Source organism: Gymnoscopelus braueri (assembly GCF_963280865.1).
Source record: "Gymnoscopelus braueri genome assembly, chromosome: 14".
Classification (NCBI taxonomy): domain Eukaryota; kingdom Metazoa; phylum Chordata; class Actinopteri; order Myctophiformes; family Myctophidae; genus Gymnoscopelus; species Gymnoscopelus braueri.
The window spans coordinates 6531449-6603537 of NC_137619.1; the positions used below are offsets into that span (position 1 = coordinate 6531449).

A 72089-nucleotide genomic window follows, 5' to 3' on the forward strand; every position below is an offset into this window, starting at 1 on the left:
GGATGGTTCTGTTTACATGTATCACAGGTTAAACGACTTGTGCAGTCTCTGCTTAAGTGTCCTCTTTTCAAACAGCCAAAACAGCCCTTTTCCTTTAAGAAGTATATCTTCTCTGTGTCTTCTCTCCTTCATCTGTGGACACCACTCTAATGTGTGACCACTTTTATTGCAGAAAAGACAATTATGAGAGCTGATGAATCCATTTTTCTCCACTACTGTTCCTATGGGTTTTACTGTTGTTGCAAAACTGCTTCTTCTTGGAATGTCTCTTGGTTTGATGATGGTTGAGGGTTTGACAGTTGTAGTTTGTTTAGCATCCTGGATGTTTCCAAAAAGCGGATCAGACAGTATTTTCACCTGTCTCTCAATGAATTTTACAAGGTCTGAGAACTTAGCACGATTTCCATGCTTCTCCAGTAGCTCACATGCCTTGTTCCTCCAGTTCTCTCTGAGCTTGTATGGCAGCTTCATAAGAATGGTCCTCATGTTTGAAACAACATTCAGCTCCTCCATATAGGCTATATTCTCCATTGCATTGCAACAGCCTCTTAGGAAGAGAGAGACTGCTTCCAATCCTTTCACATCCTCCAGTTTGATAGCTGCCCAGGTAAAAAACGTTTCCATCTATGCGCTTGCAATTTTGTGCTCATTCCCAAAATGTTCTTTTAACAGATCTTTTGCCCTTCCATAGCCCTGTGATGGAGGTAGATGTTGGCAGCTGCGGACCAGTTGTTTTGGATGCCCTCTTGTGTATTGTTCTAGGAAATGTAGGCAGTCACTGTAATTGTCAGTCTTTCTTTCCACTCTTTCAAACGCTCTGATAAGCACTTCATATTCTAATGGATCACCATCATAAACAGGAATATCTCTGGGGGGGTAAAGTGGAATACAGATTTTGCTTAACCAGTTGTTGAGAGCGAGGGCCAAGCCACCAATGTGACCCCTAGACCCCGAGCTCCTGTGAGGCCGCCGCCCCAAGCACCAGCCGTGTCAGCCGGAAAGAAGAAGAGAGAGAAGCTGAAGCAGAACCGTGCTGCGAGGGCACCAGCCAATGGGTGGCCTGCAGGCGGCGAGCAATGGAACAATTGGAATCAACCATACAACGCTGTTCCTACACCAGGGGGGGGTCCGCCGACCTACCCCCATCCATATGCACCGAGGGGACCTCACCAGGGACCCTACCCCAGCCCTCATCCTAACACAGGATTCTATGGGGCGCCCCCTGCCCAATACCAACCCGATCCAAGAGGCCAGCAAGGTCCCTATTACTAGGGATTATTGCCACATGTAAAACAATGCTTAGCTAGTTGTTAGCCCTTCAGAGAAATGCTAGCACTATATGACTCAGCTATAAATGTGTTTTCTGCTAGAAATGTTTCTCATGCACTGTCTAGGTAAAACTGATAAAATACTAGACGCTCAAGGTCACGCACCGGCTGCAGCTGTTATGCGTCACTATGGGAACATGTGTACGTGCTTCAAGGGTTGGGAGTTGAGCAGGAGGGAGGGGCGGAGGATGCTATGTACTGACAGTATACTGCCACAAGGGTTTGATGTATTTAACCCCCGAGCGCCCAGGTACGGGCACACTCTTCCTGGACTTTTGCATCTACGACATCTGTTGTCATATACAGCTAACAGCCACCTCGTGGCCTCTTATCTTTTCAATACTTTACTACTCTATATTTGTAACTCACTTCCTAATAAATACTTTTTATTGAACTTCACTTTGTGCGACGACTGCCTCCCCTGCTTCATTAGCCGAGAAAGATATCCTGGGTTTTTGTCCTTTTCCTGTATTTCTGTGGTAAGCTTGGTAACACAAATTATTACATTAATAATAGGAGCCAGCCTGTGTTTGAGAGTTTCTCTCTAAACGGATACAGGTTGGGACAGGCCCTGCCCACGGCTTTAGGTTTCATTCTAACGATATTTCCCCAGTGGAGATATTTATCTGATTCTTATTACTGAGTAAGGTGATTGGTGTTAAGTTTCTCAACGAGTGGCTCTCACTTATATCCTCATAAAAGCAGGATAAAGAGCGCTGCTCACGAGAGAAAACTTGGCACTGACTGCTTGGTGATAGGACCAGAGCCAAGAGTGAAATTAGGTCTGTTACAGTTAAAGCCACACACGCAGATACAGCAGCAGCTGTGTCCCGTAGCTGTTGGTAAAATACGCCAAAGCAATAGTATTGGTCTCCAATCACTGAGTGTTTTATTAAATCTAATTCTAGATTTGTGCCTGAGTTCTGAGCAATGCAGTCTAGACATTGTCGGAAGCCACTTGTAATCTACCGAGAATAGATCCTCTAGGTTGAACTCAAGAGACAGAGTTTATCCATTCTAGATAAAGCGATAAATAGGAGTAAGGTTAAAATTCCGGTAACCGGAGAGACTATAGCACATCTCGAAGGGGTTCCGGTGGGGAGTCTGGGTGATTACTGACCCAGGGTCTGATTCCCTCAACACCAGTAAAGCAGTTATTTCATTCTGTTTCTGTAGCACATTGCAAACATCACTTGCAGGGGGTGTAGTATGAATGACATGACCTTGAACACTTTTTCCCCATGAACCTGTACATTTTCAGTTTTCACATTTCGATTTGTTATATTTTCAATTTGAACATTTTGCCTGGGGAGAGAGCATTGCATTAGAGGAGTCATGTAATGAGCTTTGGCAGATTTTTCATGAAATGGTTGTTTTGTCCTCACAACCTGTGGCTGGCAGGGAGGCTTTGTGGTTTCCGTTGTCACATTTCCTTTTTGTTGAGTTTGATCAGGTAAGTATGTATTTGCATTTGGGTTGAATGGGGTTGTTTCCTTTTGAGCAGCAGCTCCTTTCTTTGAGTTTGTCCCACTGGACACTCTTGATGAGTTCCTTGAGCCCATGGTTTCCAGTACATGGGCCTTTGCATTTGCTGCTGCCAGCTGAGTCTCCATTTCCAGTTGCTCCTTTTGCATTCCGAGTTGTTCCTGTTGTGCTTCAATTTCATGTTTTTTGTGTAAGGCCTGTTCCATGAGAGCAGCCTTTTCAGCCTGATCAGCCACACTACACCTAAAAAAAAGGTGTCAAATGTGGCACCACAGGTACTTGGTGGCACCACTGTGGTACCACAGAGAAACTCAGATGGTATTACTGCCGTTATCAAGTGCTAACCACTGTAGCTTAATGACTCGTATTAAAATTCTACTGTCTTTTTTTGTCCAATGTATTTGTATTTAAGTTATAAGTAAGTACTGAATGCATTTGTAATTAAATACAAATGTTACTTTTCAGGATTCCATAAAAAAAAAAATCAAAAATAGCCAATCTACAAGCCCAAAATGCAACGTACTGCGACGCGTTTTGAGCTTGTAGATCGGCTATTTTTGCTACTTGTGCGACACAGAATGACTAAGTAGGGCATTCATTACGAAAAAGTCAACATACGGAGATAAGAGGTGTCTGCCCGACAGTATATGCAATGTGGCCCTCTGGAGTGAGTGTGGACATAGAGTGGCCCTCTCCATCATCAAAGTTTCAACACCCCTGCTGTAGTATATTGATACACCCAATTTGGACATAAAATACCAATTTGAACATTCAAAAGGACATGCCTAAAAACAAGGCCTTAACACCTCATACTAGATGGCCTATAGAACACATTCCTGAAATTCAACACTCTTATCAACAAACCATCGCTGAGCAGTTGGAAATGCTTGCCAGATGCCACCTGACCTAAGCTGACCTCTAGGAGCTGGGGCGTTGTCCTTCCACATAGACATTAAAACACTGGAACACACACACACACAATTTAGTAACTCATGCACAGAGAGTAGGGATGGGTATTGGCAAGAACCTCACGATACGATTGTATCACGATATATTGAGATGCAATATATGTTGTGATATTCTACAGAATATACAGAGGTTTTTTGTAGAGCTGAAAATACAACTTGCCGTGTACCACCTGGGTAGTCTAATAATATGCATGTACATCACATTATGTTGATAATTCAATGGACAAATTTAGTCACTAAATTTACTTAAAAGAACATTTTCTGTTTACTAAAGAGCTGGAAAGACATGGAGACTCCTGTTACTGAACAAATGCTCTATAGCAATGAGTACTATCAGAATAGGGCTATTTAACACTTGTTTTAACCAAAGAGAATCACTTACCCTACCATTAAGTAAAAGTATCAATACTGCACTGTAGAAATACTCTGTTACAAGTAAAAGTCCAGAATTCAAAATTGACTTCAGTAAAAGTACAAAAGTATTGGCATCAAAACATCCTAAAGTATCAAAAGTAAAAGTACTCGTTATGCAGAATGTCCCGTTTCACAAGTTATCAAATGTCCAAATGTCTTTCTCAAACACCAACAAACACTCTTTTTCAATACCTAAAATGGAACCCTCGGCCGCCTCACTTCCTGTACTTTTATAGCTGTTCCTGATACATCACTTCCTGTGGAACATTTGCTGCTTTTTCCCCACAGCGCCCCCTATGAGTGAACCATGTCAACAGAAAATGAATCATAATGGCCATAATCACCTCACCTTACACAAAACAAAAAAAACTGTACACTACATTTAGGTGTTAAATATTCAACCGTATCTTAACCAATATATTCCCCTGTTATCACCGAGTATGTTATGTTTCTTGTGTATCTTTTTCTTTCAATACTCATCATACCTGTACAGGAAATACATTATTTCACACATTTATGTGGCAGTGTCACATTGGTACTCCAACATCTCAATGTCACTGACCACTAAGCTTCAAACCTTGCAAAACAAACTGATTCGACTGCTTCTCGGACTGGGGCCCATGACCCACCTTTCTCCCACTCATTTTGCTAGCTAAGCTGGCTCAGGGTAGAAGACAGGGTTAAACAAAATGTGCCCGAAATGCCCCATATCCAAAAGGTTAGCGACATCCACAGTCACAAAACTAGAGGGAGCGTTAACAACGATCTGGTACCACCCACCCATAAAACAAACATGGGCAAATTCTCCTTCTACAGCACTGCCACCAGGTTTGGAATAGTCTAACCCCATCACTCAAAAAAAAAAAAAAACATCCGGACAAACAAGTGTTGTGTGTGATGTGTTTCATCACAAGTGTCCAGAAGGAGGAGAAAAAAGTGTGTGTAAAAGGCTTTTGAAAATAGCAGATCTACAAGCTCACAACGCATCGCCATGTGATGCGTTTTGAGCTTTTAGATCTGCCTTTTTCAAATAGCCAAAGTTTATACAAGTAAAAAATCCTCAAAATTGTACTTAAGTACAGTACTTGAGTACATGTACTTAGTTACTGTCCACCAGTACATTTACTCAAGTACAGTATTAAGTAAAATTTCAAGGTATTTGTACTTTACTTGAGTATTTCCAATACTTTTACCTCTACTCCACTACATCTCAGAGGCAAATATTATACTTTTACTCCACTACAATTATTTGACAGCTTTAGTTACAAGTTACTTGCAGATTTTGATTATTATTACAAAACATACATTAATCACTTCAACCCTATATACATTTCGGCCATTTGAAAATAGCCGATCTATAGATCAGCTATTTTCAAAAGATTTGTTATACATTTGAAAACTTGTGAAATGGGACATTTCTGCATAATGAGTACTTTCTACTTTGGTACTGTAAGTACATTTTGATACTGATTACAGTTTTGTACTTTTACTCAAGTACATTCTGAATTTCTGACTTTTACTTGTTACAGAGTATTTCTACACTGGAGTATTGATACTTTTACTTAAGTAAAGGATGTGAGTACTTTTTCCACCACACTGCTTGTGACTAAATAATGCGTCCATTGTAAAGTGTTGGACATGTGAGGAGTGTCTTTGTTGAGGGCTTACATTGGTGACGCACAAGTCAATGTCGTTCAGGAAGTCCGTCAGGACAGCGGGGGGCAGCAGAGTCAGTCACACTCTACAGCAGTGAAAGAGAAAAGTCATTCAGTATAATTCATTATTATTGCCATTATCATTATTAATTATCAATCATTATTATTATCATTGTCACGGGGCAACCCGTGCCCTATACACAGACACACTGGTTAAGGACATTGCACGCACACACCACACAGCTGCGTCCGATTATTAATTAAGACCACCGGCCGGTTTGGAAGCAACTGTTTGAAGTGACTGTGGGTTGCGTGGCAGATATGTCCTAATACAAAATGTCAATACTATAATGTCAATACGGTTGAATGCATTCACAAATGATACACAAAGACTTTACAGGGTAAAACATTCAGTTTATTGTAACCTGTGTTAAAAGGAGTTGTTGCTCATTGTTTGTCACCTGTAACTCCTCTGCAGTACTGGCACTCTATCTGGGTTGAATGAGGAACTGGCAAACAGACCAAGACCAAACATTTCAAAAGTAGGGGAGTTCCCAGTGGAAGGTGCCATGTACTGTAGAGGAGGAGGGGTGTTTCACAATGTTTATGAGCAAAGTATTCTATTGTCTTCTGAAATTAATTCAAACCCAAAATGGATTTTTGTTTAAAACTACAATATGTATTTAGGTGTTGGGTTATTCATGAGATATTTGTCAGCTTGTGGATAAGCTATTTTTTAAGGTTAATTGGTTCCTGTTTGTGGTAGGATCCTCTTCTATAAAAAGGAGACTGCAGATACAGAGAGTCAGTTATGCTCGGAGGGGCAGAAACCTAATGTACTTAAAGTAGCCTACCAAAAGTAAAAGTACTAAAATGTTTGAAAATAGCCGATCTACAAGCTCACACAAGTTGTGAGCTTGTAGATCATTATTATTTTTTTGATTACTATTATTTTCAAATAGCCTAGGTATAAAATAGGGCTAAAGTGGTTCATGTATGTTTTATAATGTAATAATTAGTAAAAGTACAATATTTTCCTCTGAGATGTACTGGAGTAGAAGTAAAAGTATTGAGAATTGTAAATACCTCAGATTTGTACTTACTTGAGTACATGTACTTAGTTACTTTACATCACTGGTCTATTGTACTATTGAGGAAGTGATGTGAACTTGAAAACGTCTTCTATTTTGCTGTAGAAGTTCTAAACTGACTGTGCCTAAAGAAAAGAGACAGTTCATTCACCACTGTGCAACGGGACAATATAATAAATGATAAAAGGGAAGAAAAGAGACAGTTCATTCACCACTGTGCAACGGGACAATATAATAAATGATAAAAGGCCAGTTGCAGCCCAAAGTTAATGAGTCAGCACTGACCCAAGTTTATATATTTGTAGGTCAAAGACATTTTGTAATGTTCAAGGTTTCTTTATTACATCTTGTGTACATGAGAGTAAATATTTTGTAGCAGCAATACAATTATAGCCTGCCATATATATATATATATATATATATATATATATATATATATATATATATATATATATATACATACATATACACATATACACACACACACCATGTGATATGTTAACTCAAGATAATACTGGAAACAGGAAACGGTTTACGGATATTTTTGCATATGATGCTTAAAGTGAATGGGGAGAGAAAATGATCAAGGATGGTACAGAGAACAGCGCTATCGTTTATTAAGCCACAAAAAGACCACTTTGTGTAGATCTACGGGATTGGCACGCAACGCAACATATTTAATTCACGTAGATCTACGCGATTGGCAGTCAATGTGTTTTCTACAGTATTTAGTTCCAAAATGATACGTGTTTGACCTGGTGGCCCTCTCAGAGGTCAAATCTGGCTTCCCTCCACACCTGAAAATTAATATTATGGTATTTACTAACTATGCTGAAAGTTTCACGCTTCTCACAAAAAGTGCAACATTTTATTGCTAATCCGCGCACTATCGTGGGTATGTCTGTGTTCCTGGATTATGTCCATATATGGACGTGCCTGACTTCACATTGCTGACCTCACAGACTGGTCTACATATTATATTCTGACATTAGTCCTGATGATCTACAAGCTGAATACCAGAACAGTCCATGTTGTCGGTCATCTATGAGGTCAGTACTATAATGTCAGTCATCTCCATATTTGGGCAAAAACTCCATAATTGGGCAACGTGATGAAGCAGCCAGCGACCTCCTCCAGCTTAAAACACGACGTTACAAACCATTCTTTTCCAGAGGAGTTCATGAAAGACGCTGCATAGGTTTGTCCCATTGACAGCCCCTCAGCGACAATGACGTTCCCCGCGGTCGATGCAGGACAAGGAGGCTCGGAGGAGTCGGGAGTCGGGCCTCCGCCGCCGCGAAACCCCTTCGTTCACGAATTGGAATTGACCCTCGCGGACAAACTCAGGATCGGACTGATGTCGGTGACGGTGTTCCCGGTGCGCCTCCTGCTGGTGGCCTTCTTTATCCTGCTGGCCTGGCCGTTCGCCTTCGCCGCCTCGCTGGGACGCTCCCGGCTCACCGTGGAGACGCAGTCGTGGTGGCGGAGGCTGACGGAGACGTGTCTGAGGGCCATCATGCGGGTCATGTGGTTCTGCGCCGGCTTCCACCGCATCAAGGTGAAAGGGGAACAGGCCGCGCCGTCCGAGGCGCCCATCCTAATCCTGGCGCCGCATTCCAGCTTCTTCGACTGCATTCCCGTCACGGTGAGCCGGGGCTCCGTCGTCGTCAAGCTGGCGCTGGGGAGCATCCCGGTCCTGGGTACCATACTCAACTTCATCAGGCCCGTCTTCGTGTCCCGGTCCGACCAGGACTCGCGGAGGAAGACCGTGGACGAGATCAAACGGAGGGTTTGTTCCGGAGGAGAGTGGCCTCAGATTATGATCTTCCCGGAGGCGACGTGCACCAACAGATCGGGCCTGATCCGCTTCAAACCTGGCGCCTTCATACCGGGGGTCCCAGTCCAGCCGGTGGTGCTGCGCTACCCGAACAAACTGGACACCATGACGTGGACGTGGCGAGGTCCCGGCGTGTTCAAGGTCGTGTGGCTCACTCTGTGCCAGCTGCACAATCCCGTGGAGATGGAGTATCTGCCCATCTACGCTCCTTCGGAGGAGGAGAAGAGCGACCCGGCTCTGTTCGCCCACAACGTCCGGCGGATCATGGCCGAGGCGCTGCGGCTGCCGGTCTTGGACCTGTCCATGGAGGACTGCCAGCTGAGCGTGGCGCGGGGCCCCCTGCGTATCCCGGCCGACAGCAGCCTGCTGGACTTCAACAAACTGGTCAATCGCCTGGGTCTGAGAACCTCCAAGATGACCGACGAGGTACTTCAGCGCCAGGCCAGCAGAGCCAGGGATCTGCGTGAAGAAGACACAATGATGGGCCTGGAGGACCTGGCGCGGTACCTCGACCTCCCCGTCACGGACATGCTCTTACGGGTCCACAGGCTGTTGTTGGACCCCCGCGGAGACGGACGGCGCGTCGACATCAGGCGGTACGTGATCGCGCTGTCCGTTGTGTGCCGACCGTCGAGATCCAGGGAGACCCTAGGATTGGCCTTCCGGATGTACGAGTCCCGGGAGGACCGGGCGGTCACGCGAGAGGACCTGGACACCATACTGAAGACGGCGTTAGGAGTGGCAGAGTTGGACTTCTCCGCACTCTTCGCGGCGCTGGACCCAGAGAACACGGGGAGGTTCACGTGCGATCGGCTCTGTGCCTTCATGGAACGGCATCCAGACTTCGCCCAGGAGTACGTCGTCTCGGTCGCGCGTCGCAGAGGTGTACGCCGTATTGGCTGCCGCAACCGCCAGACCCACACAAAGAAGGACGACTGAAACACGGACGCTTGTCCAACCCATTAGGACCTGAGGCTGGGCCTGAGGCTTTTTTGAAAAACTTATGTTTCTATATCAGTGGTGCTCAAACTTTTTCATGTCAAGGACCCCCAAAATGATATGTATTTGGCCACAGACCCCCATCTCAAAATATTTTGTTCCAGGGACCCCCAGAAGCAAAGATTTTAGTTAAAAATGTTCGCTTTAAAATTATGTATACATCTAAGATTTGCACAAATTTTCACAATTTGTGCCACGCTATGAGCTTGTAGATCTGCTATTTTTGAATAGCCATACTTTTTTAGCTGAAATCTAAAATGACACAGATGCTTTCCCGGTCTTATTGGGCTAAAGACCCATTTATAACTCAATGTTAAAGTACGGATATGGATACGGAACAGAGGCTCTCAGTCTGTACTCTTGTTCATTCCTTCGTCTATCAGCATGTTCTCTGAACGCGTACGGGTGTGAAATGTACGGAATCTATAAGGTGAAATAACGCAAAAAAACATGGGGGGGGTAATACATTGACATATATACCACCTTTTTTTTCCCTTTACACCAAACCTCTTCACCAAACACAAGTTGATCTACAAGCTCAGAATGCATTGCATTGCGATGTGTTGTTAGCTTGTACAGTTTTTGCAGAATGTTCGACTATTCTTCTGCGTACACATACGTCATGTCCTAGTATGAGCGAATAGGGGAAGGGGCTCAACGTCACGTGATTCTCTTGTGCGTCTCAAAGAATATGATTATTGGCAGAACGTTTAGAATATTTGACGGTCCCGTTTTCATTTTTCACAAGATCGATGGTTGTTGCAATGACCTACACTACAATACTTCACCACATGTTGAACTATGACAAAATAAACCCATAGTCCATGAGCCAGAGCCCCAAAATTGAGCAATGATTATCGAAAGAGTGGGCAAAACCAAACCTATATTAAATTGTTCATAGGGTCAATACGAGTAAATAAATATATGATAACCTTTCCACAGGAGCAGCTTTTTCATGGTTATCACACATTTTGTGATTTTCCCCATACGTACATGACAGGTGAAAAAATGACAACATTTAAAAAAGAGTTATCATAATGAAACTTCCCGAGTTGATTACTTACATGAAGACAATGATTTATCGTATTACAAGTTTTCTGAAATTGTATATTTAAATATGCAAATTGGGCATTAGGAAAATATGCCCAAATTTGCATAACTTTCCAGAATCAACATTGGAACATTGGACAAAGCCAGAGTCAACATACTTATTTCATTTTGTTAAGATGTTGGAGTCAAAGGTTTTTAACGAGGGAATATTCAATATCTGGCTCAATTTTGGGGCTCTGGCTCATGGACTAAATGCCTAATTTGCATATTTAAATATACAATTTCAGAAAACTTGTAATACGATAAATCATTGTCTTCATGTAAGTAATCAACTCAGGAAGTTTCATTATGATAACTCTTTTTTAAATTTTGTCATTTTTTCACCTGTCATGTACGTATGGGGAAAATCACAAAATGTGTAATAACCATGAAAAAGCTGATCCTGTGGAGAGGTTATCATATATTTATTTACTCGTATTGACCCTATGAACAATTTAATATAGGTATGGTTTTGCCCACTCTTTCGATAATGAAATCTTGTCTGGCTCATGGACTACCACTAAATGTAACAAAGTGTGCGTTCCGTAATTCTAACGGTGAAAGCTGTGTTGTTTCACCCGATTAAAGAATGGCGGATTCGGCCACGCCAAAAAGCCAGGTAGAGAAAGGTTCAACTTTGTCGCTGCCCCCGTGTGACAGAGCCGCAACCAATCAGAAGTGTCCTGAGGAGGAGGGGCTAGGCTGGCATCACCTCAGGTCCATAGGGTTAAATATTATCCCAGTATGGACAGACCCCGCCCATTCATGTAAATGAAGTTGCTCCCCAGTGCATACTCCTTCTGGGTGTAAATTATTACGTCATCTTACAATAAACGCAAAAAATCTCTTTGCGTCCGTCTGACCGACCAAATGCGGCGATCACTACGACCCGAGGGACCGAGTCGGTCAGATAGGCGTTGTCCAGAACTGCCGTTCAGACCGAAACGCATGTACGGAGATCCAGTCGTCCGGAGCCACAGATCCAACCACTATAGCCACATGTGGGTATAGTGGTTGGATAGTGGTTAAATTACGGAGAGGCGGCTTGTCCAGAACCGCCGATCTGACTGATATTCCCAAATATAGGCGTATATGGAGATCCAGTTGTACAGAACCGCATATCCTACCGACATTACCATCCCATATATGGGTATATATGTTACAGGGAAATTGGCATTCTAGGGAAATTGTAAAAGGAGCGCTCGTTTTTACCACCCACCCAACACTAGAGGGAGCCACGAATGCAAGCCACGAGGCTTCCCAACCACAGTGCACTAACATATATGGCCCCGACCACACACACACACACGCACGCGCTCATGCTTTCAATTTGGTTTATTGAAAGCATGACTCTTAAGATACTTTTATTGTGTTCTGGCTTTTAACATTTGTTTTAGTTTATCCCTGACACACACACACACACACACACACGGATACTAATCCATGAAAAGATCTATTCTGTCCCTATCGGTTCACAACTCGGACGGCGCTGATTTGACTAGCAGAGCATCGGCCGGTCGGCGCGGGCACTCGTGCCTGGAGGCGCTCGGGCGCGCCTCCTCGGCCTCAAGATCTGCTGAGTCGGCGCGCCTCCGTCATGGACAATAACTATTATCACGTGTGCGCGGGAAATGCACGCCCTGCGTCGTTCCTGACTTGCGTCGCCGATTTCGACCGATACGCCCATATATGGACATAAGGGAGATCATTTCAGACGCTTCAGCAGAATGTCGCTGTCCAACACGTTGTTTCCCATCTCCGTTCCTCGTTTCCTCCCTGCATCCCCAGTGGGAGGGGCTAAGAGGCAAGGAAAGGACACGAGTGAGGGAAACAAGGATTTAACCGATTAAGACCGGGAACGCATCTGTGTGTCATTTTTTTTTATTTCTTTGGCTATAAAAAATAGCAGATCTACAAGCTCATAGCGCGGCACTCGGTGCCACTCTATGAGCTTATAGATCTGCTTATAGATTTTTTTGCAAATCTTTGAATATATATATATATTTTAAAGCGAACATTTGTAACTCAAATCTTTGCTTCTTGGGGGTCTCTGGAACAAAATATTTTCAGATGGGGGTCCGCGGCCAAATACATATCATTTTGGGGGTCCTTGACATGAAAAAAGTTTGAAAACCAATGATTATAGCAACATAAGTTTTTTCTGAAAAATCGATTTAGAAGATATTTGTAGAATCCTCCAGAAGCAAAGATTTTAGTTACAAATGTTCGCCTTAAAATTCAAAGATTTGCACAAATTGTCACGATAAAAGAAAAAAAATTGCAGATCTACAAGCTCATAGCGCTCATGCACTTGGTTCCGTGCTATGAGCTTGTAGATCTGCTATTTTTTAATAGCCAAATAAATCTTAAAATGACACAGATGCGTTCCCGGTCTTAAAGATCTGAGACGAAGCCCCTTCTTGCCTTTCCTGCTCCTTGAGTCTCTCATTGGCCCGTTGTGTCTGAGTCTCTCATTGGCCCGTTGTGTCTGCAGACCGTCTCTAGGTCTATTTTCATACCTTTCAAATCGCCCTGTGTTGCCATTCTACGTACGTATAGATATATAGTATCTGAGCTAGTGGTGTAAAGTAACTAAGTATTGAAGTACACTTTTGAGGAATTTTTACTTTATTTCCCATTTTCTATACTCTTACTGCTACTCCACTACATCTCAGAGGCAAATATTGTACTTTTACTCCACTACAATTATTTGATAGCTTTAGTTACTTTGCAGATTTAGATTATTATCACAAAACATACATTACATTAACCACTTCAGCCCTATATATATATTTCGGCCATTTGAAAATAGCAGATCTACAAGCTCACAATGCGTCGCGATGCAACGCATCGAACACTCGCATCTGTACACTCACAGAGTTTAGGTCCTTTCACACGGCAAGCGGCCAACGCGCGCCTATGTAATTCATTTTCAATGAGAGGCGGGCGATTATTTGGGACGCGTGCGGAGAAGTTGAGAGGCGGTCTCACGCGCGTGCATGCTCGTTTGTGCACGCGCGGGCGGCAATAGCTGGATTGTGGTGAGCTTTTCTTTTCACCGCACCGCGCTGGAGGAAAAAAACAATGATCGCGGCGCGATCACCGCTGATCCGAGCGGTATCGCCCGCGTAAACTGCTTGCCGTGTGTTACGACCTTAACACACCCGTAAGGGTCCATTTGGAACCCTCCTCAAGGAACCATGAGGGTCCCTGGACCACACTTTGAGACCCACTGGTGTAGCAGAGTGTTTCCAGTGAGTCAACACCCTGACTCTGTTTGAGCAGAATGGAACAGAGCCTTCATTAGTATCATTGTAACAACCAGAATGGAACAGAGCCTTCATTAGTATCATTGTAACAACCAGAATGGAACAGAGCCTTCATCAGTATCATTGTAACCACCTGAATGGAACAGAGCCTTCATTAGTATAATTGTAACAACCAGAATGGAACAGAGCCTTCATTAGTATCATTGTAACAACCAGAATGGAACAGAGCCTTCATTAGTATCATTGTAACAACCTGTGAAGGAAGTAAGGAAGAGGCCCAGTTTATTTCCAATATGGCTGCTGTGCTTAGAGCCTGTTCTTCTCAGACAGGTTTAACACAGAATGCGGTACAGAGACACGCAGGGCAACTTCTTAATGATAGCAAGTCCTTTATTAAACCAATAACAAATTTGAATATGCAGAATCACACAATGCCATTATACTAAGACGTTGAATCCGTCAATGAGCATATTAGCATAAATAAAGGTATATCATTATTATATATTATAGTTTCTCAAATAGTTTTATGCCAGGACCCCCTTTATTTCATGTATTTTATGTATAGTTTAATTTCACAGTTGAAATAAAGCATATTCAAAAAACATGAAACATACATTGTTATACTTTGACTACATTCAGTGGTGGAAAAAGTACTCGATTTGTTTACTTAAGTAAAAGTATCAATACTGCAGTGTAGAAATACTCTGTTAAAAGTAAAAGTAAGGCATTCAAAATGTACTTGAGTACAAGTACAAAAGTATTGGTATCAAAATGTACTTAAAGTACCAAAAGGAAAAGTGCTCATCGCGCAGAATGTCCCATTTCACAAGTTCAAAATGTATAAAAATCCTTTGAAAATAGCAGATCTACAAGCTCACAATGCGTCGCATTGTGAGCTTCTAGATCGGCTATTTTCAAATCACAGAAATGTATATAGGGCTGAAGTGGTTAATGTATGTTTTGTGATAATAATCTAAATCTACAAAGTACAATATCTGCCTCTGAGATGTAGTGGAGTAGAAGAAAAAGTATTGAAAATGGGAAATACTCCAGTAAAGTAAGAATTCCTCAAAAGTGTACTTAAGTACTGTACTTAAGTAAGTGTACTTAGTTACTTTACACCACTGACTACATCGATAGAGGTGTATAATACTGTTAATATACTGTTAGTGCACTTTGACCATATATTATATATACTTTGGCCGAGGGCCAAGCAAGAATTCTGTTGTGTACCTAACTCTCCTATAGTTTCTGGTATCTTATTACTAATCCCTATGTTAGTTCTTATAAATTGTACTTGTAGAAAACTTTCAGGTCCTCCGTCATGCTATATAAGCATTCTACTGTGGAACCAAGCATGTTTAGACTGTGTAATGATGATTCTGTGCTCTCTAACATTACAACATGTTTAGCCTGTGCAATGATGCATACACTTGCTGGCCCGAGTCCCCTTCTTTTTTTTTTATCGAAGAGGTGAGTCTTCAGATTACGGCATAAGATTGGGAGTGAGTCTGCAGTTCTAATTGCAATGGGGAGTTTGTTCATTCCATAGTTTGGGAGCCAGAAGGGAGAAGGGTCTGGGATGTGTGGAGCGTTGTCCCAGATGTTTTAGCAAAGGTTCTGACAGCTTCCCTGTGTTAGCTGATCTGAGAGAGCGGGAGGAGTTGTAGGGTGAGATCACAAACGTATTACTCTGTTCTATTAGTAACACTATGCTTTACTCCTAAAGCATAGACATTTTTTCTTTGATTCAGTCCCGTCTCTCATAAGTGTGACACATCTATCAATCTTTAATACAAGTAATGTCAACGTCACTTAGTGAGTACTTTGGTTGTTTGAAGGGTCTATCTTAAAATATCAAGGAATTCCGTTTTTTATTGAGGGAGAGAATGAGTGGCATGTGCATCAGTGAGATGTTTCTCGGACTTGCACCGATGCCTACCAGCCCATCGAAAATACTCCCCACACCGGTCACAGTAGTACGGCTTTTCTCCAGTGTGAATTCTGTGATGTTTATTAAAAGACGCTACTTCAGTAAAGCTTTTTTCACACACTGTACATTGGAAGGGTTTCAATCCAGTATGAGTTTGTTGATGACGTTTCAGTGAGCCGCGCCGATTAAAACTCTTCCCGCAGTGTTCACAATTAAAGGGCTTCTCTCCAGTGTGAATTCTACTGTGTTTGTCTAAGGTTGTGGAACGGCTGAACCTTTTACTACATTGGTTGCAGTGGTAGGGTTTCTCCCCTGTGTGAATTCTCATGTGACCTGTGAGGGTGCTGCGTTGCCTGAAACTGTGTCCACACTGGTCACAACGATAGGGTTTATCTCCTCTATGAATCATCTGGTGCATTTTGAGACTAGCACTGTTGCAAAAACATTTCCCGCACTGGTCGCAGTGGAAGAGGTTCTTCTCCATTTCTGTATGAGTCATCTTATGAGTTTCGAGAGTACTCTTTCTGCCGAATCTTTTCCCACACTGCTCACATTCGTAAGGCTTCTCTCCTGTGTGAATTATCTGGTGAGTTTTGAGATGAGTAATTGATTTGAATCTTTTCCCACACTGCTCACAGTCGTAAGGCTTCTCTCCTGTATGAATTCTCTGGTGAATTTTGATATAATATTTGTTGAAGCTTTTCCCACACTGCTCACAGACGATACGTTTCTTCACTGGTAGTTGGGCAGGAGACATATCTAGGATGGAGAATGAGGGGAGATAAATACATAATTAATACAATACTAATAATAACAATAATAATAATGTTTGAAATAACGTGGACGCTGTGTGCTATTTTTTGTTTTGTTCTTATAAGCAGGCCTGGAATGTTGTCATTTTAGGGGCAGGCCAAATACCAGGGCAGGAAGGCCATCAAAACATCTTACAATAATTTCCAGCCCACGGAAATAATGCATTTAAGGGAAACTATGAACTTTTGTATATATGTCTATACATATTTTAGCCCTCATTTCCCTCTATCAGTCACTATATTATTGCACTGGTGTGTTTCCTTGCAGAAAGACACATCCCTCTGGCTATATTTTGGTTTTGTTCCACCGTTTATGTTGACATTCATCCCTTGCAGGGACGCCTTTGTCTGTGGGTGGAGGGGGGGGGAGCTCGGCCGGAGCTCTTAATTGACCCCTTTGAACTTCAAAGGGGTCTTCTGCATCGCTTCTGCTGAATCTTTTCCCACACTGCTCACAGATGGTACATTTCAACCTTTGCAGCGTTTTTCTTGGCCTTCATACACTCATCATAATGTGGCTTGCGATGTATTTTCAGATAGTTGAACAAGTTTGTTTTGTTCCCCTGCGGTACACTCACAACTCGACAGCATTCTTTCCAAAAAAACTAACAAAACCGAGGTTGCTCCCTTTCGAGGGACAAGTTCTTCGCCATCTGCTCCTCCAGACATTATTTTAGTTATGTATGGTTGTATATGTGTTCTATATTCAACGTTACGTTAGTCTCTCTTGCATTCTGTTGTAAACAGGAAACTTGAGGCTGCGCAGGCGCTGGTGCAGAGAAAAGCTGTGATTGGCCGATGACCAGGCACTAAGGGAAGCCAAAGAGGTCATATTTGGTTTAGGGGGCCGCTTGATTTTCTTTTCAACTGAGCGTTCTATGGGCAGTTTTAAATGTTACATTTTAAATGTAATAATCAAACCACCATCATGATAATTTAATCATGGGAACCCAAACTCAAGATTAAAAATAAGAGAATAAGACAGAATAATTGTGCAGCCCCACAAGCACAATATAATTATCCATGAAATAAGATTAAGATTCATTTGAGATTAACTTTGTCATTAAGTTTGTATTATTTTTTTCATAATCTCTCACACATATACAGGTCTAAATTCCTGCTTGTTCAAATTGTATTCATTTAACTAAGCTGGTAACGTTAAACAGCAGCGCTGGTTAACGCGCTGGAATATTTTCAGTGGTCACCGTTCTCACGCCGATCGCCTCATTACACGCAGGGGGGTCTTCTAGAATTGGGGGGGAAATTGTCTGGTCGCGGTAATCCATTCTATAGTTATGGCCAGTTGAATGTGGCTTGTTTTCGCCAAAAACAACAGAAAGCAGAGAGATAAATGTACTTTTATAAATCCTATAAGACTAAAAAGAATCCCCCTCAAAATCTCGCCAAACTCGTCAGTAGCAGGCTGCGCCTCAGCAGAATCTGGGGAGAAATGTCGTCGGTGGCAGGCAAAGAGTTAAACGTTGGTAGGGTGATAGACCTACAACAAAGAGTATGGAACTTACTGGTGTCCAGGTGTTCTTCTTCGACTTCAGCTTCAGGTTCCCGTTCAATAGGAACGGTGCTGGTTGGTTCTGGAGAACTGGTCTTCATCTGCAGGCTGGACTCCACACACTGGTCTGGAATGAAGGAACAGCAGAAGGACTTTGATGAGACATGGGTTGTAGATGAAGGTTAACAGAAAGGACAGAGGGTGTAATGACGTGGGCAGTGACCAGTGGTGTTAAGTAACTAAGTGCATTTACTCAAGTGCTGCACTTAAGTAAAAATGTTGAGGCATTTTTACATTACTGGTGTATTTCCAATTTTCAGTACTTTTACTTCTACTCCACTACACCCCAGAGGCAAACTCCATTACAATTATTTGAAAACTTTAGTTACTAGTTACTTTGTAGATTTACTTTTAGATTATTATTACAAAACATACATTAACCACTTCAGCCGTAAATACATTTTGGCCATTTGATAATAGCAGATCTACAAGCTCACAATGCGTCACGATGCGACGCATTGCGAGCGGCTCAAGTACATTTTGATTACCGGACCTTTACTTGAAACAAACAATTTCTACATTGTAGTATTGACACTTTTACTTAAGTAAAAAGATGTTGTACTTTTTTTTTGTACCACTGCCCACATCCACAACACCAGAGGGAGCGCCTATACGATCTCTCTAGCCTGTAACAGCCTGGGACCCTAAAGTACACAGTAAGCCTCCACATGAGGAGATCCACTGTCCCCAGTAACCCACTCACATGAGGAGATCCACTGTCCCCAGTAACCCACTCACATGAGGAGATCCACTGTCCCCAGTAACCCACTCACATGAGGAGATCCACTGTCCCCAGTAACCCACTCACATGAGGAGATCCACTGTCCTCAGTAACCCACTCACCCAACTCAAAGTCCTGGAAGCGTTGGGGTAAACGTCTCTGTCTCTTGGAGCTGGTTGGTTCTGGAGAACTCATGTTCACCTGCAGGCTGGACTCCACACACTGGTCTGGAATGAAGGAACAGAAGAAGGACTTTGATGAGACATGGGTTGTAGATGAAGGTTAACAGAGAGGACAGAGGGTTGTAGATGAAGGTTAACAGAGAGGACAGAGGGTTGTAGATGAAGGTTAACAGAGAGGACAGAGGGTTGTAGATGAAGGTTAACAGAGAGGACAGAGGGTTGTAGATGAAGGTTAACAGAGAGGACAGAGGGTTGTAGATGAAGGTTAACAGAGGACAGAGGGTTTTAGATGAAGGTTAACAGAGGACAGAGGGTTGTAGATGAAGGTTAACAGGGAGGACAGAGGGTTGTAGATGAAGGTTAATAGAGGACAGAGGGTTGTAGATGAAGGTTAATAGAGAGGACAGAGGGTTATAGATGAAGGTTAACAGAGGACAGAGGGTTGTAGATGAAGGTTAATAGAGAGGACAGAGGGTTGTAGATGAAGGTTAACAGAGAGGACAGAGGGTTGTAGATGAAGGTTAACAGAGAGGACAGAGGGTTGTAGATGAAGGTTAACAGAGAGGACAGAGGGTTGTAGATGAAGGTTAACAGAGGACAGAGGGTTGTAGATGAAGGTTAACAGAGAGGACAGAGGGTTGTAGATGAAGGTTAACAGAGGACAGAGGGTTGTAGATGAAGGTTAACAGAGGACAGAGGGTTGTAGATGAAGGTTAACAGAGAGGACAGAGGGTTGTAGATGAAGGTTAACAGAGAGGACAGAGGGTTGTAGATGAAGGTTAACAGAGAGGACAGAGGGTTGTAGATGAAGGTTAACAGAGAGGACAGAGGGTTGTAGATGAAGGTTAACAGAGAGGACAGACGGTTGTAGATGAAGGTTAACAGAGAGGACAGAGGGTTGTAGATGAAGGTTAACAGAGAGGACAGAGGGTTGTAGATGAAGGTTAACAGAGAGGACAGAGGGTGTAATGAAGTGAGCAGTGAAACAAACACTTGAGGTGTAGAAACTAATTGATTGATGGAAGAAGCACCACACTGCGAACTCTGTTGATTCTGAATCGGTGCGGCGGCATTACATCGTCAATTATAGCATGCTAGTGTTTATGGTTAACTATTTTTATTTAGGTTGTTTATTATTTATTAATTCAGCTTTCACATTTTTCCCTCTGTCCCTCCCTGCAATGGAAAATGAAAATGAAAATTAAATCGAGTTAGGTTCGTAAATCTTCACAATAACCACTTTATAAATAACATGGCCCGTGAGCCGGGTGGTCTGAGTCCTACCTCCGCAAATAAAGCAAAGACAGTTTTATGAGCTCCGGCACCTAATAATTTACAAATTAAGCACTGGCGGTAAGAATTGGTAGCTGACGGTAGGTGCAGTTGTAAGTACTGGGTGCTGATGGTAGGTGTTGCGCTCCACCTCCGCATTCCATCTCCCAGGGTTCTAGCACATTTGTTAAACGTGGATAGACTCCCATGTTCTGGCTGATACCGATAATAAGTCTCTCCGACCTACTTACTTAAGTACTTATACTACTTACTAAAGTTGTACAATGCAGAATCACAAATAACGATTTTTAGCAACCTCTGCTGGTCACTACCGTCACTGCATACAATTTCCGTAGTCCTCGATTACCCAGAATTCCATTCGTTTTCACCGGAAGCCGGAAGCGTTTCAAAAAGCGATCTTTTAATTGTTTTATACTATCTACGGATCGTTTCTCTTAGCCAGTGGAGCATTAGTTACCATGAGCTGTGCTTTCTTTTTCGATCTTCCAATCCTACATTCTCTTAAAATCAGCGTGAGGTTCCTTTTTGTTATTAGCGCGATAGTTCCTGGCCAAACAGGAAACCGTTGCGGTAGTCGGCCACGACGTCATGACGTTGACCAGGAACGTCATTTTCCCGGGAAAGTCCCCCCAGTCCACGTTCAATAGAAAATATATAAATAAAAGGCTTCCGGGGGTGAAATTCATGGAGTGGGTGTTGTGAAACTTTTGCCACTCACAAAAGATATACAATTTAACTTTCGTTTTGTTGAAAACGTTACCTAGTATGCCTTTAACTACAAGGCTTAATTTTGCAAAAGCAACATTTGAATTAAACTAGACAATGGAACCATCACACTTTACAAATATTCACATGGACTTGCATTAAAGTAGCTTCATCGCATACAGTTACCTTTTCAACATCATGAATGACTCACTTATTTATTTCATGTTTTATTTTTTATTTTTTAGCAAGAAGTATTAATTCATATTAAGCAGTAACACAATAATAGTCTAAAAAATAAAGTAGTCTTTCAGCACTTAGCCAATCACATGATGTTATATTGACTAGGCCTCTGCTAAATTAGCAATTAGCATAGCATGGCCACTCCTTGACAAACATTCACCGGAGAATTCATACAAAACACAAAAAGAAATCCTGAGCAGGCAAATGCAGATGTTCACCAATGATTATTTGTGTTCTTATAAATGTTATAACAGAACTGAAAGTTGATTCAATCCTTCTGTTCAAGGACGCCTCAGAAGAGTAATTTTGGTCTAATTAATCTCACGGAGGTGGAAGTCTGCTTTGCATTTTGTTTTGGGATAAGCCTATATGCATTCCAATTAGCATTATATATATATATATATATATATATATATATATACCCGATCAAGTGATTGACTCAGAGTGAGATGAAAGACATCACATTCAATGCATACAAGGTCCGTTTAAGGACTAGAATATCAAATGTCCTCATTATGCAAATATAAACTCAGTAAAAAAACATTATATACTGTAGATTGTGGATTAATCTGTTGCTTAAAATTTATTATGCAAATATTAAGGCAGTAACATGTTGTGGGTGATTAATGAATAAATAATGATTTAATCGCTTATTCTACAATTAAATCCCCAGGAGTTCTGTAGTATACCAACATCTACTAGTTTCTGGTACTTTATTCAAACTCCCTGTGTGTTCAAACCTGATTACTCTTTTTTATTAGTAGTAGTCATATGTTTTACTCCTGACTATATCTGTCCTGTGTTTCATGACTGCAACACTGCATTAACTACTGATGCATTCATTGATTCCTGTGGAGTCAATGAAGGTCTGTCTATCTATCTAACCTTAATCCAAGTAATGCTATAATGAAGATGTTAACAAGGGCACTTAGTGAGTACTTGGCTGTTATAAAGGGTTTGTCTTGAATTTTCAAGGAACTCCGTTTTTTATTGAGGGACAGAATGTGTGGCATGTGCATCAGTGGGAGGTTTCTCTCATGTGCATCAGTGAGAGGTTTCTCTCATTTGCAACAACGATGGGCATGTAACATTTTGAATCCATCGAGCATGCTTCCCACACCGGTCACAATACTGCAGCTTTTCTCCAGTGTGAATTCATTTTTGTTTAATAAAAGTCGCTACATTAGTAAAGCGTTTCTCACACACACACACACACACACACACACACACACAGGTTTCAATACAGTATGAGTTTGTTGATGATGTTTCACTCCAGTGTGAATTCTACGGTTTCTCTAAGGTCATGGAACGACTGAAAGTTCTTACACTGGTCACAGTGGTAGGGTCTCTCCCAAGTTTGAATTCTCATGTGACCTGTGATGGTGGTTGACTGATTGAAATACCGGTCACAGAAACATCAGGGCTTTTAAAAAAATAATAATATCATGTAATGATATAATGGGAATTAAATGGTTAGTTAGTGGTTATGGTTATACTTGGTCCGTAGGGCTTTCACGACTAGAGATTTTTACTGGTCGACTAATTTGACCCAGTGGTAGTCGACTTAAAAAAAAATGTTTTAATGCCATTACTATTATTATCCTCCTGCCTTTATTTCTATGCCGTTTTAAGGGAAGCGCTTCTGGCACAGCAGCACAAGGATCCTCAAAAGGGGGTTATTGCCCAATAACAGGCTATTATTGGGCATACTTTTGATAAAAATAAAGGCAAGAGGCTAATAATAATAATAGTAATGGGCCATTACTATAAGGCATTAAAACAATGGGGGAAAAAGAAGAAAAACAAACCCATTTTTTTTCTCTCTTTTTCCACCCCAACTATTCGACTAGTACCAAGGTCGACTAGTGGTTATACTTGGTGAAAGCCCTACACAGTACTACGGCTTTTATCCAGTGTGAATTCTGCGATGAGTATTAAAATACCTTAAATTAGTAAAGCTTTTTCCACACACTGTACATTGGAAGAGTTTCAATCCAGTATGAGTTTCTTGATGATTTTTCAGTGAGCCGCGCTGACTAAAACTCTTCCCACACTGTTCACAATTATAGGGCTTCTCTCCAGTGTGAATTCTACGGTGTGCATCTAAGGTCGTGGAACGACTGAAACTTTTCCCACATTGTTTACAGTGGTAGGGTTTCTCCCCTGTGTGAATTCTCATGTGACCTGTGAGGGTGCTTTGTTGACTGAAACTGTGTCCACACAGGTCACAGTGATAGGGTTTATCTCCTCTATGAATCATCTGGTGCATTTTGAGACTAGCACTGTTGCAAAAACGTTTCCCGCACTGGTCGCAGTGGATGGGGTTCTTCTCCATTTCTGTATGAGTCATCCAGTGAGTTTCGAGAGTACTCTTTCTGACAAATCTTTTCCCACACTGGTCACATTCGTAAGGCTTCTCTCCTGTGTGAATTCTCTGGTGAGTTTTGAGATGACCCTTGCTAATGAAGCGTTTCACACACTGCTCACAGTCGTAAGGCTTCTCTCCTGTATGAATTCTCTGGTGAATTTTGAGATACTGGATTGAGCTGAATCTTTTCCCACACTGCTCACAGATGGTACGTTTCTTAACTGGTAGTTGGGCAGGAGACATATCTAGGATGGAGAATGAGGGGAGATAAAGAAATAATTAATACAATCAATGTTTGAGATAACATGCAAGCTATTGCAAACTGATACCATTCTATTCTCATAAGCATTTCACACAATTTTTTCCTCAAAGTGATTTGGGTCCATATTATCTCCCATTTAGCGGACTAATACAGTATAATAAAGTATATTTGTCATACGAGGCGGAAAGAGCAACTGCCACGCCCCATTTTGTGCCTCATCAATCCACTCGCCTTGCTACGTTTTTAGCAGAAGTGGACAAAGTACTCGACCCCAGTACTTGAGTAAGAGTAGAGATACTCCTGGTAAAATTTACTCCACTACAAAGTAGCTCAGTCAAAATGTTACTCAAGTAAAAGTAAAATGTCTGGTTGCAAAATCACAGATACAGAAGTCGTAAAAAAAACCAACAAAGGTTGATACATCAGCCACTCTTGCTCTTCTTGCTGGGTGTTTGGCTTCTATGGTGTGATCAGTGGATAGACACATTATTTTTGGTGTGTGATCAGTGGATAGACACATTATGTTTGGTGTGTGATCAGTGGATAGACACATTATGTTTGGTGTGTGATCAGTGGATAGACACATTATGTTTGGTGTGTGATCAGTGGATAGACACATTATGTTTGGTGTGTGATCAGTGGATAGACACATTATGTTTGGTGTGTGATCAGTGGATAGACACATTATGTTTGGTGTGTGATCAGTGGATAGACACATTATGTTTGGTGTGTGATCAGTGGATAGACACATTATGTTTTAAAAACTGTACAACTGGTTTTCAGAGAAAACAAATAAAAAGGCGAATAGAAGGGGAAAACATAAGTGAGAAAACGATGTTGAGACAAACACGGTGAAAGATGACTAATACATAGAAGAGGGTAAGGAAGAGACAGACATGTCTACTTGTTGTACATGTCGTGTGACTACTTGGAAAACAGGGCTGTTGGCTCTTATGTGAAAAAGGACGAATCATTGATAATGTAATATTCAGAACATGGAATAGTTTGTGCTATTAAAAAAAAGGTGCACATTGGTATAATCTTTATAACTTAAAGGATTTAACAGTTATGTAAGTTATATGGTTTTAGTATTTAGTGGACATTGCTCAATAACTCTGTTACTTAGAAAAGACCAAGTTGTCACCAAAAGCAGTAGATTTCTCCCTTACTGTGTGCGTTCAAGGGGAAAGGAGGTCTACTACTGCAATATCAAAGACAGGACCACCAGATCTCTTGACTCATTCACTACCAGAAAAAAAAACATTGTCTATAGCCGACACTGCCACTAACCTAAAAATCATAGAATATAATTCTTCACAACGATCCACTCGTAGAAAAATTGTGCTGCCACGATAATCCAATCCATAGATATGGGCAGTTGAATGAGGGCTGGTTTTCACCAGAAGCAATAGAAAGCAGAGAAAAAAGCCATTTTTAAAAATCAAACAACAAGGAAGTGAACGGGCTGGGTTTTTCTTTAGCGATCACGTAATTTGCTGCTTCATTGCTTCACTGGGAGTCAAACGGTGACTCATAGGTTAGCGGAGAGCGCCCTCTAGTAGAAAAACTAAAAACACACAACAGGCGTCAAAATATGTCTTTGGTGGTCTTGGGCTTTTGATTTACAAACGTCAACAGACGTCCTTGACAGAGAATGAGGCCACGTCTACACTGAGACGTTTTTAGGTGTATCCGCAAAAGTTTTTTAACATTTAGACCAGAGCATGTGAGCGGAGCGCGAGCGGAGCGACACAATTTTGACGTGAGCGCGGAGCTGGTTTATAAAAAGGTTGGAGCGCTACTCAGAGCGAGGACCGCCTGCCGATCCAAGCCGCCCCGGCGGGGGCCGCGCACCGAATGTTTGAGCATGCCCGGTCGCACGGACTCAGAGACACAGACATCCAGCAGTGCACAGCGCACCGAGATTTCATTAGAATTTCTACTTTCTTTTTCTTTTCTTTTTTTTTTTACTATTGAGCAACCCGGTTTGAGCGGAGCATGGAGCGAGAGGTGCGCAAATCAACGTGAGCGACGGGGAGCGGAGCGCGGGGGGCGGGGGGTGTCAACGTGAGCGAATAGCGAGCGTGAAACCAGCCCCCTGGAGCTCCGAGCGGCATTTCCACCTGCTCCGCTCACGTGCTCTGATTTAGACATTTCGTCCACACGGAGCCAGTGTTTTGGGTGCGCGAATATGCTCATTTTTTAAACCGGGTCCCAGAGTGAATAACTCTGAAGACGCCACCCTTGCGTCTCAGTGTGTACACCTAAAGACGCATCTTTCCTGAACCGATGACGCCATAGCTCCACCTCTCGCTTAACCCGCATGCGCAGACCCCCCCCCCCCCCCCCCCCCCGACTCAACAACAACAACAAACATGGCGGCCCCCGTCAGCGTTACGTTCGTGCTGCAGAAGCTACTTAACGCGATAGGGCTTTTACAGCAAAATGTACAGCTCCTACACTACCACCTTCAGCAACAAGTGGACATGGAGAACAGCATATACAACCTGCTGTTTGTGTTTACATCGCACTCTTCTTCTCTCTTTTTGGTGCTTTGTGCCAGCTTTACAGCGCCACCCACAGGCCGGGCATATATACTACAGCGTTTTCAGTGGATTTGAGGTGTTTTCAGTGGTTGTGTGTGGACACCCACATTTCTTGAGACGATTCCGTGTGTACGGTAAACTTTTTGAAAACGACTCTGTGTGGGCGTGGCCTGAGCTGCCATCAGACTGATGGCCTGTGTTGGATAACCTACCTTTGTGTGGATTGTTCCCCTACTATGCAGACTACTTTTCCTTCATGGATCTATGACAAACAAAGATCAACAATATTTTGCATTATGTGGTCCATCTTTATAGGTGGATCTGCCGTTGTGCTGCTACTTGTTGCACCTTGTATCTAACCTCATGTACATGCCTGCTACTATGTGGACATACCGATAAAAATTGTCACTCTTTTGCTCAGGTATCATGATACAGGTGCTGATATTCCTGCTGGGCATTGCTGTCCTGACGCACCTCCACCAGTGGCTTTCAAGCTAGCCTCGTTCCCAGCCTCACTCATCTGCGAAGAGAAGAGCCTGGTCACGACCTACAGCAGAGAATTGACTCGGAAGTTAAAAAAAAACGGCTTGTTTACTTCCCGCTTGAAAAAAACTCATTTTTCTCTACTTTTTGTCTCACACCTCATTCAACTGTCCATATATATGGAATGGACGATCGTTTTTTTTTCTCCAAGTGTATGAGACCCCGCTGCGTCTTTTACTGCGATCGGCGGGTCGATTGCTGAGAAGACCTCACATAAGGTGCTCTGTAGGATGACCCTACAGTGCTAGCAGTGCTTACCAATCTCTCCCAGCTCCTGACTCACTCTTGAAGACTCAGCCTGAAGAATAGCCAGCTCTTCGTCTGTGTATTCCACTCAAATTCTGTCCGTGACCAGAACCATTCAAATCCAAGTTTTTCTTTAACCAATCACATGGAAAAGGACAGGGTCATGTGAGTGGTTGTCAAAAACCAGGGTACAGCTCACCTCACCTGGTGATTGTCATCATTTAATTGATTGATTGAATATTTTATTAGGCAAACATGTAAAACAGCACAGTTACATTTAAAATACTTTGTCTAACAGGTCCGTTCATAAAAGTCCTTGCGGACTTGTTTCCAATGAGGGCCTTGGTATTCAATTCATAGGCATATATAGTGGCACCACAGTTCAATATCATTACAAAATAAACAGCAAAAAAAATAATAACACTATGTACAACAAAAAATAAATAAAAAAAGAGGGGGAAAAAATATGTACAAGAACAGGGGGGGGGGGGTCTGCTGTCTAACGGGAAAATGGTACTACCTCCTCTTTTGGCCCCCTGAAAGGTGATTTTTTAAGGCTCTTTTAAATGAGCCCAGCGAATTGCATTTTTTGAGGGATGGAGTTAGACTATTCCAATCCTGGGTGGCAGTGCTGTAGAAGGAGAATTTGCCCAGGTTTGATTTATGGGTGGGTGGTACCAAATTGTTGTTAACGCTCCCTCTGGTATTGTGACTGTGGGTGTCGCTAACCTTTTGGAGGTATTTACTCAGATATGCGGGAATAGGGGGCATATCGGGCAAATTTGCATTTACAATTTTGAAGGCCAGTCCCATTCTTAGTTGTTTAACCCTGTCTTCCACCCTGAGCCAGCCTAGGCTGGCAAAATGGGTGGGAGAAAGGTGGGTCATGGGCCCCAATCCGAGGAGTAGCCGAATCAGTTTGTTTTGGGAGGTTTGAAGCTTAGTCTTCAGTGACACTGAGGTGTTGGAGTACCAGGAGGTGCAAGCATAGTCAAAAAGTGGTTGAATCAGGGCCCCAGAGAGGGTCCTGAGGGCCTGAGGGTTGACAAAAGAGGAAACTATGCCCATAAATTTGGTTCTCTGGTTTACTCTTTTGACCACCTTTGTAGCCATGCTTTCGCCTGTCAGGTATTTGTCAAGAACACAACCCAAATAGGTAATCTCTTCTTTGCTAGAGATAATTGTGTCATCGACTTTGACCTTGAAATCATTTACATCCATCTGTCTGAGGGAATGTTTGGTCCCAAAGAGAATGGATTCAGTTTTCCCAAGGTGTAGTGACAGTTTGTTATCGGTAAGCCAAGTACGGATTTTTGAGAGTTCGGAGCTGAGCGCCTCCTCAACTTGCAACTTGTCCTCTCCCGAGATCAGGAGTGCCGAGTCATCAGCGAACAGGAACAATTTGCAGTTACAGGCAGCACTCATGTCGTTAATGTATAGAAGAAACAGTAACGGCCCTAGAATGCTGCCCTGAGGAACCCCACAGCTCACCGGGAGGGATGAGGACATGGTTCCGTTGATGTCAACCACTTGTTCTCTTCCCTCCAGGTAAGATCTCATCCAGTTTAGTGATGTGCAGTCAAAACCAATCGCCCTCAGCTTATCAAGTAAAATTGAATGGTTTACAGTGTCGAACGCTTTTTGGAGGTCCAACATGACCATGCCGCAGTATTTGCCCGCGTCTACCTCACGTTTGATGTAGTCGGTCAGATACAGTAGGCATGTGTCAGTGGAATGGGAGGTTCTGAAGCCCGATTGGAATTCAAACAACAGTTTATGCTCGCTGAGGTAGCTGTTGATTTGTTCTTGAATTAATCGCTCTACAACCTTTGAGATGGAACAAAGGATGGAAACAGGCCTATAGTTGCCAGGTTCTAATTTGCTTCCTTTTTTATGCAGAGGGATTACTCTTGCCAACTTAAAATCCTGTGGGACGTGACACTGGCTGATGGATAGGTTTGTGATTTGGGCTACTATGGGGGCAATAGCAGTAGCTGCGTCTCTGAGGAATCTGGTGGGGATATTGTCAAGGCCGGTGGCCTTGTTTGGCTGGAGGGCGAGTAGTTTTTTCTGCACATCATCAGCATTTACTGGTTTGAATGAAAAGGAGTCTTTTTTAGCCCCTAGTTTAACATAGTGAGCATGGATGTGGTCAGAGCCGTACAAACCTGAATGCTAAGGAAGTTTGCTTACCAACTGGGTTGCAATGGTGGTAAAAAAACTGTTAAAACAGTTCGCTACTGCTTGCTTGTCGGTAATGAGCACGCCACTTGAAATAATGCAGATGTTTGTAGTTTTGGTTTGAAATTTGTTGTTGCAGCCCAATTTCTGTAGCGCTTCCCACAGCTTTTGTGGGTGGCTTTTGTTTGCCTCAATGCTTTCATTTAAGAAATTTTGGCAGTTTTGACCAATTTGTTTACTACATTTCGTTGATTTCTGCATCTTTCAAGTAGTTGCACATCTTTGCATTTCCTGAACTCAGAGTACATTTTGTTTCTGAGTTTGATGGCATTTAGGATGTCTCCATTCATCCAGGGTTGTGTACGGGCTCTGACTCTCACCACCTTCTTGGGCGCTAGGCTATCAATAACAGACACAAAAGCAGTTTTGAAACCAGTCCAAGACTCCTCAGCCGAGGAGCCACTGAGTACATTTGACCAATCCACTTTCTCAAGAGCTGTTGTGAGAGCTTCTGATGAGTAAGTTTTCATAGCTCTGCAGCTGACCGTGCTATGACAATCAACTACAGATCTGTGAAGCTTACGCGTGCAGAAAATGATGTTATGGTCGCTTAGACTGCATTCAATGACCCCACTTAAAGGAATCCTCGACTGGTCTGATGTCAAAATGAGGTCAATGATGGTTTGAGAAGTGGGGCCTACCCTCGTGATATTTTTTATCATTTGGGTGAGGCTATGCATGTCACAGAATTTACTGAAAGATTTAAATATGGCGGCGACTTTCCGGAGTACATCCGTATTGTAGTCGCCAATCAAAATCAATTCCGAATTTCCAATGATTGCCATGTGCTCCTCTAATAAATCATAAAACTCATTTTGACCTGGGGGCCTGTAGATTGCGCCAATTATCAGGGGTTTAGCATGAGGATAGGTGATTTTTATCCAGACCGATTCCGTGGAGTTGTTCTCCAATTTTGGGTACACATTGAAAATGATGTCAGATCTCACATAAATGCATACCCCTCCTCCACAAAGAGTTCTGTCTTTCCTAATGACATTGTAGCCTATAATCTCAATTTCAGAATCGTCTACTGCGTCATCCAGTTTTGTCTCTGAAAAAGAGAGAACCCCTACCTTGCCATTTCCATCATCATAATAGTACCGGCCAGAGGGGTGAGGCGAGTGTTTGCACCATAGAACTACATGGTGTGCAGAGGAGCATAACACTGATTACTCTCATTGAAAACTGAGAAGACCAGATTTCTGAGTGTCGAGGGCCATATTTAGTCATTGGAGCGTGGAGAAAGTGAAAGGGAAGATAGAACTATCACCGGAAAGCGCCGAAATTTAGAAGCAGTGGCTGCTGAAGGAGCGGAAACGTGCCAGTGAAGCGTAATTTTTTCCCGCGCTGCACCCCCCCCCCCCCCGACAAAATGGTCCGGGGGGCACTGAAACGGGTCGTAGCACAGGGCACCACGAAGGGTTAATCCGGCCCTGCATCTATGTAACAAAACAAGGTTATACACAAAGAATAAATTAACCTTCATTTGAGTCCATTTCAAAAGATGTAGATGTAAAGTGACATCATTTCATTAACTGATCATTGTTCTATGAAATCGGAGCATATGTTCACAGAGTAGGTGTAAGAATAAACAATGCAAGTCGGGCTGTATCTCAATAGCATATCACGTCAACATAAATGTAACTTGAGACAATACAGCCTATACAGTCTAAAAGTTACTCAGAACTCAGAACACTTGCCCTATATGTGTCTGGAATGCGTCATTTGGGGGCAGATCTACAAGCTCAAAGTGCATAATTTCTGAGCTTCTAGATCGGCTTTCTTCCCCACATGACAATGACATATGACAGAACATAAATGTGACTGCTATATATTTTTGGGCAAATGCAAACAATCCTATTACACTTACAATCAAGCTCAAAACGCGTTGCATCGCAACACGTTTTCTTGTAGATCGGTAATGTAATAATTTATATCTACAAAGTAATTGTAACTATAGGGCTGGAACTCGATTAAAAAAATTTATCGAATTAATTAGAGGCTTTGTAATGAATTAATCGCATTTTAATCGCATATCACTATTTGACCTGAGAACAGTGAAAAGCATTTTTTTCAAATGGATTTTGGCATACATCTTTAAGTACATGTACTCAAGAACTGTACTTAAGTACAATTTTGAGGTATTTGCACTTGACTCTCGAGTATTTCCAATTTCTAATACTTTTACTCCAGTAACTCCACTATATCTCAGAGGCAAATATTTTACTTTTACTCTACAATTATTTTAAAACTTTAGTTTAAACGGGACAAACGAGCGCGTCGGGGGGCATACATTACAGATTCTGATTTGCCCAGCCAACATTATCAAGCAGGCTATGCGGCACGTCTTCATTCAGTGGCTGCAGTTACCTTTGTTGTTGTCTGAGAAGTGAGAACCACGTCGTTCTCACTTCTCAGACAGCTCTTCTCAGACGGACCGATTATACCAGCGCACCACCTGGTGCGCTGGTATAATCGGTCCGTCTGAAACTCGTCCAGTGAGAAACGTTCCGCGGTGCGAAAATAGGTGCGATTAAAATGCGTTAATTTTTTGAACGCGATACTTTTTTGGTAATTAATTGATCGAAATTAACGCGATAAAGTCCCGGCCCTAATTGTAACTAAAGTTTTCAAATAATTGTAGTATAAGTACAATATTTGTCTCCGCCAGGCCCAGAGGCTGGCGAGAGAGTATGTTTTGCACCCTGTCTGTCCGTCCTTCCATGTGTGAGTCCGTGTGTCATTCTGTCTGTGGACAGCTAATCTCCGGCACCGTTGGCTCAATCGCAGCGAAACTGTGCACACACACTCCCTGGATACCAGAGCAGAACCTCTGCCCCACATTTTTCACATGGGCCTGTTATAGCGCCACCAGGAGGTCGATTTGTGCAAAACACATTTTTTGACAGTACTGCTACAGATTTTATCCCAAAATCCCGCAAATTGGTACACAGTATCTCTATAGTCATTAAACGAAACGGGTCTTTCAGATTTTTCATATTCCATCCTGATTGGCTAAGATTGGCTTCCAAAGTTTGCAGGAGTGCTCCGTTTTGAACAAAATGCCTCAAATCATGAACATAGCTTGCAATTTCCGTGCAATTTTGCACACACATTCCCACTAAGCCGAAGAAGAAATGCCATTTGATTTTTTTTCAAATCAGCCTTACAAAACAGAGGGGGTGAGAGACATACAATATAACAGAATAAAGACAATGAGAGAGAGAGAGAGAGAGAGAGAGACGTACTTAGATCCAGGTGTTCTTCAGTTTCAGCTCCAGGTTCAGCCTCCTGTTTAACAAAAACGGTGCTGGTTGGTTCTGGAGAACTGATCTTCACCTGCAGGCTGGACTCCACACACTGGTCTGGAATGAAGGACTTTGATGTGACATGGGTTGTTGTAGATCCAGTGATGGCAGTGATCCAAATACATCTCTATAGCCTGGGATCCAGGCCTGCTTGCTACGTTCTGCGTCTTTTTTTTTCTCTCACTTCGCTTCACAGTCTGGAAAGCCTATCTACGTGTCTGAATGAGTGAAAACAACTTGTGGCTTCTGATTGGTCTTTAGGGGGGGGGGGGGGGGGGGACCAGTGTTGTCCAATGTAAAACTCCAGTCACTTCCTGACTTGCCTATGTAATGGAGATACGAGTCAAACAGGACCCTAGTGGCCAGACTGAGTAGGGAAGTGAGGACAAGATGAACGTAGCGAATCAGGCTGGATTCCAGGCTAACATCTCCAAGCTTCAAGACCGACCGACTAAGAACTATGGTTGACCCTTAGGGTTGAATAGCTACCTGGGCATGACAGAAGTTCAAGCATTGTCTATCTACATCACTGGATAACATTATAGTGACATGTTGATAGGGTGCTGTCCCTACATCAGAACAGAATAAAAGAAAGAGAGAGAGAGAGAGCAGAGTCCTGCAACGGGCGGGGTACCCGCGGACACCCGACGGGTACCCGCATTTGACGGGTGAAAATGGGTGAAAAATATACTTTATAAATTCACGGGGACGGGGACGGGCAGTACTAAACTAAACACAGGTGGGTAACATTTTATTGTGAAAATCAGAGAGCGCTGTTTCCTTCCAAACAACGTCACTTGTGTAACTTAACACAGCACAACGGCATGGAGCACCCCGGTCAGTTATCTGAACTCACAAAAACACATTGAACATCCTGTTAAACCTTCAAATTAAAACCATCTGACAATGTAAACAACGACATGTGCGTACTGTGTGTATGTGCGTTCTCGTGCGTGGCTAAAGCTCGCTCCTCCGTTTTTCACTTGACGTGCAGATTTCTGGACAAACCTGACCACTGAATGTAATGCTATTGTTGAAGTCTGCTATCTTTTTCAACACATTTCAACACACTTTTAAATTGAGTGACTGTCTGTAGGCTATTTACATTTCACTCTGCATATAATCACTGGTAAACGGGCAGACAACGGGTCCATTATTTGACAGGCGGGGCGGGTCTGGTTTGTATTTTGAAATAATCACGGGTGACCGGTCGGTCTACGGATCTGATTATTGACGGACGGGGCGGGCGTGGGTTGTCAAAATTGGACCCGTGCAGGACTCTGAGAGAGATTATGAATCTTACCGAGGTCCAGGTTTTCTTCTTTAACGTCATCTTCAGGTTCCTGTTTAACAGAAACGGTGCTGGTTGGTTCTGGAGAACTGATCTTCACCTGCAGGCTGGACTCCACACACTGGTCTGGAATGAAGGGACAGAAGAAGAAGACTTTAATGTAGTCTACATGGGACTTTAATAAAAAAGGAAGGACCGCTGGGTCCATTTGGTTCTGTACTCTGCCAGAGCAAATACACACACACTTGTTTCACCCATTCTACACCAGCAGTTACACACCTCATCTCACTGAGAAGATCCAACATATATATCTCTGCTGTCTTTTCAGGTAATTACCAAATATTTATATATATAAAAAATATATTTAAAAGAAATACTGTCTCATGAAAGTTGGTATGGTGACCTTATACATTGTCAGATACTTGAATGTGTTCTTATATTATCATCACTTTACCCAAATACAGCTCAAGTGGAGTTAGAAGGTTTTAGACCATTAATGTGGAGATTTTTTTTCCGTCTGACTTAGTCATTCTAATCAATGATGGAAAAAAACAACTATCTCCAAAGTTGGAGTTAGGTGGTTTGAACGACAGTTTGAGGATCCAATGGAGTTAGGAGGTTTAGTCAGAAGCACTTTTTAATACTTGTCATTGGTTCAATGTTTGTAAAACCCACACACAGACGTAAAGCGTGTTCAATAGATAGCTGGTTTCTGCCCAACAGCGACAATATATAAAGAAATACCCGCACTTGATTGGCACCCACTCAAGTCCCCAGTGACCCACTTGAAGGACCCCCTGTGGGTCCAGGGACTTAATTGAAAAAGGTTCAACATCATGATAGTAAGAAGTTAATAGGGTGAATGACCTACAATACAACAGGGTAAAAGAAAAGAAAAGAAAAGAAAGACAGACAGAGAGCATGAAACCTACTGGTGTCCAGGTGTTCTTCTTTAACTTCAACTTCAACTTTAGGTTCCTGTTTAACAGAAACGGTGCTGGTTGGTTCTGGAGAACTGATCTTCACCTGCTGGCTGGACTCCACACACTGGTCTGGAATGAAGGAACAGAAGAAGGACTTTAATGTGACATGGGTTGTAGTCTTGTAGATGAAGGTTAACAGAGAGGACAGAGGGTTGTAGATGAAGGTTAATAGAGGACAGAGGGTTGTAGATGAAGGTTAACAGAGAGGACAGAGGGTTGTAGATGAAGGTTGGATGTAAAACAGAGGGAACAGTGGGTGTTAAGTATAATATAACACATTCAAACATCAGCTGATGTTGGTTGATATTGACACACATATGAACCAACAAGAACAGTTTGAATGCTCATCAATCACAAGCCCCTGCATCAGAGTTTATATCCTTGCTGTCAGGCCGACGGCCGACGCTGCGTAGTTGTGCACATGCGTTAGAGCTGGTAACACTGGTCTGCAACAGCCTGCCAGTGTTGCCAGGTCTGCTTATTATAAGCGACTTCGGGCTTGTTTCCCTGTAAAGTCGCTTGTAAATATTCATAGTTGTGGGTTGCTTTTGTTTAGACTCGATTCTTAAGTGTAGTTACTGATTTGGGCTTGTTTTCAAGATTATTTTTGAAAATAGCTGATGTAATAGGGCTCAAGTGGTGAAACTGGTCGCTTCTTTTGGCCTTGTTTTCACTCACATAATCTGGCAACACCGGAGCCTGCGGTTGTTTTGTTTTGGGTGCTTGGACCAAAAAAAAACTGCGATAGCTAGTCGTCCCTGTAGTAACCTACTACTTTGCTATCGGAATTGAGAGTTGAAAATATGGGATCTAGTTCAAATGTGTGACGTGCAACGTGAGTCGTCTGCACCTGTAACGCCCCCTCTCCCTCTCCCCCCTCTTCACCACCCCTCGGCTAACGGCGGGCTGTGGCTGTCGGTTCCCGACCGAACATGTTAGGTTGGCGGTCGACGAGATCCTAGAGCATACATGGGCAACTGGCGGCCCGGGGGCCACATGCGGCCCTCACCTTCACTTAATGCGGCCCGGCCCGCAGGTTAATATCAGAATACTGATATATTATTGATTTCAGCTGTTACGATTCCAAACATGCAAACATGACCCTCTTTCATTACTTCAGTCTATATTAGTAGCTTAATCCTACTATAATTCTACAAAGCTCTGTGAAGGTGGTGGGAAGGTGGTGAGGCCAAAATCTCTTCAGCCCGGTTCTCCTCAGTGGCTGGAGCAATTGATCTGCATTTGCACACAGCCGTTGACCATTACCATGTGCACGGAACATCGAAGCTCGTTTTTCACTTTCCCCAACTGTCAGCTGTTTATTAGCGTTTTTCTGTAAAAGACTGTCGCCATGGTTACGGCTGGCCAGCTGTGGGATGGCCCCGCGAGCTATAGGATGAATGGGGTTGCCAGATCATGTGTGCATATCCCATAGAGTTAAAAATAATAGAGAGGGCACCCGAATTCTCCTCCCATCCACTTGCATTGAGTTGCTCACCCAGCGCATGTGCCTATTTGAACGCTTCTTCCGGGTTGGAAATTTGGTGGGCGAGGCCTATTTGGGGCTCCAAACGCGTCACTTCTGTGACGCGTTTTGCGTCACAGTGACGCGTTTTGCGTCACAGAAGCGCGCAGCCCCGTGCGCAAGCTCGTGCGCATGCTCGTGAGTCGAGCCCATTGGTCGAAACCGTTTTCGCGTTCATGTGTTGAAGCCCCAGGCCTGCACGCGCCTGCACTACCATGAATGGCCAGCATGTTCAATTGGCTTCAATGAAACCACTGGGTTCTGGGGGCTTGGCATATCCCCCCACGGGTATGGACAAGTGACTAGTATTAAAATTATTTTCTTTTTTATGTCCAATGTATTGGTATTTAAGTTCATAAAGTTAAAGGGGCCACACCATGAATTTCATTTTTTTTTTTGGGGGGGGGGGGGGTATTTTTTGGGCTCCCCAGTGTCTCTTGTACCCCCAAAAATATTTTTTTTTAACATTCAGTCATTCATTCTCATTTCAGAGATTTTCAGAATGGGCGTGTCTGAACAGGCCATTTCAGAATGGCAATGCAAGTGACATCACTTGCATTGCCATTGCATTGATGCTGGCCAGACAGAATTGCTCAGTAGCCCCCCCCCTGCCCAAGAGGACGTTTTGGAATTGCAGCTGAAAGTGCTGTATAAGCCAGAGACAATTGACTTGGGATGAGTATATCTGAGTGATGATTTAGGCTCAAACCTTTTGAAAAAGGTTTGAGGGACATACACCATATGATATTAAATATCAAATATGTTTTCTAAATTCATGGTGTAGATCCTTTAACATAAGTATAACTAAATGAATTTGAAAAAAATATATACTTTTCAGGATTCTATTGAAAAATAGCAACAGCAAAAGATCAGATCAATTCAAAAATAGCAGATCTACAAGCTCAAAACGTGTTGCACTGCGACGCGTTTTGAGCTTGTAGATCGGCTATTTTTTGCTACTTTTGTGTGACATAGAATATACAGAGATAGGAGGTGTCTGTACAGTATATGCAATGTGGCCCTCTGGAGTGAGTGTGGAAATATAGTGGCCCCTCTCCATCATCAAAGTTGCATCACCCCTGTCCTAGAGGTCCCGACCCGACGGAACGGCGCCATCCACAACAGGTTGTCGGCAGGAAACGCTTTCCAACGCCTTCCGCGGCCGAGTCTGGCCGATATCGGTGCAGTGGAGTGCTGCCTATACACAGAGCCTATTGACCATCTGTTATTAGGCTAACCAATACATACATATTTTACATACCTATCCTGTACAACTTCACTACAGGTCTCATCCTTGCGTCAATCAGTCCACATCTCTGGTCCTCCGACAAAGTTGAGTAGGTTTTGGAGGCCATGGGTTGATCCAGTAGATCTCTCCCTGTGGTGATCTGAGGAAATCACCAGTAGAAATAACCTTCTTTAGTTCTCATTCAGTAACATTACGTACAGAACCACATAGAAGCTGAAAGTGGTTCATAATATGATAAACAAAAAATTGAAAATGTGTTCAGATTCCAGTGCAATTATTTAAATATGCAAGCAGACTATTTTTTATTGATATTATAGATCAGAGGTTCTCAAAGTGTGGTCCAGGGACCCTCAGGGTTCCATATGGACCCTTTCAGGTCTGTAACCCTGAGAGTGTACACATGTACACTCTCAGGGTTATGGGGGTCTTGGACATTAAAATGTTTGGGAAGCCCCGTTATTACGTTATTAGACTATGGCATTGGTTCTCAAAGTGAGGTCCGGGGACCCCCAGGGGTCCTTGGGGGGTACCAGGGGGTCCCCAGCAACATGAGTTAATATAGCGTCACAATCATTTTAAGCACTTTAACCATATTTTATGGCTATTTTTTTTTTGGCTATTCAAAAATAGCAGATCTACAAGCTCATAGCACGGCACAGAGTGCGCTATGAGCTTGTAGATCCCTGGCACAACATATTTTTGAGATGGGGGGGGTCCGCAGCCAAATACACATCATTTGCGGGTCCTTGACATGAAGAAGTTTGAGAACCACTGGACTATGGCACCTATTGGATGGAGACCCGCTTATAAGCTTTCAGTCAGTGAGCAGCCAGCACTCTAAGCTCCTCTCTGTGTTAATGCAGCCAGGAAAGCATCTGTGTCTCTGTGTCGCTATCTCACACACACACACACACACACACACACACACACACACACACACACACACACACACACACACACACACACACACACACACACACACACACACACACACACACACACACACACACACACACACACACACACACACACACGTCAGGGTGGAACGTCAGGGTGGAATCATCTTTACTTCCAACTTTCTTTTTTCAGACATTTGTAGAATCGGCCTCAGGTCTTAAAGGGATAGTTCACCCCAAAAAAAATGTTTCTATGGATTAGTCACCTCATGGAGACTTGAATACATGGATATATTTTAGTTTTTGTCTCATTCCTAAGACAATAATTTTATGACCAGCGAACCGGTAGGCAGCGGTTCCGGTAGGAGACACAAAGGAGACTGTGTGTCTCCTACCGGAACCGCTGCCGGTCATCAAATTATTGTCTTAGGAATGAGACAAAAACTAAAAAATACCCATGAATTCAAGTCTCCATGAGGTGACTAATCGGTAGAAAAAGTCATTTTGGGGGTGAACTATCCCTTTAACCCATTTAGACCTGAGGCCGATTCTAAAAACGCCTTCTAAATTCTGACCTAAGGTTTTCTGAAAAACGTTCAAAATTTAAAAAAAAATTGTTGCTATATACTGTACATAGCAACAGGACCCCCAAAAGGAGTTCCCATCCTGAAAGGTATAGTTATAAATAGGATTTACATTCCATTCATTTAGCAGACGCTTTTATCCAAAGAGACTTACAATAAGTGCATTCAACATACAGTAGGTAGGGAACGAAACTACTAATCACCAGAGGTCTTAAGAGCATTTTCTGCTAAAACAAGCAACCAAGAGTATACCTAGTGCTAAGGTAACTAGAGATGCACCGATTAATCGGCCGCCGATTAAAAAAGACGGTTTTAGGTCCAACCGGCTGGATCGGTGCTCGGCCGGTCACAGTCATAAATTCCGATTTTATGCCGGTCAAATTGAAACTGCGTTGGCACTGCGCAGCAACAGCATGATGATCAAAGTCGTGTGAGTCGACTCAGTAAACATTAGCAAGAGAAGCCCACAGATGGTGCTGATTACCATTGAAATATAAGGATATATATTGAATATCTATATAATATGGAATATATTATATTCCATAATGCTCGCGCACAGTTATAGCCTAGTCAATGTAGTGACTGTCGGTTCGTCAATCACGGAGAATTTAAAGGCAGTAAGTGCGTCACCAGGCTTCTCATACGGTCCATGCAAAAGATGTTGTAGACTACAGAAAAAATTACCTATAAACATCCCTTTTATTGTAGCCAGTTGCACAGAAAAATCACCCCCTGACTCTCTTTGCATATGCTGTTGAAAAGACAACTTTGGCATGGACGGGTGGTGTGTGTGTGACTGTGTGTGTGTGTGTGTGTGTGTGTGTGTGTGTGTGTGTGTGTGTGAGAGTGAGTGAGTGTGTGCATGCGATGCGATGCGTGTGTGCGCACTTCTCTCATACAGACAGTAGCTGCTCTCATACAGACAGTAGCTGCTCTCTGATTTTGCTAAATCCGGTGTATTTACGTTCATGTGACGTTCATTAATATGCTCTGTCCTGTCTAAATAAACAAATAAAGTAAAGCTCATTCCTCCTACCTGCAGGGTTGCCTCTTATTCCAAATAAATTACTAGGTGCCATCTGAAAAGTCCTTAATGCTGTAAACAGCTTCCAACAACAACTCTAAAAGACGTTGTGATCATGATATCAGCCATCCACACCGCTGGTTTAATTCATGTGCCTATACAGACGTCTTCTCATATCCAGCTGTAGCCTATTAAAGCTCGTTAAGACTCCTCCGAAAGTTTAACAAAGTCCACTGAGCAGCAGAGTAGTGTAACATTTTTAGTCAGAGGTTAAAACAAGCCAAAACAGTGACATATGGGAGCTGAGAGAGATGAAGCAGGGACCCCTTCTATATTGTATGAAATTGAACTCTTTTTTTTTTAACTTGGTCTGCTCTTTTTTCCCCTCTACACCTATATACCTCTTTGCCAAAAATAGCAGCTCTACAAGCTTGTAGATCTGCTATTTTTGGCTTTAGTCCTCCTCAGAAATGGGATGCTAGTGGTTAATGTAAAAAATATCATATCACACAAAGATTTGGAGGCCCCCCCTGTAGTAACTCTGAGGACCCCCTAGGGGTCCCGGACCCCCTGTTGAAGACCCCTGGACTAGAGTGACATAAGGTAAATGTCTCACCTTGAAAACAATTAAATGCAGACATGTCCTGCTATGTGTCTGAATGGGAAAACCTTATTTATTTATTTTTGCTTTTAGTTCAAATAAGAAAATAATTTTGCATTAAGATAAGATTGTGTTAGTTAAAAAAGATTACCATTTTTAATAAATAATAATTTCAATAACTGATCTCAATATGGACCCATAATAAGTTTTGCCAAAATCATGCAGCTCTATAACAGCAATGGTACAAATAAAATAAATGATATAGGCTACAGTAGTATTCTTTAAAAAAATATTCTTGTTTTTGTAATGACTTTATGCCTTTTGTTGCATACTGTAGTTAGGGCATCAATATTATAGCCATATCATGATATTAGACTGGATATCGTCTGTGATTTTGGATATTGTACTATTATGATATGGCATAAGTGCTCTTTTCCTGGTTTAATCTTATTGGTACTCTGTATTGGCAAATACACAAAATTAAGTACTTGTACTTAGCCTGAAAAAAATCTAGTTAGAAAATAGAAAATCTGTATCGTTAAAACCGGTATCGGCAGGTCAGACTTTTAAATAACCGGTAATCGGTATCGGCCAAGGATTTTGCAATCGGTGCATCTCTAAAGGTAACAGTGCAATATATCAGCTACCTACTTTCTTAAACAGGGGGGTTCCCGCCCCAAAATGTGTTAATAGGTTAATAAAGCCGGTGAACGTGCGCGGTTCGTCTGGTGAACAAACACACAACATTACATCCACCTCCTGGATGAAGAGTCTGGCCACTCCAAACATCTGAGCGTCTTTATTCACTTTTAACATGTAACGATGCATCTCGTCCTCCTCTCCTGAATGGAGAGACAGAGAGAGAGAGAGAGAAGTGTTTTAAAAGTTCATTTTCGGTGATATCATGGTAATTCTTCATTCGCCGTTAAGGAATGTTTTACAAACTAAAATTCTCGTGACTGAAACACATCAACCGGTGAGTAAATAATATAAATAAAGTAATTTATTAGGTGAACTATTTCTTTAATCTAACGTTTCAGTGTATCAAATCGATAACCCTGTTTATCTTCCAATTGGCTAATTTAAATGTATAATGAGATAAATGTATGTCTACATGAAACACATTAAGAAGTGTATCAGAGTGCATCGTATCACATGGTACATGAACTGTTCAATATTAAAATGGTTCATAGTAGCCTACAGTATATACTGTAAGAGAGAGAGATGCACATCCCCAGTGGTGGAAAAGGTACTTAAATGTTTCACTTAAGTAAAAGTATCAATACTGCAATATAGGAATACTCTGTTACAAGTAAAAGTGCAGAATTGAAAACGTACTTGAGTAAAAGTACAAAAGTATTAATAATAATACACTTTATTTGTATAGCACCTTTCATGACATGAAATGCAGCTCAAAGTGCTTTACAGAGCAAGAATACAATTACAATTACAACTAATTTAACAATAAAGCAAAAGCATAAAACAACATTAAAATAATAGCAAAACAGTATTGGTGTAAAAATGTACTTAAAGTACCAAAAGTAAAAGTACTCATTATGCCTAAAAGTATTTTTGAGAATAGCAGATCTACAAGCTCACAATGCGTTGCATCGCGACGCATTGTGAGCTTGTAGATCTGCTATTTTCAAATGGCCAAAATGTATATAGGGCTGAAGTGGTTAATGTATTTTATAAAAATTTGACTTAATTTGACTGTTATCATTATTATTATTAATAACACACACACACACACACACACACACACACACACACACACACACACACACACACACACACACACTAATATGTCTGTCTGTGTCTGTCTGTCTGTCTGTCTGTCTGTCTGTCTGTCTTTGTTGTTTGGCATTGATGTTGTAGCTCCTAAATGCAAATGCTTAAGAGTTGTGTTTCTAACAACAGTAATGTTATAATAACGATGTTTTAAATATGAATTAATTAATTAAACGACCATAAAGCAACATAAACAACACAATCTACCATCCTTCAGTGGTGGAAAACGTAATTTCATTCATGAATCCATTCTCTTTTAGCATTTATTTTGGACTCCTCTTAGGACATGATCTGACAGTGTAGCCTCCTACAGACTACGGTAATTAACAGGTCACACTTGGACCTAGCTGTAGAATACAACTCTCGTAGACGTATTTATGATTCTGACGTTTTCAATCTACGAGAGTTGTAGGGTTCACCCCCATGGACATAGGGACTGTAAGCACTATACCCCGTAGACACTCCAAACATGTACAAATTGACAATAAAGGTGCTTAACCCCACGCTCCAAATGTTAACTCTCGCTACGGGGTAGTAGTTTAATGTAATAATCCATATATTTCAATAAAGAAGTGTTTTAATTCCGTCTCTGGCCGAACGCCATATTTTCACCCTTGTTTACTTCCTGTTTACATTGAGTGTAATTCCGGGTTTCACCAGATGGGCGCGTCACTACCGCCCATTGGGAACTTCCGACAGAATTGGCCACAGACGGCATCAAAACACTTATTTATTGAAAGATATGGATTATTACATTAAACTACTACCCCGTAGCGAGAGTTAACATTTGGGGCGTGGGGGTAAGCACCTTTATTTTCAATTTGTTCATGTTTGGAGTGTCTACGGGGTATAGTGCTGAAAGTCCCTGTGTCCATGGGGGGTGAACCCTACAACTCTCGTAGATTGAAAACGTCAGAATCATAAATACGTCTACGAGAGTTATATTCTACAGCTAACATGGACCATTGATATGCAGGAGTATGCAGCTTTTAGCTTTACTGACACGGGCCATGACCCCACTGGCCGTCATGACGCTTCGCCACTGATGTTATTTAACATCAGGACCATAGAATTACAACAACAACAACTATGGGAGTGTCGTTTAGCTATGCTAAATGCTAGCACACTACCTACGCAACAAATAGTGCTTATATTTATATATAGGTCCTTATCCACAGTGTGCATCACGTGACTCAGTAACGTATACAATTCTGGAGTGAAAACAACAAACTTTAAGAGACTTTAGTTTTTTACCTGAAAGCAGCGTCTCTCAGCCTGAGAGAGAGAGAGAGAGAGAGAGAGAGAGAGAGAGAGAGAGAGAGAGAGAGAGAGAGAGAGAGAGAGAGACACTAACCTGGAACTAAGAGAGACAGACAGACACAGCTGCTGCAGATCGTATTATGGTCCAAGTCCAAGATCCCAACTTCCACACTGTGAAGTGATGGGTCGGTCATGATCGATTCGTTCATAAGAACCAAGTTCTTTGCTCCTTGACGTTCACGATTTCGTTCTGAACGAGAACGTGAACGATTCATTTGAACGGATCATTGCCATGAATGTGAACGAAATCGTTCGATAGTACTTTTTTCCACCACTGAGCCTCCTACACAGTCAATGACCGCGTGGCCTAATGGATACATTTATAATGTTTTACATTTATAATGATTCATAAGTCTATAATGGATCAATATAAACCCTACTGACAATAATAATAGAAATGAACATGACTTATTACATATAAATATCATATTCCTCCATCGTCCAAATGGACCCTAAACGGGTCCATTTGGTTCCATTTGTACACTCTCTGAGTTAGATAAACATTTATTTTACAATACAAATTGGGGTCCCAGAGATAGAAATGCCATTAAATGGGGGTCCGTAGCCCTAATGCACGTCAAACTGGGGGTCCTTGAAATTAAAATGGTTGAAAATCACTGCTAGAGCCGTAAAAATCTTCTCTTATAGGGGTCTGCGGGATAATAAGTGTCATTTTGGGGGTCCTTGACAGGAAAAGGTTTGAGAACCACTGACTTATAACTTCTAAATATGATCTTATTCCATCGTCACTGCACCAGACCGCGTGGCCTAATGGATTTGTTTCAAATGTATAATATTTTATAAGCTTATAATGGATAAATATAAACCCTATTGACAATACTGATATAAATAACATTCAAATATGATCTTCCCCCAGCATCACTGCACCAGACCGCGTGGCCTAATGGATAAGGCGTCTGACTTCGAATCAGAAGATTGAGGGTTCGAGTCCCTTCGTGGTCGTCCTTTTGTATTGGCTTGGTAGCTAAGTATAGTTTATAACTAACTAACAACCACACACTATGCTAAGTAGTTAGTCTTATTATTATTATAGTCTTATTGTGTAAATATGCGTCCTTTACCCCATAAAACAAATACATTCTGCGGTGCAAACAACACTTTAAGAGACATTTTTACCTGAAATATCAACTAGTCTACGCTGATGATAATCCGTCGCCTCACCGGTGTTGCCAGATTCTGTGAGAAGAATAAGTAACCATGTCTAGGAAAACAAGCCAAAAAGAAGCAACTATAGGGCACTATATAGGCTACATGAGCACTTTAAACCTATATACTGTATACATTGAAAATAGCAGATCTATAAGCTCACAAATATTTAAGAACAAATAATCTTGAAATCAATAATAAATAATAATAAATTGATTTTTTTTGTCAAATTTCCAACAACACAAAGCATTTTCAGATGGGGTTAGGGGACAAATTCATATTAATGTGGGGGTCCTTGACATGGAAATGTTTGAGAACCACTGGTTGAAATAATTTAAAAACGGTGAAGTCCAAATAATCAACTACACGTTAGAAACAAGCCCAAACAAACCCCACAATCCACAACTACCAATATTTATAAGCAACCATAAGCCCCAAAGTTGCTTATAATACCCGAACATGGCAACGCGCCTCACCGCAACGTGCTGCGTCCGTTTCCGGTCTGACTGTGTCACAGTGTTTTTGTTCCGACCTTTAATTCCTCACACCACCACTAGATGGCACCCTGTGAACGCGTCCAGGCAAAACACTCTGTGTTATGGGCAAGCAGTAGTGGGGAATAGTACTCAAATGTTTTACTTAAGTAAAAGTATCAATACTGCAATGTAGAAATACTCTGTTACAAGGAAAAGTCTGGAATTCAAAATTGACTTCAGTAAAAGTACAAAAGTATTGGTAAAAACATGTACTAAAAGTACTAAATAAAAGTACACAACAACTATAAAGCAGAGGACCAGTGGCGCAATGGATAACGCGTCTGCCTACGGAGCAGAAGATTCCAGGTTCGAGTCCTGGCTGGTTCGAAGTTTTTATTTTTTCGATGAATTGAGTACAAAGGACCCCAATGGAAACAAGACATAAGCTTTCTATTTTTTTTAAATATTTTGTATTTTGCCTCTCAGGCGATGCTGTCTGTGGCTTTTTACAAAACAAACCTACACAGTTGTGTAAAGTAACTAAGTACATTTACTGTACTTATAAGTACAATTGAGGTATTTTTTACTTTACTGGAGTATTTCCAATTTTCAGTACTTTTACTGCTACTCCACTACATCTCAGAGGCAACTATTGTACTTTTACTCCACTAAAATGATTTGAAAACTCTCTTGCAGATATAAATTATTATATTATAAAACATACAGTAACCACTTCAGACCTTTTTGCTTCTCTGCCTTTATTGATAATAGTAGAGAATGACAGGAAACAGTCTAACCCAGGGGTCTTCAACAGGGGGTCCGGGACCCCTAGGGGCTCCTCAGAGTTGCTACAGGGGGTCCGCCAAATCTCTGTGTGATAGGATCAATGTTTTTTACATTAACCACTTGAACCCTAACACCTTTAGCCGAAAATAGCCGACTATTTTCGGTTCCTTTAAAACAGTGGTTTTCAACCAGTGGTCCGGGAACGACCAATGGTCCTTGGTGGGGTACCAGGGGGTCCCCAGCAAAATTAGTTAACATAGCGTCACAATTAATCATTTTAACCACTTAGCTTTGGCTATTCAAAAATAGCAGATCTACAAGCTCATAGCGCGGCACCAAGTGCCGCGCTATGAGCTTGAAGATCTGCTATTTTTGAAAAATCTTGAAAATGTGTGCATTTCTTTTAATATATATATTTTTAAAGCGAACAGTTTTAACTCAAATCTTTCCTTCTGGGGGTCCCTGGCACAAAATATTGTCAGATGGGGGTCCACGGCCAAATGTATATCAATTTAGGGGGTCCTTGGCATGAAAAAGGTTGAAAACCACTGGTCTAACCCTATGGTCTAACCCCTTCCCTCAAAAAATGCAGTTTGCTGGGTTCCTTTAAAACAGCCCTGAAAATTCACCTTTCAGGCCAACAGAGGAGGCATTTCACCCTTAGACAGACACCCCCTCCCCCACTTCCTTTGACTCTTTGATTGTTTTTTTCCGACTCTGTACAAGTTTTTTTTCCTTCTGTTTTTGTGTGATGATATTGAACTGTTTAGTTTGGTTCTACTATATATGTTGATAAATTGAATACGAAGGACCTCAATGGAAACAAGACCACAAGGACTTTTTAACAGACCTTTTAGACAAAGTGTTTTAAACTGGCTCGCGCAACGATGGCTGATAAGTGACAGTCTATTGAGAATTACCATCAGCGTTAATGCAAGAGAGGGAAACCGGTTTTTAATGGCCGCCCATTAACAATTCGGCCGAATGCAAATAAGCCCGACTTGAAAACAAAGGCGAATTTCTGTGGTTGGCTACAAGAGAATAGGGTGAGGGGTTGCTAATGTTGTTATGTTGATTTTTTCCCCTGGGGGAGCAGAGTTTTCCAGACCGGGCCATGGCCCCATTGGCCTCTATGACGATACGCCCTTTGTGTGTGTGTGTGTGTGTGTGTGTGTGTGTGTGTGTGTGTGTGTGTGTGTGTGTGTGTGTGACATGGACTGTTTGATGCAACGCTGCAACCCGTAGTAAAGTTGTACAGGATAGGTATGTACCTACTGTTTTATTTACAGCTAGTTAAACATGTGCTCCTTTTTGAAGTACGTATAACTTTGCATAACTGAAAGCTTCCCTCTGTAACTTCAGGGTTTCCTGCAGGCAAAAAGCTAGCCTAGAGGGGATTCCCCGGGGAGTAGTCTCACGTAGACAGACAACCATTCCACAATCTATGAATGCTATATAGAGTCTGGAACTACACCTCCTGAATGCTATCTGTAAATCTGCTATTTCTGTTTTTTATTTAATATTTGAAGACGATTATAACGATTATGCAAAAATAATTGCGATTAAAAGATGTAATAATTGTCACAGGCCTACGCATGACGTTGGTGTTGGTTTGCTTTGTGGCATGATGAGTAGTTTGTGTAAGAAAATAGTGCTTCTCTCGTCCACTTGTTGTTGCTAGCATGACTTTGTAGTCGACACAGCAGTGAAATGCTTAATGCGCGAGTCCTGCGGTTGTGCAGCTGTGGCGCGCTGACACGGCACGCTGTTACACCGCAAATGGTTAGTCATCCGATTGTGTGATGTGCCTATGCATTGCGGGACGCGACAGGACACGTATTGGATAGGTATTGGGTAACCATGCAACCCGCTTTTGTCTCAAATTACTTGTCCGTGTGCTCACACACACACACACGGTAGTATTAGTGAGAGTTAGTGGGTTGACTCACGGTCCGTGTTCACACATGCTCTGTGTAACTGGAAAAGTATGAGGCATACAGCCTTAGAGCACTAATGGCAAAAGTAACGCGCAATAATGTAGTTTCATACCAGTGTTGATTTTGACAGCAAATTTTGATTTAGTCATATTTTACTCAGGGTTTAGTCGACTAAATATCATGATATTATAGTCTAAATCTACAGTTGATTTAGTCGACTAAAATGTATGTTGGCGGTGCCTTGATGGCGTCATAATGGCTTATTTTACACTTGGTTGCGTGCTGAAAATAGCAGATCTGCAAGCTCACAACACGTGCGTGTCGCGTTGTGAGCTTGTAGATCTGCTATTTTCAGAGCGCAACCAAGCATAAAATGACTTGTCTTTTAGTTCTACTGGAGCTCTTCTCCACTAGTCCCTCACTAATCGTCAATATATTTACTTTTAGTCATCACAGCTTAGTTTTTATTTCGTCTTTATGTAATTTCCGTCAGTGAAAAAAGGTAGTCGACAAAGTCAACACTGTTTCATACAAATACAAAGTGTATCGAAAATATGAAAGTTGCAAGCATGTACTGTAGTTTATTGGATTTCCCATTCAGGCATGCATTATATCTGTGCAAAGTTTGGAAGCAATTGCACTGCTGGTGTTGGTCAGTTGGAGGTGCACGGATACACAAAGTACGCCTTCTCTATTCTGGCTTCTGGATATTGTTTGAACAATTCAGTATTATATCACGACTGAAATGTCACCATATTGAAATCATTTATACAAGCCATCATTCCTTATTCTATTCCTTCATTCTAGACCAGCGTGTGGAGTCCAGCCGGCAGGTGAAGATCAGTTCTCCAGAACCAACCAGCACCGTTTCTGTTAAACAGGAACCTGAAGATGAGGTTAAAGTTAAAGTTGAAGTTAAAGAAGAAGTTAAAGAATAAGTTAAAGTTGAAGTTAAAGAAGAACACCTGGACACCAGTAAGGGTTTGTTTCTTTCATTCTTTCAATAACGTAGATCTACGTCAATGCAAATCCAACCGTTCACTGCCAATAATGTAGATCTACGTTTAAAAAAAGATTTACCGCAGATTTACTGCTCCATTCACTCCCTGGTTAACTTATTACTTCAAAATCCTGTATCTCGGCTCCTGTGTGTTTTGTTTTTTTTGTGAGTTGTTTTGCTGAAACATGCTATTTTTAAGTGCGCATAACAAGCTAATGCTAAGCTAACGTTTTTGTGGAAGCTCAGTGAAACCCTCCGTGATTAGCAACCATCAGGGGATCGATCATACTGGAGATAAATATTCCTTGACTACTTAAAAAGGTTCGAAAAACCCTGGCAGCAGCAACAGAAATCGGGTGCATATATCTTGGCGGGGGATGTGTTAATCGGTTGAATTGTAGGGATATTGTATGAAAAATTCAGTATTATCAGTGCCATCATTCCTTACTCTATTCCTTCATTCCAGACCAGCGTGTGGAGTCCAGCGTGCAGGTGAAGATCAGTTCTCCAGAACCAACCAGCACCGTTTCTGTTAAACAGGAACCTGAAGCTGAAATTGAAATGGAAGATTCTTCTTCTGCTGCTGCTGCTTCTGCTGCTGCTGCTTCTGCTTCTTCTACTTCTGCTGAAGAAGAAGTAGATGACCACCACCCGGATACCAGTAAGTTTCATGCTCTCTTTTATTTTCTGCTGCTGTAGGCCTTCTGCTGTTGTAACTTGTATTAAGAAGAAAACCCGGGGGGCACGTGGCGCAGTCGCCTCACAGCAAGAAGGTCCTGGGTCCAATTCCCGCTGGGGCCGCTGTGGGCGTGTCCTCTCCTCCGCGGCATCAGCGCCCATACCCTAGGTGGGGTTGGCGAAAGGGCCTTTCTGTGTGGAGTTTGCATGTACTCCCTGAGTCTCCTAGGGTAGGTACCCTCACAAAAAACATGCAGTAATCCTGGTCTCTATACTGCCTGATGGAGGGGAAAGGAACTGGTTGGAATAACGTGTTCCTTCCACACGTCCAACCAGGGAAACTCCCACCTGTCAGGTGATAAGAAGTGGCCTGCTCACTCCTCATGAATTGAAGGAAGCATGAGCTCAGTTCGGGGCTCTCCCCAGGCTGGCAGAGGGAGAGTAGCGCCCAGGATTACAGCTTAGGCAATTGTCACTGGGTGAAAAAATGGGTTACAAAAAAAAAAGAACACAGCTTGCATGTGAATTTAAAGCATTTCATGTTTCTTTATCTCCCCTCATTGTCCATCCCAGATGTCTTGGAGAAACAATTCTGCTGTGACCAGTGTGGGAAAGGCTTCAAAGCACCTCGTCATCTGAAAGTTCACCAGAAAAGTCACACCAGGAGGATATCGTGTCACTGTGACCAATGTGGGAAATGTTTCATCGGAAGCAAACATCTTGAAATTCATCAGAGACTTCATACAGGGGAGAAACCCAACCAATGTCACCAGTGTTAGAAAGGTTACACCGCACCTACAGTCATCTAAAACATCACCAGAAAAGTCATCAGATAATCGAGGAACTCTACCACGGTGACCAGTGTGAACAAGGTTTCAAAACACCTAGTAAACTGAAAATCCATCATATGTTTCATACAGGGGAAAAACCTACCGCTGCCACCAGTGTGGGAAAGATTTTATTTTTGAACGTGAACATGTGTGCAAACCTTTGAATGTATATATATATTTTTTTTAAGAGAACATTTGTAACTCAAATCTTTGCTTCTGGGGGTCCATGGAAGAAATATTTTGAGATGTTTCTTTAGCTGTCATGAAGTATTGTTTTTCTTTCTTCTACTCCATGTTTTTATAATGACAGAATATGTCTATAGAATCAAATGTGAATAAACTGTATATGACGTCACTGATGACTTTGTTCTGTGTAAGAACTGTGCTGTAATAATAGTTATAATATAATACATTATATAATAATACAGTTTGATTTGGCTTGGCTCAGTATTAAAGTGGTTGAATCAAACTGCTATTGACTCAAACATAAGTTGTTAATTGGACTAAATACACATAATTAAACATTTCCTAGTTTTTCATCTCATGTCAATACTGTAATTGTATTATGTTCAATACAATACAATTACTTGTATTTGAAAACATAAGGAAATAATGGCATAAACCTTTTACTTTTCTAACATCAAATTGTCCAGCCTTCAATGTTCTAGTAATCTTGGCTTTAAGATGTTTCATAAAAATTAAAAAGCAAAAAATAATGATAATGTATATCATACATGTTGGTGATTTGCCAATGGATAAAACCATGTGAATAATTTTAGCAAATAAATTGTCTGAAGTATTATTCTAGACGATGTTGTCTAAAATGGTGGCTGTGGGGTAAAATGAACCAAATGCCCCGTGGTAAATTGAGCTGTATTTAGAATTGAGAATATTAGATTATCCTAATATTAATCACTATTATTTCTTTGCTACTGAAATCATGCTGAATTACCCTAAATTTGGATAAATAATACACTAATTTAAGAGAAGTTTGCAATATTGTATTAACAATTGCAAATATTTAAAGGTTCTGAATAACAAACTTGATTTAATTGGCTTTATATTGTTTAAATAACCGTTAAGAAAATAAATAAAACCGTTTGCAAAATGGAAATGTGTTATAAAATTAACTTGATTAAGTTTAAACTTGAAATATTAAAATATGTGGGTGAACTTACCCCTAACCTGGGGCAAGTTGAGCCACTTTACTTTTTTAATAAGTCATATTTTATGGCCCTTTGTCATAGATGCTTACTCATCCTTTCAATCGATAGAAGACATCCTGAAATAAGGGTAGATGTTTAGATCTCATGTTTCTTGCTTCCAGGACAACTCCAGTGAAAAGTGTCTCATCTTACCCTGTACACTTAAACTGTATGTTGGTTTGTTTACTGTTGAGTGAGAAAACTGTGTTGCACATTAACACACAAATACACCTGTCGAGTGCCATAACCGTAGATCTACGCGTTTTCCAAAAAAAAAGAAGAAAAAAGTCCACATGGGGCACTCTAACACAACTTAGGAATGATCCGCGGACCCTGTAAAATGGAATGGACGGATGTGAATCCAGTCCAAAAAACATTCTATTCTACACAGGAGGGTCTCAGTGATAGTTCTATTCTACACAGGAGGGGTCTCAGAGGCTCCATGGTTGCCACTGTGACTTATGTGTATACGGTTTTAATTTAACCATTTAACCCATACGAGGCATACAAGGACATCAACACCACACACGGTAGCACAAGTAAACGATACATTGTCATTTACAACAATGAATAATAATACATCAAACCATCACATCTTCAACATCGTTCAAACATTTATTGTCCAAACATTAACGAAAAAACAACAACATTAGTTTGGTTCTTCAATGACAGGCATTAGGTACTTATGTGTTACAGTAAATGTTTCATAAACACTTAAAACCCTGGATCGGCTATTGTCTGTGAAAATAGTTACAGAGTGTGGAGTGAAAACAGAAATATAATAGCAACAAAATAATGATCTTATTTTTTTTAGTGGCCAATCCCGTTTCACCCATTAGTGTTAGTTTAACACTAACTGCACCAGTGGTTGAAAAAATACTCAAAAATGTGACTTACGTGAAAGTACCAATACTACAATATATAAATACTCTGCTGCAAGTAAAAGTCAGGAATTCTACATTACTCAAGTAAAGGTACTGGTATTGGTATCAAATGTCCCATTTCACAAGATTTCAAATGTATAAAATTCATAACAATCCTTATAGCAGATCTACAAGCTCACAATGTGTCGCATCGCGATGCATTGCGAACTCGTAGATCCTTCTATTTTAAAATGGCCGAAATGTACAGTATATAGGGCTGAAGTGGGTAATGCATGTTTTGTAATAAAAATACAAATCTACAAAGTAACTAAAGTTTTCAAATAATTGTAGTGGAGTAAAAATACAATATCTGCCTCTGAGATGTAGTGGAGTAGAAGTAAAAGTACTGAAAATTGGAAATACTCCTGTAAAGTAAAAATATTTTTTTTAAACTTAAGTACAGTACTTGAGTAAATGTACTTAGTTACTTTACACCACTGCTGTTTATTAGTTTAACACCAACTGCACTCACCAACTGTTTAGCCTCAGCTTTTTGACCCTACCGGCTCACCTTAGATTCCTTTAGATCTCTCTCTCGTCCGCCCCGCCCCCTTCCTCCTCCTCCTCCTCCTCCCACAAAACCACAATTTAGAAAAAAGTCAATAGAAAAGGTCCTGCAGTAGCTCTATACACAGCCCCGCCCACATTGTGACACGTGGTTCGATACCTTCTCAAGGACCAAGGGCCCAGCTTCCGGCTTTGAAATTGAGGCTATATAGGAAGTGACAGTTCATATGAATGGCCAGTAGTCTCGCCGTTTTACCCCTGCTGGTGTCAGAAAGAATTACTCTCCATTCAACTGGGTGGGTTTTTGACGAACTTTAGACTTGATTTTCTTACCTTAATAAGCATTGTCATAAAATACTATATGCTTCCAGTCGCTAGTTTAAAGCCTTCTTTCAATCACCATGATATGCCTTTTGGTAAATTATGGTCCCATTTATTTTAAAGTTGATGATAAAGCAGGTTATGCTGTAGGAGAGGCGGGATGATTTGACTGACAAGCTACCCAACCAATAGCATTCTTTCCGGTTGCGCAGGATATGGCACGATATAGAAAGATGGCGGATTTGAAATTCCTGAACAATCGGCTTCACTTACGGTCTGTAGAAACCAATGGCGTCGCTTTGTCCATTCATTTTTACAGTCTATGCTCTATACACAGCCACATTGTGACACATGGTTGGATACCTTCCCTCAGGGGGCGCTGTCCCCGGTTTCAGTGATCGCACGATGCCAGAGATCATGTGATCGCTGAAGTCCTCGTACGACGCATGCAGAGGCAACCTTAAGATCAGAGCGTGGGCGTCGGCCTCAGGGAAACCCCTCCTCTGGTGATCCAGTGGATCATCAGGGAAACCCCTCCTCTGGTGATCCAGTGGATCATATTGGGGGAAAACCCTCCTCTGGTGATCCAGTGGATCATCATGAGGGAAACCCCTCCTCTGGTTAATCAGTGGATCATATTGGGGGAAAACCCCCCTCTGTTGATCCAGTGGATCATGGGGGAAAACCCCCCTCTGGTGATCCAGTGGATCCTCAGGGAAAACCCTCTGGTGATCCAGTGGATCATAAGGGAAAACCCTCTGGTGATCCAGTGGATCATGGGGGAAAACCCTCCCCTGGTGATCCAGTGGATCACGGTGGTGCAGGAAGTCCAGCGCTGGTTGTCCTCTGAACCCCAGAGGAGGAAGTGTTTCTGCTCCCGTAGCAAACCTTAAGACGTCCTCCAGAGTCACCCGGACCGGATGCTGCCGCTGCTCCCCGTCAGCATGGAGGACGGCTTCTCCTCCTGCAAAACATTTAAACATGTGGTGGGAAAAGTACTCAATGTTTTACTGAACACGTTCACTGCCATTGATGTACATCTACGTCCATTATTAGATATTTATTTTTTAATTACGCTAGAGGGTGCTCTTCCGCAACCTATGAATGATCCCTTGACTGTGAGAGAAGGAATGGACGGATGCGACGTCATCCCAAGAAAGTTTGACTTCCGTCCACCTCTATCCTATGAGGTGTAGAAAAACACATCTAGCTCGATCGGATTTCTTCTTTTTTTGTGAAAACTAGCCGTATTCACCTGCCGATTACAACAGAATGGACGGTCGCGGTGGAATGTTTTTGTTCCGGTGGATAGACAGAGCAGTCAAAGCATGAGGCTCCTGCAGGTCTTTATCTTTTATTGCGAGTACAACTGACTAACCATAACTTCATCAGGTATCTGGATAACCATACCTGACTAACCATAACTTCATCAGGTATCTGGATAACCATACCTGACTAACCATAACTTCATCAGGTATCTGGATAACCATACCTGACTAACCATAACTTCATCAGGTATCTGGATAACCATACCTGACTAACCATAACTTCATCAGGTATCTGGATAACCACACCTGACTAACCATAACTTCATCAGGTATCTGGATAACCATACCTGACTAACCATAACTTCATCAGGTATCTGGATAACCATACCTGACTAACCATAACTTCATCAGGTATATGGATAACCATACCTGACTAACCATAACTTCATCAGGTATCTGGATAACCATACCTGACTAACCATAACTTTTTTGTTGTAGTACCTAAAGTGTTTACAAAAGTAATGGGTCGCACTCAGAATGACAAGAGTGAGTTAACTTATTGTTTCTTCTACATGTCTTTATAATGAAGGACAAACGTTTCATAACACCATACGATACATAACACCAGAATGCCCGCCAAAGAGTTCGATTTTTTTCATATAGTGGTTTATTCAAACTCCATGCAGATGTCAACGATGATGATGATGATGATGATGATGATGAATTATAATGCATCAAGGAGGACACATAGCCATAGAGTATAGACCCTTCACAGACAAAAGTAGATATGAGACCTCAAACCTGGTCCTATATACCTCAGGTGTGCCAGATTAGGCTCAGACCAGACCGCACCCACCACTAAGTGAATTCTGTTTTTAAGGCTGACGTCATTGTGTAGTCATTGTGTAGTCCGCCGTCACTTCCGTGTCCAAGAGGCACCAAGCGCCGTCCATTCCTCATTGTAAACAAACATGTGGGAACCCGTAAATCTTTTTACAATAACCTCCTTTTTCAGAAAGGAACCTGAGGGTTGGTCTCAATGCTTTCAACTAACCAGTGACTAAATAAGACAAAATAATTATACTTTAGTGACTAAATTATTATACTTTAGTTTTACTTTGTCACTAAAGTATAATTTAGTCACTAAATTGTTATACTTTAGTAACTAAATTATAATTTAGTGACTAAATAAGACACATTATTATACTTTAGTGACTACATTATATAGTGTTGTTAACTTATTTAACGACACTTTAGTCTCAGATCTGTTAAACAGAGAGGGACACAGCACTGCTGCATATCAGTGTCAGATCTGTTAAACAGAGAGGGACACAGCACTGCTGCATATTAGTGTCAGATCTGTTAAACAGAGAGGGACACATCACTGCTGCATATTAATGTCAGATCTGTTAAACAGAGAGGGACACAGCACTGCTGCATATTAGTGTCAGATCTGTTAAAACAGTGAGGGACACAGGACTGCTGCATATTAGTGTCAGATCTGTTAAAACAGAGAGGGACACAGCACTGCTGCATATTAGTGTCACTCAGATCTGTTAAAACAGAGAGGGACACAGCACTGCTGCATGTTAGTGTCAGATCTGTTAAAACAGAGAGGGACACAGCACTGCTGCATATTAGTGTCAGATCTGTTAAAACAGAGAGGGACACAGCACTGCTGCATGTTAGTGTCAGATCTGTTAAAACAGAGAGGGACACAGCACTGCTGCATATTAGTGTCAGATCTGTTATAACAGCGAGGGACACAGCACTGCTGCATGTTAGTGTCAGATCTGTTAAAACAGTGAGGGACACAGCACTGCTGCATATTAGTGTCAGATCTGTTAAAACAGAGAGGGACACAGCACTGCTGCATATTAGTCTCAGATCTGTTAAACAGAGAGGGACACAGCACTCCTGCATATTAGTGTCAGATCTGTTAAAACAGAGAGGGACACATCACTGCTGCATATTAGTGTCAGATCTGTTAAAACAGAGAGGGACACAGCACTGCTGCATATTAGTGTCAGATCTGTTAAAACAGAGAGGGACACATCACTGCTGCATATTAGTGTCAGATCTGTTAAAACAGAGAGGGACACAGCACTGCTGCATGTTAGTGTCAGATCTGTTAAAACAGAGGGAAACATCACTGCTGCATATTAGTGTCAGATCTGTTAAAACAGAGAGGGACACATCACTGCTGCATATTAGTGTCAGATCTGTTAAAACAGAGAGGGACACAGCACTGCTGCATATTAGTGTCAGATCTGTTAAAACAGAGAGGGACACATCACTGCTGCATATTAGTGTAAGATCTGTTAAAACAGAGAGGGACACAGCACTGCTGCATATTAGTGTCAGATCTGTTAAAACAGAGAGGGACACAGCACTGCTGCATATTAGCAAAACACACACTTGGACCCGGAAGTTGTTCTGGCAACAGCTTAACAACAGAATAATGGTCAGCTGTGCTGACGATCTAACTCCACCCAGTCCCAGAGAGAGATGTCGGGGGGGGGGGCTACCCTCTATGTCGTAGAGAGAGAGAGAGAGAGAGAGAGGGAGAGAGACATGTTACCCTCTATGTCGTAGAGCCAGTCCCTCCAGTATCCCACCGCTCTCTCCTCTGCAGAGCGACGTCCGTCCTCCACAGAGTAAACCACCTGGAACAGGTCCTTCACCACCGGTGCAGTCAGCGGGGCGGGGGGGCCTCCACTAGGGGGCGCTCCAACGAACAGCCTCTGCAAGGCGGGGCTGTCTCTGAGGGCCTGCAGCACGCCCAGCTGTTCCATGCCGTCACGCAGCCTGATAGATATTTACATAGAAAGATAATATCAGTGATTTGGCGTCATTTAAAGGGATAGTTCACCCAAAAATTATAATGAAAATAATTTCCTGTGGATTAGTCACCCCATGGAGACTTGAATTCATGGATATTTTTTAGTCTGTGTCTCCTACCGGAACCGCTGCCGACCGGTCCGCTGGTCCTCACATAATTGGCTTAGGAATGCGACAAAAAACAAAAATTAAGTCTCCATGGGGTGACTAATCCATAGAAAAAAAGTATTGTTTTGGGTGAACTATCCCTTTAATACCTAGGCATACAACCTTGAGTGCCTGCTTTAGTCTTAAAGCATTTGCTAAATAAATGATGAAAGCTTCTGACAGTCACTCAGAGCACAGATGACAAGGTGGCCACACACACACTTAGCCTAAGTGCCAATATTTTATTATGGATTATGGACGCAGAGAAATAGATAAAAAACAACAGATGTGACGGCTTTGCGCGCGGGCATGTGCACATAGCCACTCAGCTCAGTGCTAGTTGAAATACTGTATTCAACATGTGATTATTAATGTATTTATATTTCTTATTATTTTGTTGCATTGTTAATTTGTTGTTGTTTTTTTTTCTTCAATTAATCAATTATTTTATTTTCCTTTACATAGACTCACCCACACATAAGTACTTAAAATAATCAGACAACTTTACTTCATCTTTACTTCAATGACTTTATCTTTTTTTAAAGACACAAGATGACAACTTCACTTACATTGCTTTCAACAGTGGTTTTAACAATCATTTGAACAGTCACAAGAACTTCCAACAACGGTCAGGGATAACCGTGTGAGTTTCTGGTACAGCTCTCGTTCTTGCGTCCTCTGCTAAACGATGGTATCTATGTGTGGCTGTTAATACAGTGTAACTGAGGACGTAAGTGAGAACGCAATGTTATGCAAAGCAGCCAGGTTGAGGCCATTGTTGTGTTAATGATTGACGGCTCGCGGGCGGCTGACGGTGTGTGCTCGCGCGTGCATGTGGAGCTCGCGCGAGCCCCCAGCCCCCATAGTGTCAGAAGAACTAAGGGGTCGCCGACCCCCCTAGCACCCCCTTCAGCTCAACTACAGTGCATGTAAATGTTGTATTGTTGTGTATTTTCTGTCTAGAGCATGAACATACTGAACTAAATAATTACCAAATATCTACAACAATCTTCTAAATAAAATAGCCATGCACATTACTGTTCCACAGGCACAACAAGCATAATACTACACTTATTATAATATTATCATTATTATAATATTACTAGACTTACTGTTGCAGAGGTAAACTCAGTCTGCCATCCAGGTAGAAGTCCAGTGATGAACGTACCAGTTCAGCTCCATCTCTCTGTGTCTGGATCACGATGCTCCTGCCGCCTAACAGGGAGGACAGTTTGTGTGCCTCTCCCACAGCAGCACGCGCCTCCTCCACACCGCCTGCTTGTTGGATCTGGAATGAATGCAAACATGAGTTTTTGCTCTTGAGAACTAATTTACATATTACATATACATATTGTGCTGGCTCCTTGCAGTGGAAGTTATTACATCATCGTCTAATCGCAATCATTTGAGATAATCGCAATCATTTTTTAAATATATATATTTTTTTAATATAAAAAAATAGCAAAAATAGCTGATCTACAAGCTTGTAGATCAGCTATTTCTGCTATTTTTACATGTATAACATTATTAAATGTCAATCATTTATTTTTATATATTCAAGTTATTTGTCATATCTGTCCTGTGAGATTTTTTATTACAAAGCATAAAAGGCAAAACATTTTATTCAAATTATTTATATTCTAAGTATTATTTGTTTCCCCTTCACTATGTTTAGTCTACAACTATGTGTGCAGAAAAGCCTGGTGAATGTGTTGAACTGAACCTTTTGTAACTCAGCTCTCAGCTCCTGGTCGTCCAGCTGAGACATGTCTCCAGGAGGAGCAGGTCGTCCTGTCAGCTGACAGAGGAGTCTCTGTGAAAACACCCGAGGCCCCACCCCTCCATGCACCACACACACTGAGATGATGGCGCCAATGGCTTTGTAGCGCCCCCTGCTGAGTGCTGGAAGTAGAACAGACATTTGAAAAAAGAAACAGACGTTTTGGTGTCCTCTCATGTACATTAAAGTGGTATCCCCTCATGTACATTAAAGTGGTGTCCCCTCATGTACATTAAAGTGGTGTCCCCTCACGTACATTAAAGTGGTGTCCTCTCATGTACATTAAATTGGTTTCCCCTCATGTTTACATACATAGCAAAAGTAACCCCAAAAGGGGTTCCCGTCCTGAAAGGTATAGTTACAAAAAGGGGTTCCCGACCAAAATGGGTTAATCCAGAGCGATTTACAGTAAGCAAGGACACAAGATAATACAGCATAATACATCATAATACATTAGAGTGGTGTCCCCTCATGTACATTTAAGTGGTGTCCTCTCATGTACACATACCTACTGAGTCCAGTGCGAGACTCTTGCTCCCAGAAGGTCCCACAAAGAAGCTTGAGTTCACAAGAGACTTCATCAGTAATGTGAGAAACTCTCTAGTTGTTCCACCGAGGTCCACGGCCCCGCCTCCCCGACCAAGCTGGTCTACAAACACCACGTCTAGTTTGAATCTGGGGTTGAATGTTCCTCTCCTAAATGCTCTGAAAGCACTTCCCAAAACGTCAGCTCTCACTACGTTTACGCTGTTCGCCGATGGCGGCCGTGATTTCAGATCTACGTTCATCAGCAGCGTACTCAGTATCGTCCGTAGGTCACGTTTTCGGGGCTCTGGTGGAGTAGATGTGGGAGAAGATGATGGCATCAGGCTCCCAGTAGAAACGGGTGGAGGCGGTGCCAGAGGTGTTTGGGCGAGTGTGGGCGCTCTAGGAGCGGGCGGAGGTGGAGAAGGCCACGCTGCTAAGGTCGGAGGAGATAACCGCCGTTGAGGAGACAGAGCTAAAGGTGGTGGATAACTACTGGTAGATGATGATGCTGAAGAGCCATGAGGCGTTTCAGTGGCTGGAGGTGGTGGTGGAGCAAAGGGATGTGGGGTGGATGATACAGCGGACCGTCTGCTGGGCAGATGACCACTGGGTGAATTCTGAAATAAAGATGGTTTGGGGGAATTAATCGAACAACTCTGACGTCACTCTTAAGTACACATAGTTACCATTATTGCACCCTATTTAGAACACACACACACGCACACGCACACACACACACACACACACACACACACACACACACACACACACACTTAAAGTTGGAGTTCCAATACCCTCTCTCTGTTAATCTCCAAGCTTCTGTTGCGTTCTGCGTCTCGTCCTGCAGTGATGTTTCGGCGCTTTTCTAAACTTTCCTGGAATCAGAGACTGGATAAGTTAAACGTGACACCCTGACAGCAGAGTAGATGAAAACGTAGGTCTGGGTGGTGATGTTAAGTGATTTGACATGATGATTCAACCATGCTTTCACATAACCATATGATCCCAACAGTGCCACCATGTGCTGAAATTATTTAACTATTTGGCGGCCAGTGACGAGATTTCTCGTCATATTTCGCTAAGGCGCAGCCTGCCAATGACGAGATTTTGTGTTTTCAGTGGTTTTCCGCTAGATGGCGCTGTTCGCTAACCAGCAGCAGCAGGTCACGTGATCGCAAATAAACAGCTTGTTCACTTCCTTGTTATTTGATTTGGAAAAGCGTTCTGTTGCTTTTGGGCGAAAACATCCTACATTCAACTTCCCATAACTATAGAACGGATGATCACGGCGGCACACTCCCCCTGAATCTACGAGACTCGGATAAGTCTTTTAAGGCCATCGGGGGATCGATCATACTGGAGACAAATATGATATGATTTTTCAAAGGTCAGTGAAAACACTCGGTAATCGCTGGCAGTGGCATTAGCAAATGATGTTTTATTTCTGGCAGTCAAAGAGTTCATAGCATCCGGATGACTTACTGAACCAGCATGTCCTGTGACCACCTCACTGTCTTCACATTCCATCTCCTCATCGTCTGGATTTGTTTGGACACTTTCTGATTCTTCAGAATCTAACTCCTCATCGTCTGGATTAGTTATTTTTTTCTGTGGACAAACCTCAACTTTATTTTCTTATCCAAGTGGAATTATCGAGGCAACATTTAGCCTGTAATCCACAATGTTATGGCGTCTAACACACAGTACCTTGGGTAGAATATACACAGCCGACCGTTTGTTGTCATTCAACATCCGCAGGGCCTCGGACGTCCAGGGTTTCTGGGTGATGAGATGTATGTTCCTCTGTGTGTCAACAGTGCACAGATCAAACGGCTTGTCTCCGATGATGGGGAAGGCTCTCCTTAGCTCTGAGACGAGTGCAGACTCATCTCGACTCAGCTTCACCTTTATCTTCTGTATTCTTAAGGCTGAACATTTTTAAAAACAATAAAATAAAAAATGACAATGCGCGTCACTTTATTTGAAGATTAGAATGCAAACCACGGTCCAAAGTGTAAGTTTCAATTCCATTTCAAGTCATAGATCTGTCCGTTTTGTGTTTGTATAAGGGGAATACGTTTGAGATCACACTACCGTGCTGATGCTTGTATTTTTTCAGGCTTGGGTCCATGATAAGTCCCACCCGAAGTTGGACTTTGGTGCTGTTAAAATAATGAACATAACATGATTATAGTGATAAATAAACAGACAATGCAGAACTTTGTAACCTCTGTTTACAAACGTGCTATATAAAAACTATTATTATTATTATTAGTAGTAGTATTATTATAGCATAAGCCACGTAGAACAATGACAACCACAAAAGTCTATCCGGTTCCAGAAAATGCAGAACAAAGTTGTGATTCAAGGAATTATAGACTTGTAAATGCAGGAGAGATTCACTTTAACGCTTTGCCTACCGTCTACGAGATTGTGCGTTTTCAGTGGTTTTCCTCCAGATGGAGCTGTTATCTACCCTATGAATTATGCTGTCACTGCCTGATGGCGACAGACCCGGAATTGACGTAATTTAAAAAAATAAAAGCTTGTTTACTTCCTGTTTACTTCCTGTGGGGAAATGGCTATATCTCTGTTCCTCTTGCTTTACGGCAAAAACAAGCCTCATTCAAATGGCCACAGCTGTGTAACGGATTACCACGAGCACCACCGTGAGGACGGAGGTCACAGAGAATATTCCATGATTTTTCAATATGTTCAGTAAAATCACTCGTTTTCGCCGCTGGCAAGGGCAGCTATAGGCGATGTTTTAACTCTGGCAGTAAATGATTTAAGAGTTAATTGGTTATTTCATAAACAGCCTTTTTTGTCGACTAACATGTCAGTTACCACAAGGAGGTTATAATAACAAGGTGTCATAATCACTGAAAACTATTTTAAATGCATTCATTAGTCACCATTTAGCCTCCAGCATGGGCTGTCTCGTTGTCCTCATCACTCTGTCTCTGAGAGATGTCCTACAAAATAAAACATATATCAGTCTGTCTCTCAACGATGTCCTACAAAATAAAACATATATCAGTCTGTCTCTCAGTGATGTCCTACAAAAAAAACATACATCAGTCTGTCTCTCAACGATGTCCTACAAAATAAAACATACATCAGTCTGTCTCTCAGTGATGTCCTACAAAATAAAACATACATCAGTCTGTCTCTCAGCGAAGTACAAATACCTCAAAATAATTAAATAAATGTACTTAGTTACTTTCCACCACTGGTTCCACTTATGGCACAGATGATGAAAGCACATGAAACAAATAAGTGATTACAAGTACCTCTGTCCACAGGACAGCATGTGGACGCGCACAGAGTGCCGGGGGACTTGCTTCTGGCAGTAACGGCACAGCTCCTTCACAACATGAGGAGAGAACAAGTTACATAAACCACATCACAGCTCCTTCACAACTCCTTTTTTTGTGATGTGGTTTACACCACTGGTATCTGCACTAGTTTGAGACGTCTTACCGAATCAGAATGTGCCGCCTCACTTTCCTCACGTTCCAACTCCTCACCATCTGCGTCGGTTCGGACACTCGGAGCTTTGCTTTGTGACTCTTCACCTTCCACCTTCACTTCATCTGGAAAAGTTATATTTTCCTGTGGAGAACAAAGACAAAACCTCACTTTTATTTCCTTATCCAAGTGAAATCATTGAGGGAACATGTTGCCTGTAATCTGTAATGTTATGGCATCTAACCATAGACTGTATAAAAGAGATGGACAAAGTCACATCCCCAGACTCTACAGACCGTAAATGAAGCCTACTTTTCAACTATTTTAAATCCGCCATCTTTAATACGTATATACCAAAAAGCAACCGGAAATCAATCGCTAAATGAATGCTATTGGTTGGGTAGCTTGCCAATCAAGAGCGGGGGCGGAGAATTAATGCTATTGGTTGTGTAGCTTCAATCAAATCATCCAACCCCTCCTAGAGCATAGCCTACTTTATCATCAATTTTAAAATAAATGGGACCATAATTTACCAAAACGCATATCATGATGATTGAAAGAAGACTAGCGACTGGAAGCATATAGTATTCATGACAATGTTTATTGTCTCCGCCAGGCCGAAAGGCATGGCGAGAGAGTATGTTTTGCACCCTGTCCGTCTGTCCTTCTGTCTGTGAACAGCTAATCTCTGGCACCGTTGGCCTGATCGCAGCGAAACTTTGCACGCACACTCCCTGGATGCCAATTCCATTTTTTGACATGGGCCTGTTATAGCGCCACCACCTTGCGGACACCTGTGCTCAGAGGAGCACTTTTTCTAGTTAAGGTAATAAAATCAAGTCTAAAGTTCGTCAAAAATCCATCCGCTTGAATGGAGAGTAATTCTTTCTGACACCAACAGGGGCAAAACAGCGAACCTAGAGGCCATTCATATGAACTTTTACTTCCTATATAGACTCAATTTCAAAGCAGGAAGCTGGGCCCTTGCATCTAACGCACAGTACCTTGGGTAGAATATACACGGCCGAGCGTCTGTTTTCATTCACCGTCCGCAGGGCCTCGGACGTCCATGGTTTCAGCTTGATGATATTTATGTTCCTTTGTGCGTCGACGGTGCACAGATCAAACGGCTTGTCACCGATGATGGGGAAGGCTCTCCTCAGCTCTGAGACGAGTACAGACTCATCTCCACTCAGCATTAGCTTCTGGACTCTTAAGGCTGAACCATTTAAAAAAAAAAGTTAATTTAGCTGAATATTAGAATAAAAAGTTTTAATTCCATTTCAATCATCATAGATTGGTCCGTACATGTATGTGTTTTTGTACGAAGGTAGTTTTAAAGAGATCACCATACCGTGCTGATGAGAGAATGTTTTCAGCCCTGGGTACAGGATGAGTCCCACCCGAAGTTCAACTTTAGGGCTGTTAAAATAGTCAATTAGGTTAATTGAAAAGTTAAAAAAAACACAGCCTTTTGTTTGTCTTCCAGGGGGAAATAATCCCATTAAGCACCGTTATTTTCATTTCATGTTAGTCAGCGAAATATAACAAATTATGAAGTTAGTAATGTTTAGCATAAAAACAACAGTGACATTGAATGACCTACTTCTTTTTTTTCATATGTTTTAAAGCAAGCATTTTTAACTCCGATCTGTGCTTCTGGGGGTCCCTGGAACAACATATTTTGAGATTTTTGGGGGACCTTGATATGGAAAAGTTGGAGCACCACTGATATAGCAACATACTGTTAGGATTTAGAAAACATTTTTAGATATGTATTTGGCCCGTGGACCCCCATCTCTAAATGTTTTGTTCCAGGGACCCCCCATCTGTAAATGTTTTGTTCCAGGGACCCCCCATCTGTAAATGTTTTATTCCAGGGACCCCCCAGAAGCAAATATTTCAGTAACAAATGTTCGCTTAAAAAAATAGATAAATATTCCAATGTTCACGATAAAAAAAAAAAATAGCAGATTTACAAGCTCATAGCGCGGCACTCTGTGCCGCGCTATGAGCTTGTATATCTGCTATTTTTGAATGGCCAAAGAAATCTAATATGACAACAGATGCGTTCCCGGTCTTCATGTGTTAAATAAATAACTGATACAGGTACCTGTGTTTACAGGACAGCATGTGGACTTTCAGATGCTCCGGGGGAACTTGCTTCTGGCAGTAACGGCACAGCTCCTTGACAATGTAAGTAGAGCACAAGTTACATAAAACACACAAGGGATGTCAAACGATTAATAATAGCAAACACAATATTCCATCTCCTCATCATCTGCGTGGGTTCGGACACACTTACGCCTTCACTTTCTGACTCTTCAGATTCTAACTCCTCATCGTCATCGTCGTCTGGATTCGCAATTTTTTTCTGTGGAGAACAAGAACAAATCTCACCTTTACGTTCACATCCAAGAGAACTATTGAGACAACATTTTGCTTGTAATCCATAATCTTATGCCGTCTAACATACTGTACCTTGGCAGTGGTGGAAAAAGTACAGATTTTTTTTACTTAAGTAAAAGTATCAATACCACAATGTAAAAGTCCTGTGTTCAAAATGTTACTTGAGTAAATGTACAAAAGTATTGGCATCAAAATATACTTAAAGGGATACTTCACTTTCACATAAAATAAACATTTAAAAAATATATTAAAAATAAATGAAAAAAGTAATGGAAAAATCACGGCCCCCTCACGCATTAGAGTGTCCTACTAATGTGTGAGGGGGCCTTTATTTTGCCATAACTTCTTTCATTTTTTTTAAATATTTTTTTTTAATGTTTATTTTATGTGAAAGTGAAGTATCCCTTTAAAGTACCAAAAGTAAAAGTACTAATGTCTGAAAATAGCAGATCTACAAGCTCACAACGCGTCACGATGCGACGCGTTGTGAGCTTGTAGATCTGCTATTTTCAAATAGCCTATGTATTAAATAGGGCTGAAGTGGTTAATGTCTGTTTTGTCTGTTTTCATGTAATAATGTATATCTGTAGTAACTAGTAACTAAAGTTTTCAAATAATTGTAGTGGAATAAAAGTACAATATTTGCCTCTGAGATGTAGTGGAGTAGAAGTAAAAGTACCGATACTTGGACATACTCCAGTAAAGTAAAAGTACATCAAAAGTGTACAGTACTTGAGTAAATATATTTAGTTACTTCACACCGCTGGTATCATACTGTACCTTGGGTAGAATATACACTGCCGACCGTTTGTTTTCGTTCAGCATCCGCAGGGCCTCGGTCGTCCAGGGTCTCTGACGGATGAGACGTATGTTGTTTTGTCGGTCGACGGTGCACAGATCAAACGGCTTGTCTTTGATGATGGGGAAGGCTCTCCTGAGCTCTGAGATGAGAGCAGACTCATCTCCACTCAGCATCACCTTCAGCTTCTGGACTCTTAAAACTTAAACAAAGACAATGAACACAATGTGTGTCAGTTTAGAAGATTAAAATGCAAACCACAGACAAACATGCAGTGGTGTGAAGTAACTAAGTACATTTACTCAAGTACTGTACTTAAGTACAGTTTTGAGGTGCTTTTACTGTACAGGAGTATTTCCAATTTTCAGTACTTTTACTTCTACTCCACCATCTCAGAGGCAAATATTTTATTTTTACTCCATTAATATTATTGTAAAACTTTAGTTACTAGTTACTTTGTAGATGTTGATTATTATTACAAAACATACATTAACCACTTCAGCCCTATATACATTTCGGCCATTTGAAAATACCAGATCTACAAGCTCGCGACGCATTGTGAGCTTGTGGATCTGCTATTTTCAAAGATTTTTAGACATTTCATACATTTGAAGACTTGTGAAATGGGACATTCTGCATAATGAGTACTTTAACTTTTGTACTTTAAGTGCATTTTGATACCAATACTTTTGTACTATTTCTCAAGTACACTTCCGGACTTTTCCTTCTCACAGAGTACTTCTACATTGCAGTATTGATACTTTTACTTAAGTCAGAAAATGTAGTAATTTTTCCACCACTGCAAACACGTTATTTTCAGTTAACTTTCAATTCCATTTCAAATCCTAGATCAAATGTATTTTGTTTATATAAAAAGGGATTACATTTGAGGTATTGGAGTTTAAATAGATTACAATACCGTGTCGGCGCGAGTGCGTTTTCAGCCTTGGGTCCAAGATAAGTCCCACCCGAAGTTGGACTTCCCTGGTGCTGTTAAAATAATGAACGTCATATGATTACTGTGATAAATAAACGACCTTAAGGCATATAACCATTATGCAACTCAAGAAAAATCACAACCACAAAAATCTGTTTGGTTCAGCAACATGCAGAACAATCTGTTTGGTTCAGCAACATGCAGAACAATCTGTTTGGTTCAGCAACATGCAGAACAATATGTTTGGTTCAGCAACAAGCAGAACAATATGTTTGGTTCAGCAACATGCAGAACAATCTGTTTGGTTCAGCAATATGTAGAACAATATGTTTGGTTCAGCAACATGTAGAACAATATGTTTGGTTCAGCAACATGCAGAACAATCTGTTTGGTTCAGCAACGTGCAGAACAATCTGTTTGGTTCAGTAACATGTAGAACAATATGTTTGGTTCAGCAACATGCAGAACAATCTGTTTGGTTCAGCAACATGCAGAACAATATGTTTGGTTCAGCAACATGCAGAATAATCTGTTTGGTTCAGCAACATGTAGAACAATATGTTTGGTTCAGCAACATGCAGAACAATCTGTTTGGTTCAGCAACATGCAGAACAATCTGTTTGGTTCAGTAACATGTAGAACAATATGTTTGGTTCAGCAACATGCAGAACAATATGTTTGGTTCAGTAACATGTAGAACAATCTGTTTGGTTCAGCAACATGCAGAACAATCTGTTTGGTTCAACATGCAGAACAATCTGTTTGGTTCAGCAACATGTAGAACAATGTGGTTGGTTCAGTAACATGCAGAACAATATGTTTGGTTCAGCAACATGTAGAACAATGTGTTTGGTTCAGTAACATGCAGAACAATATGTTTGGTTCAGTAACATGCAGAACAATCTGTTTGGTTCAGTAACATGCAGAACAATATGTTTGGTTCAGCAACATGTAGAACAATATGTTTGGTTCTGTTTGATTCAGCAACATGTAGAACAATATGTTTGGTTCAGCAACATGTAGAACAATATGTTTGGTTCAGCAACATGTAGAACAATATGTTTGGTTCAGCAACATGCAGAACAATATGTTTGGTTCAGCAACATGTAGAACAATATGTTTGGTTCAGCAACATGTAGAACAATATGTTTGGTTCATCAACATGTAGAACAATATGTTTGGTTCAGCAACATGCAGAACAAAGCTGTGAGTCAGGAGAGAGTGTAGAATGTATCTATCTGTTTATGCAGTCGATTAAGTTAAGTAGTTGCCTATTCTATTTTTTTTGCACACAGATTCAGGAGATAACGTGATCCAAAGATTTACTGCTCCATTCACTTCCTGGTTAAAGTATTTGGGAAATCGCCTGTATCTCGGCTCTGTGTTTTACTGTGTATTTTTGGCGAGACATGCTATTTTCAACGGCGAATAACAAGCAGACGGGAGGTTGCGATGACATTTTTTTCGCGGAAGCACAGTGAAACCCTCCGTGATTAGCAACCATCAGGGGATCAATCATACTGGAGATAAATATTCTGCGACTACTTGAAAAGGTTAGAAAAATTGAAAAAAACGCTAGCAGGGGGTGCACCCAGTAAAGTCTGTCAGTGAATGTCTTAAAAGCAGAATAAGAACGTGTCAATAACAAAATCAAAAACTGAATAAAACAATCGTCAAATGAACCAATCATCCATAGAGACAAGAACATCAAAACAACACTGGACACAACATGTATTAATAGTCCCTTATTACGCGTTAACGTCAATAAGTATTCATCAATTCTCCTATCAAAGAAGACATACCTGTATGGAGGTCCTCTTCGAGACGGCGGGGAGTTTATGCTGCGGTTTCGTTGAGCTGCTCTCTCTCTGGCATCACTGCGGTAAACACACGGGGAGACGCTGCGGTTTCGTTGAGCTGCTCTCTCTCTGGCATCGCTGCGGAAAACACACGGGGAGACGCTGCGGTTTCGTTGAGCTGCTCTCTCTCCGGCATCGCTGCGGAAAACACACGGGGAGACGCTGCGGTTTCGTTGAGCTGCTCTCTCTCTGGCTCCGCTGCGGTAAACACTGGGAGGGCTGCAGGCTGCATCATAGCCTGTAAAACAATATGGACAGCGTTACGCCCATAGACTCTACATAAATGAAGCCTATTTTTCAGCTATTTCAAATCCGCCATCTTTCTATATCCAGTCCGAAAAATGCACTCGGACGTTAATGCTATTGGTTGGGACCAGAGCGGGGGTGGGGAATTGATGCTATTGGTTTTGTAGCTTGTCAATCAAATCATCACAAGGTAGCCATAGGATCCAGCACCATAAACACAGGTCGCTTGCGAGATCTGCCGTCATGACGGAGGCGCTGCCCACTTAGGAGATTATTGGTAGGATTTGTGTATAATTTCGCCCACTAGTGGCTACAATTGGGATGGCGGGTCTTCCTAAATGAACCATCATATATCTACAGGCTCACAGTGTGCTTGTAGATCGGACAGTTATTTTATAGTGGGGTTTCTCTTTGAGAGATCCAAAAGCACATCTTATTTAGCGAAAATGCATAACAAAAAGCACAATACATTATTTTTAAAAGAAAAACATCACATGGATGCAACTGGGACGTATCATCAGTGTTGTAGCCTGGGGTCAACGGGTGTTTTCGGGTCTCGCAACATACACCCTCAACCAGGTGACCCAGCCGGGGTTGATCAAGCCCCGACTTACGTCCCAGTAGCTACCCAGGATCAGGTCAGTGGTACTGCAGGCTCCACTTGCAGCTTGCTTGAATGGCCCTCCTTAAAGGCCTCACCGTGGGTTTGTTGGGCTTCTTCCTCACAGAAGACACAGGCTTGGGCGCTAACCCATACTGCTCCCAGGATGCAGTCTACACTCCGGCTGTCACCCGTCTCTCTAGTGGTCACCAAGCTATTCGTGGTTGTCACTTAGTCTATTCCTATGAGCCACTATAAATATAATAAATATAAAGAAAAACATCACATGGATGCACCTGGGACGCATCATCAGTGTTGTAGCCTGGGGTCAACGGGTAAAGATTCATTTTAAGTGAGAAGGAAAGAACATGAAACTTACCGGTGTCCAGAGGTTCTTCTTTAACTTCAACTTTAACTTTGACCTCATCTTCAGGTTCCTGGTCTGGAATGAAAGAACAGAAGAAGGACTTTGATGAGACATGGGTTGAATGAAGGTTGAAACAGAGGGGTGTAAAGTGTTTTTTTTCAAAGACAGGGCATCAAAGCTGTTGATTATGGCGACTAAAACTATGACGAAAGAAGTTTGTCAACTACCTTTTTTCACAAACGAAAACTAATCAAAACTAAGCTACAATGACTTAAACTAAGACTACGGTAAATATATTGACAATTGTGTCAACAAATACAAACTAGACTGAAATGTTAGTGAGGGATCTAGTGGAGAAGAGAACCAGTAGAACTAAAAGACAAGTCATTTTATGTTTGGTTGCGCTCTGAAAATAGCAGATCTACAAACTCACTTGTGACATTGTAGGTCTGCTATTTTCAGCATGCAACCAAGTGTAAAATCAACCATTACGACGCCATCAAGGCACCACCAAAATACATTTTCGTCGACTAAACCACTACAATATTATGTTATTTAGTCGACTAAAACTAGACAAAAACTAAAACATTTCAGATGAATAAAATACAACTAAAACTAAATGGATTTTTTGTCAAAA

General features: G+C 41.7%; 4 protein-coding genes across 4 annotated transcripts in view; 1 reads left to right on the forward strand and 3 right to left on the reverse strand.

The window, feature by feature from the left end:
• Positions 1–8169: 8169 nt before the first annotated feature.
• On the forward strand, positions 8170–9717 carry LOC308100066 (lysophosphatidylcholine acyltransferase 1-like; the record flags this gene model as incomplete). Its single annotated transcript, XM_080448966.1, has 1 exon — positions 8170–9717. The coding sequence occupies one exon, from the start codon at positions 8170–8172 to the stop codon at positions 9715–9717; it is 1548 nt and encodes a 515-aa protein (XP_080305092.1).
• A 5365-nt stretch (positions 9718–15082) lies between these two features.
• Positions 15083–20426, reverse strand: LOC308100067 (uncharacterized protein; the record flags this gene model as incomplete). Its single annotated transcript, XM_080448967.1, has 4 exons — positions 15083–16827; positions 18404–18517; positions 19294–19398; positions 20390–20426. The coding sequence occupies 4 exons, from the start codon at positions 20424–20426 to the stop codon at positions 16010–16012; spliced, it is 1074 nt and encodes a 357-aa protein (XP_080305093.1). The 3' UTR covers positions 15083–16009.
• Positions 20427–23441: 3015 nt separating this feature from the next.
• Positions 23442–42104, reverse strand: LOC308100401 (uncharacterized protein). Its single transcript, XM_080449441.1, has 6 exons — positions 42015–42104; positions 38166–38292; positions 35329–35448; positions 34409–34522; positions 33046–33162; positions 23442–24204 (listed from the first exon to the last, which is right to left on the reverse strand). The coding sequence occupies exons 1-6, from the start codon at positions 42084–42086 to the stop codon at positions 23498–23500; spliced, it is 1257 nt and encodes a 418-aa protein (XP_080305567.1). The 5' UTR covers positions 42087–42104; the 3' UTR covers positions 23442–23497.
• An 11821-nt stretch (positions 42105–53925) lies between these two features.
• The window catches only part of LOC308100389 (uncharacterized protein), a 20371-nt gene continuing 2207 nt past the window's right edge, over positions 53926–72089 (reverse strand). Inside the window, exons 2-21 of the mRNA XM_080449416.1 lie at positions 71465–71527; positions 70182–70476; positions 68362–68432; positions 67424–67644; positions 66540–66608; positions 66348–66421; positions 65589–65656; positions 65239–65453; positions 64247–64378; positions 64057–64130; positions 63679–63738; positions 62858–62925; positions 62471–62691; positions 62246–62371; positions 61558–61638; positions 60744–61380; positions 60179–60357; positions 59568–59743; positions 58049–58275; positions 53926–55163 (exon numbers count right to left, since the gene is read on the reverse strand). Coding sequence (XP_080305542.1) covers positions 54520–55163; positions 58049–58275; positions 59568–59743; positions 60179–60357; positions 60744–61380; positions 61558–61638; positions 62246–62371; positions 62471–62691; positions 62858–62925; positions 63679–63738; positions 64057–64130; positions 64247–64378; positions 65239–65453; positions 65589–65656; positions 66348–66421; positions 66540–66608; positions 67424–67644; positions 68362–68432; positions 70182–70476; positions 71465–71527 — 3701 coding nt within the window. The 3' untranslated portion in view covers positions 53926–54519. The remainder of the gene's footprint in view (positions 55164–58048; positions 58276–59567; positions 59744–60178; positions 60358–60743; positions 61381–61557; positions 61639–62245; positions 62372–62470; positions 62692–62857; positions 62926–63678; positions 63739–64056; positions 64131–64246; positions 64379–65238; positions 65454–65588; positions 65657–66347; positions 66422–66539; positions 66609–67423; positions 67645–68361; positions 68433–70181; positions 70477–71464; positions 71528–72089) is intronic.

Bases quoted from the DNA above. Each gene is read 5' to 3' on its own strand.
- LOC308100401 (XM_080449441.1), bottom strand. From the start codon at position 42,086: ATGCATCGTTACATGTTAAAAGTGAATAAAGACGCTCAGATGTTTGGA. The intron at 38,293-42,014 runs GTGGATGTAATG...TGATTTCCTCAG, and splicing joins CCAGACTCTTCATCCAGGAG to ATCACCACAGGGAGAGATCT. The intron at 24,205-33,045 runs GTACGTCTCTCT...TCTCCATCCTAG, and splicing joins TGAAGAACACCTGGATCTAA to ATATGTCTCCTGCCCAACTA.